This window comes from Dendropsophus ebraccatus, chromosome 15 (genome assembly GCF_027789765.1).
Source record: "Dendropsophus ebraccatus isolate aDenEbr1 chromosome 15, aDenEbr1.pat, whole genome shotgun sequence".
Classification (NCBI taxonomy): domain Eukaryota; kingdom Metazoa; phylum Chordata; class Amphibia; order Anura; family Hylidae; genus Dendropsophus; species Dendropsophus ebraccatus.
In genome coordinates, this window is record NC_091468.1 from 59,776,391 (window position 1) to 59,848,479 (window position 72,089).

General features: G+C 45.3%; 1 protein-coding gene across 1 annotated transcript; it reads right to left on the reverse strand.

The window, feature by feature from the left end:
* Window positions 1–23,540: 23,540 nt before the first annotated feature.
* KCNK5 (potassium two pore domain channel subfamily K member 5) lies at window positions 23,541–50,422 on the reverse strand. The gene is made up of 5 exons (XM_069954215.1): window positions 49,906–50,422; window positions 28,368–28,479; window positions 27,945–28,111; window positions 26,380–26,548; window positions 23,541–25,853 (listed from the first exon to the last, which is right to left on the reverse strand). The coding sequence occupies exons 1-5, from the start codon at window positions 50,089–50,091 to the stop codon at window positions 25,036–25,038; spliced, it is 1,452 nt and encodes a 483-aa protein (XP_069810316.1). The 5' UTR covers window positions 50,092–50,422; the 3' UTR covers window positions 23,541–25,035.
* Between the last annotated feature and the right edge of the window lie 21,667 nt (window positions 50,423–72,089).

Consider the following 72,089-nt stretch of genomic DNA (forward strand, 5'->3'; position numbering starts at 1 on the left):
CCGACTATTATCTCAGTTGGCTCGTATATGTCGATGCATCGCCTAAGTACCTACACGTGAGCCTAGTCCACCCCTAGTGCGGGCACTACCTTCTATTGACCATTCGTTGTATCTCTCTTCTGCTGTGCACATCGGTGATGGCCACGGAAGCACAAATGGATCTGGAGGCCATGGATCTAGACTCCATTCATACCGGGAGGGAGGGTGCAGGAACGTATTTTACGTCCTGCAACAGCAAAAACAAAGTTCAAGTGATAAGCTTGAAAACGCTCGAATACCGCATCATGTCCACTGCCGAAAAAGAGATGCGTCTTTTCTGGACCATTAATTCAGTACAGGCATACAAGGACAGCGGTAGGGTCCCGAGAGGAATAAGAAGTTACAAAAACCCATCTCTGTTTCAGGACGATCCTGAGTTTATGAATGCATGGCAGAAAGTGCACATGATACATGCCACACATCTAATGAATCTGGTTTTGGAACGCAACCAAAAGGAATATGAAATTGTAACAACAAAGTTATGTCAGATGAAATTGGAATATAGGACAAGAGCTACGGCAACCCAAACTACAGCATTTTTTTCTAGGCTGGACAAAAAGCTTAACAAGATGCAGAAAGAGATCAAAGAGACCAAACGTGATAAATTTATGAGAGATAAACTGGACTACGACCAGAATAAGATTTTCGGTTGGCAACAGTCACAACAAAGGAATAAAAAGGAGACCGAGATCCAAAAAGAGAGTATCTGAATATTGGACGACTGCATCCGACACTAGTGCCTCAGACGAGGGTACAACAACCTCAAGCCGTTAGCAAAGTGCCAGGGGTGGCCCTTTAGGCGGGCGACGCGGAGAGGAGGAGAAAGGGCAAGACGCCAAAGACAAAAGAGGAGACTCAAAGAAACGAGTAACATGGAGACGTTAGGGGATGCCCCAAATGTTATCAATATTTCAGGCATGATCTTACCACCAGACAGCGTCTATCTCCTGAGTAAAGGACTTAACTTCGGACTTAATGAGAAATTTTTGGCCACCACGTTTGACATTGACCTATTTAAAGGTATTCGCAAAATGAACTTGGCCAAGATGTACAACAATAAAACTACCACGCAGAACCCACGGGAGACCCGCTGTACTGTAGGTCCCCTGGGATTCCAGATTCCAGCCAATTTCAATTCACAGAAGGCTCAATGTGTTCGCCTCTTAGCCGACATGGACGAACAGACTTTGATGGACAGACCCGATCTACATGAACCCTTTAAAGGAGGGAAGAAGTCGACCTATTGCCCCAAGTTACACCAGGAGGCCCGATAGACACATTCCAGAAGTTTGTGACCCAGGATGTGAAAGCCCTACTTTATTCTAAGCCCACTAATAACTTATCAGCCGTTGAGAACAGAGCCTTGAAATGGCTGAAAGGTCGCCCTGACCTAGTTGTGAAGAGGGCGGATAAAGGTGGGGCTGCCGTGGTCATGTCACGCTCCTACTACAACGAAGAGGCTAATAGGCAGCTGCAAGATCGTACCACCTACACCCCTTTGGCAAAAAATCCTTTGCCCAGGATACATGAACAGTTGCGCTGCCTCCTCAACAAGCACAGCTGCAAAGGAGCAATTGACAAACACACAGCAGAGAAGCTGCTCCCGCTGTCACCTAGGGCGCCCAGGTGGTCCATAAAAACCTGGACAAACCACCTGGGCGCCCCATAGTGTCAGCCATACGCTCCACCACCGAGTTTTTGTCACAATTTCTGGACTGGACGTTGAGGCCCCTCCTGGTTGAGACACCGGGCTACCTTAAGGACTCAGGGGACTTCATCAATGCTTTAGAGTCCGTCCATCTCACTGAAGGATGCATCCTAGCATCTATTGATGTTGAGAGCCTCTACAACCGCATCCCTCATGATGCGGGTGTAGAGGCGATCGACTGGTTCGTATCTAGATGTGAGAAGCCCCCTAAATTCAGGGACTTTGTTAAAGAATCTCTGCTATTTATTTTGAACAATAATGTTTTTTTCTCCTGCACGTATGCAAATTTATTTTTGGCCAAGCTTGAAAATGATCTGGTCTTTAATGCCCTAAACCCACACGTGGGCAGCATCAAAGCATACTTTAGGTATGTCGATGATGTGTTTGTCGTGTGGGAGGGTAGTGAGAGTGGCTTTGCTCAATTTGTTGAGTTTCTAAATACTTCCAACGGTGTGAACATGCTGTTCACATATAAGATAGGAGGCATGTCCCTAGACTTCCTAGACGTCCAAGTCGACGTAGAAAATGGCCATCTCTCGACATCTGTCTTTAGGAAAAAAAACTGCCTGCTATTCGGTCCTTCACTATGCTAGTTCTCACCCTACTATAGTTAAAAACTCTATTCCATTCAGCCAATTGGTCCGTCTAAAAAGAATAAATAATACTCAACACTCCTTCTCCAGCCAGGCCCAGGAATTGGAGACAAGGTTGTTAGCTAGACATTACCCTCCAAAGATCATAGCAGACGCTAGAAAAAAAGTGGATATGCTGTCCAGAGAAAGCCTACTTATAACTAAACCTCCCTCAGATACTCAGTATAGAAAATTTACTTTCACCTTTCAAAACTCACCACTTAACAATATTATAGCCCAAAGTATACGTAGACACTGGCATATACTCGAACAAGATGAAGACATTGGCGAAATCATGCCACATGGTCCTTTAATTACATATCGTAAAAAACGCACCATCGGTGATATACTAAATGTGAACTCAGTCATCAAAAAAAATGGTAGTGAATGGTTGGCACATACGCATCTGAAAGGTAACAAGTGCTGCGGGACATGTAATTACTGTTCCCAGCTTATCACCACTGACTACATCAAACTCAATGGTACAGATTGTTACATTCATAATTTAATCACATGCAGATCTACATTCACAGTATACGGCATTGTGTGTCCATGCAATCGCTTCTATATAGGTAAAACCAAACGACCTATATGGACTCGCTTTAAAGAACACATGTACTCCATAAGAACGGGGAAAGGCGTTCCCCGTCTTATAGAGCATGTGAACACGGTCCATGCGGGAGACGCAAAATGTCTGCGTTTCCTAGGTCTTGAGAGGATTGATCCTAAAGACAGAGGAGAAGACAAACATTAAAGTCTTCTCAGAAGAGAAGCTATCTGGATAGCGGAATTAGACGCTACTGGCCCGAACGGGCTTAATGAAAAAAATGACTGGAGCGTTTTCCTGTAAGATTGTATTTTTATACTTTATTACTTGTATTTGGTATTTCTGTTTTGACACATGTGTGCACTGATTGAATATAAGACACTCCTATCCCGGTAGTGACGTACTCTGAACTTGACAAAGTGCTGCGGCGTGAAACTGTTGTGATTGCAGAGACGGTCCCGCACCTATTGCACCTTTCCCCCTCCTCGGTATGATTTGCTACTAATAAACCACTGAAGATTCCAGCAGATCGGTGAGTGCACTGGATTTTTGTTTCTCCTCACTTATTCCAGTATCGTCCTCCTTTTCCCCGTTGCACCCCGACTATTATCTCAGTTGGTTCGTATATGTCGATGCATCGCCTAAGTACCTACACGTGAGCCTAGTCCACCCCTAGTGCGGGCACTACCTTCTATTGACCATTCATTATAGTAGTTATATTCTTGTATATAGGAGGCAGAATTATAGTAGTTACACTCATGTACATAGGGGGCAGTATTATAGTAGTTATGGTTCAGGGAAGAAACAGAGTGCTGCACCTCACACCTATGGCTGATACTAGTGCCGCTTGGCTAAATAAAAAACACATCAGAATTTTGTGTATGAATTGATCAAGCCATCCTGCCCCATGTACCTCGTGCCGGTATCTGATACACATGGGTCCCTACACTAAGTCCACACCGTGCCAGTCAGTGGCCACCAACCCCGCAGGCGTGCACAGCCAGGGAACGGGGGCCATGGGACGGCCCTGCGACCCCCATGCCACAGGACCAGACCCAAAAACACCACACCAGAACCCGGCCAGCACCGCCGGCGGAGAAGGTCGCCCCCAAGCAGCACAAGTCTGGATAAGGTATTACACTCACCATAGCTGCAGCAAATAGAATGGAAAACAGGAGGGATTAAAACCATGTGCACTCAGGTGTCTCCTGCTAATTGCGGTCATGTGGGTCTCACCAGGAGGAGTGCAATACACGGAGAAAAGAGAGAAACAAAATGCGGTTCAGGGAAGAAACAGAGTGCTGCACCTCACACCTATGGCTGATACTAGTGCCGCTAGGCTAAATAAAAAACACATTATAGTAGTTATATTATTGTATATAGGAGCAGTATTATAGTAGTTATATTCTTGTATATAGGAGCAGTATTATAAAGGTCATATTCTTGTATATAGGAGGCAGTATTATAGTAGTTATATTCCTGTATATAGGAGCAGTTTTATAGTAGTTATATTCTTGTATATAGGAGAAGTATTATACTAGTTATATTCTTGTATATAGGGAGCAGTATTATAGTGGTTATATTCTTGTATATAGGAGGCAGTATTATAGTAGTTATGGTCCAGGAGAGAAAGAAGCGCTGCACCTCACACCTATGGCTGACACTAATGCCTCTCTGCTGCATATAAAAAAACATCAGAAGTTTGTGTGTAAATTGATCAAGCCACACTGCCCCATGTACCAACGTGCAGGTCTCTGATACACATGGGTCCCTACACTAAGTCCACACTGTGTCGGTCAGTGACCACCACCTCCGCCAGGCGTGCAGAGGCAGGGAAGGGAGGCTATGGAACGGCCCTGCAACCCCCATGTCACAGGACCAGACCCAAAAATGCCCCCTATTCTTGTATATAGGGAGCAATATTATAGTAGTTATATTCTTGTATATAGAGAGCAGTATTATAGTAGTTATATTCTTGTATATAGGAGGCAGTATTATAGTAGTTATATTCCTGTATATAGGAGCAGTATTAGGTTGGGTTCACACTACATATACACTACATATATCAGTATTGTGGTCCTCATATTGCAACCAAAACCAGGAATGGATTAAAAACACAGAAAGGATCTGTTCACACAATGTTGAAATTGAGTGGATGGCCGCCATATAACAGTAAATATCTGCCATTATTTCAATATAACAGCCGTTGTTTTAAAATAACAGCAAATATTTGCCATTAAATGTCGGCCATCCACTCAATTTCAACATTGTGTGAACAGAGCCTTTCTGTATTTTCAATCCACTCCTGGTTTTGGTTGCAATATGAGGACCACAATACTGACTGAAATATACGTAGTGTGAACCCAGCCTTATAGTAGTTATATTCTTGTATATATGAGGCAGTATTATAGTAATTATGACATGGAGAGAGAAAAGAGCTGCTGCACCTCACACCTATGGCTGACACTAATGCCTCTCGGCTACATTTAAAAACCAACGCCAGTATGTTGGTATGTAATTTGATTAAACCATATTGCCTCATGTACCACGTGCAGGTCCCCTGGTTCACATGAGTTCCTACACTAACTCAACACTGTGTCGGTCAGCGACCGCTAAGCCCGCAAAGTGAGCGCAAGCAGGGAAGGGAGGCCATAAAATGGCCTTGCAACCCCAATGTCACAGGACCAAACCCCAAGGGCCCTCCCTTGTGGTTTGTAATTATATTCTTGTATATAGGAGCAGTATTATAGTAGTTATATTCTTGTATATAGGAGCAGTATTGTAGTAGTTATATTCTTGTATATAGGAGCAGTATTACAGTAGTTATATTCTTGTATATAGGGGCAGTATTATAGTAGATATATTCCTGTATATAGGGAGCAGTATTATAGTAGTTATATTCTTGTATATAGGGGCAGTATGATAATAGTTATATTTTTGTATATAGGATCAGTATTATAGTAGTTATATTCTTGTATATAGGAGCAGTATTATAGTAGTTATATTTTTGTATATGGGAGCAGTATGATAGTAGTTATATTCTTGTATATAGGGTCAGTATTATAGTAGTTATATTCCTGTATATGGGAGCAGTATTATAGTAGTAATATTTTTGTATATAGGATCAGTATTATAGTAGTTATATTCATGTATATAGGGGGCAAGTTCAGAACTTGACAAAGCGCTGCGGTGTGAAACTGTTGTGATTGCAGAGACGGTCCCGCACCTATTCCATCCTTCCCCCTCTCCGGTATGATTTGATGTTAATAAACTACTGAAGATTCCTGCAGATCGGTGAGTGCATTGGATTTTGTCTCTCCTGCATATGCCATTAATGTCCTCCTCTTCTCCGTTGCACCCCGAATATTGTCTCAGTAGGCTCATTCATGTCATTACATTGCCTCATTATCTGCATACGAGCCAAGTTCACCACTAGTGCGGGCGCTGCCTTCTATTGACTGTTTATTATAGTAGTTATATTCTTGTATAAAGGAGCAGTATTATAGTAGTTATATTCCTGTATAAAGTAGCAGTATTATAGTAGTTATATTCCTGTATATAGTAGTAGTATTATAGTAGTCATATTCTTGTATATAGGGGGCAGTATTATAGTAGTTATAGTCTTGTACACAGCAGTATTACAATATTATAGTAGTTATATTTCATTTTCGCAGGCGTTAATCATGATTCAAATTTACACCTGGTAGCAGGTGTAGATTAGGTACGCCGGGTGCTGGGTTTGGCACACAGCCCCCCGGATTAGTGAATTTGGCTGCGGAAAACGGGGCGGGGCCTGCTTTATGACCAGCGTACGACTACATAAGTCTTAATAAATGTCCCCCAAAATGTTTGATTTCAAGAAGTAGCCTATGGTCCATTGGAATACTTTTTAGAAGATATCCTGCCCTAGGCCCTTCCGCCTTACCTAAAAAATGTGAATGAGGAGACATATTTGTGTTATTGCTGTATGTGGCTTACAAGTCAGTATGTAAACAATAAATGGAACACAGAAAAAAAGACAAATTTGGTGAGCTCTCCTAGAACACCAGTCACACTAGGCAGGAGCACGTTTCTATGGCTGAAATTGCAAACACACAAAAGTGCAACAGCTCACTGCAATGGCAAGATGCCGACCCATAACAGACATGAAAATAGTTTAAAACAGTGTAAACCACCCCACCAACTATAATGATAACCTATCCCACCCAGGTGCTGTAATTACTTTTTCCAGTATAAGATAGATCTTGCATGCCCAGAGTATAGGCTTATTACATGCCATGGAGAGGCCATAGTACAGTGTGGGCTCCGGCCCGAGCATGCGGCTACCTTTTCGTTGGTGGGGTGGCTTACATTGTTTGCAAATGGTAACCAATAGCCTCATTATTTTTGTGGGAATTTTTTTTAGTAGTTGGGGGGCTGCTTTTAACTATTTTCATGTCTGTAGTGGGTCTTTTTTTTGCCATTGCGGTGTGCTGTTGCATTTTTGTGTTGTTGTTTTTTTTTGTGTAAACAATAAATATTTGTACTCACTGACTACAAGCAGAGACCTTGAAAGGGTGAGGAGTTTAAACATTGAGATTTATAAAAGGGTGTTAACTGCCCACAGCAACCAATCACAGCTCAGCTTTCAGCTCTGGTAGAATAAAAGAGGAGCTCTGATTGGTTGCTGTGGGCAGTTTACACCAGGTGTATATATACACCCTTTCATAAATCTCCCCCTGATTGTATTAGAAGATTGCAGAGCTAGGGGGCGTGGCTTGATGGCTGACTGAGGCAGACGTGCCTCACAGGAGCTCCTGCATCCCCTGCCAATTACCCTGAAAATCCTCCTGTTTGGGCTCCCTCCTCAGACCCCAACTCACCCCCCGCGACATCCAGAGGCCCCAACGCTCGCTTCGGGCAATCCCGGTGGTCGGTGACACTCTGTGCAGGACCCCCCCGGAGCTGCGGCCTAGTGAAGCGGGCGGCACAGTGGCGGGATGGAGGACGCGCGCGCTTCCCAGTGACGTCACTGCAGGCGGCCGGGCAGCGATTACCTTCTCCTCCGGTGTATCCAGAGCTCCCCCGGAGAAGCACGAGCCGCGGCGGCCCCTCGGCTGGTGGTGGTGGCACAGCAGGCGGTGAGTGTGTACGGAGCCGGCTCCCCCCTCCTCCGGCGCCCGCCATTAACATCCGGGACCCCCCTCCTCTCACCTCCCAGGACTGGGTGCCGCTCCTGCCTGCCCCTTGTGCCCGACCGCCCGGTGAGATTGTGGGGTGAAGCCGGTGGCCGGCGGTGCTGCTGCTTGGGTGGCGTCCCACACACAGGACCCTCCCGCCATTTCTGGCCGACCGCGGCCGCCATCTTGGCCACAAGGTAGCCTCCCATTACCACTCTGAGGGCGCAGCTACCCTGAAGATAGCAGTACCAACCACCCTATATAGACACTGCCTGTGCTCCTCTCTCTCTCTAACCTACTTGCCCTGAGTGCTGGACCTGGTGTGCTCTCCTATTTCACTATCTGGGTGGAGAATAGGGCCTGCTGTGACTGCTGCTGTACATCCTGTACCTGAAATCTCCCTGGATGACTGTTTGCTGTAACCCATTGTTATCCATACACCTGCCTGCCTCTCTCTTGACTGTATTCTGGTGGCATTGTTACTGGTGGCGGCGGTACTTGTGCTGTTTAATATCCGAACAACATGGGAGGTTCCAGGGGGGGAAACAACCCCAATAAGAATAAAAAGGGCAAAGGGACCCCTGCTGCTCCCTCCCGTCCTCCCTCGGAGGTGGACTCTGGATCTGAGGGCGTAGAGGAGTCCTCTGGACGGCATAGCCCCCTCTCCATGAAAGCGCAGGCTCACGCCGCTAAACGGCTGGAACGCTTCTCCAGGTCTAGGGAGCGCCGCAGGGATGCCTCTCGGGATAGTCGTGTCTCCTGTTTTGAGGGCTCCCCAAGTCCACCTAGACTCCATTCTCCTGAGCGGTCCCAATACTCCGCCTCCGCTATTGATGGGAAGTTTTCGGAAATCCTGGCGGCAATAAATACCTGTCAGTCGATGCCTGTTACTAAGGTGGACGAGTTACGCCAAGATTTTGTCATACTGGGGCATGAAACCCAAAAGATACGTGAGCGCACCACCGAGGTAGAGAGGAGGGTTTCTGAGATGGAGGATACTGTTCGTCCTATTCCTGCACAGATTGGAGATTTACAGCGGCAGATGAAAGCTGTCCTGGCCCGAGCAGACGACTTTGAAAATAGACTGCGAAGGAATAATGTCCGTATTGTTGGGCTGCCCGAAAAAACGGAGGGCGATGATCCGGTGGTATTCGCCGAACGCTGGTTGCACCAAATCCTGCCAGCTGAGACTTTCTCAGAGTTCTTCACAATAGAGTGAGCCCACCGGGTCCCTGCTAAACCTCTGCCACCAGGGACCCCCCCTCGGCCCTTCCTGATCAGGCTGTTACACTTCCGCGACCGTGACGCTATCCTGAGAGCGGTCCGGGTTAAGGGGGAAGTCCTGGTTGACAACAATAGAGTGTCCTTCTACCCTGATTTCTCCGTGGAGCTACGGAAGCAGCGCACGCAATTCACGGAAGTCCGCAACAAACTGCGTGTCAAAGGCTACAAATATTCCATGCTGTATCCTGCCCGTCTGAGAGTGGTGGATGGTAACTCTACCAAATTCTTCACGTCCCCCTCGGCCGCCCTGGACTGGGTGGAGGCGGCCCCGAGGGTTCCACCTGATGATTGAAGACTATCCGGCTGGGACTGCCGCCTGTGCATGCTGCTCCGCCTGTCTTAACACCCGGGTCTGCTTACCTACGTCTAGCACTCACCGGGTCTCTGGTTAATAACTGTTACCTGTTTTGCCTTCCTTGCAAAAAGGGGGGGGGGGAGGGGGGATGCTCTCAGTTACTAGGTCGGGGGGGGGGGGGGTAGTTTAGTGTGAGTTTTAGTTGAAGTTAGTGCTCTCTGCCTCGGTGGCGACTGGCCCCGTAGCTTAGTATTCAGTTAGGGTTAAGGTCTGCACATATAGTTTTGTAGTGTTAGACAGGGAGTTAGGTACCAAGTCAGGTTGAATAGGATGTTTTTGTTTTCCGTGTGTTTTATGTTCTGTGTGTGTCTCTCGTCCGTCTTGTGCGGTTTGTGTTGTGATTGGTGGTGTGTGTGGTTGCGCCTCTCTCCCCCTTGGCCGGCGGCTAGGTCAGGCCCTATATATTATTACAGCCTAAGTGATGGCGTCTCTTAAGGTCCTCAGCTGGAATGTACGGGGTCTCAACTCTAAGTTTAAGAGGGCTCTTGTGTTGGACTTCGTGAAACGTCACTCCCCTCATGTCATCCGCTTGCAGGAGACTCATGTGGTCGGACAGAAAACTCTGGCCCTGAAGAGGGCCTGGATAGCCAAGGGGTACCACGCCACCTACTCCACGTCCTCTAGAGGAGTCTCTGTACTCATATCTAAAGCTTTACCTATAACAGTCACTCAGGTGGCGTGTGACCAGTTTGGCCGTTTTGTGATTCTCCACTGTGTGTGTCAGACGTTGTCGTTTTCCCTAGTCTCATTATACGTCCCCCCTCCCTTTTCTGAGTCTCTCCTGGATGTAATTTCTGTTCAATTATCCTCTTTCCCTGCAGATCCGGTCCTAGTGGTAGGTGACTTTAATGCAGTGCCCGATCCCCTCCTGGACAGGACGAGTGGTGTGGACCCGGCCTCCGCCCGCCTCAACGCCTGGTGTGCTGCACTTCATTTGCGGGATGTTTGGCGCTGGAGGTTCCCGCAAGTGGTGAAGTACTCATACTTCTCACAGTACATGGTTCATTTTCAAGGATTGACCTGGCCCTCGCATCTCCTGATTTATTGCCCCGTATTGGGGAAATCTCTTACACCAGTAGAGGGATCTCAGATCATTCTGCCTTGCTAGTTTCCCTTCAGCTCTCTTGCCCCCCCTCTTCCAAACTGTGGCGTATGCAGCCCGGGTGGCTAACCTCCGAGGTGGTGCAGGAGGCACTGTCGACTGCCCATTCCTCTTACTGGGAACATAACTCGGATTCTCCTGATCCACTGATCAAGTGGGATGCCTATAAGGCGACCATCAGGGGGGCATACGTCACGGGAGTTACTACCCAAAAGAACATATATAGGCGAAAGGAGGCTTCTTTGTCAGCTCTAGCCGACTCACTAGAGGTGGAGGTGGCGCGCACGGGGGGGAGGACGTGAAGAGGAGGTGGTCCAGGGCCCAGAGAGATCTGCTGATCTTACAAAAAGAGCGCACAAGGAAAAAACTGTTTGCCACAGAGGCGGCACTTTTCGAATTTGGCGATAAGAATGGTAAATTGCTGGCTTATCTGGCGAGGGCCGAGCACCCCACGGTCTCCATCCCTGGTGTCCTTGGTGACCAAGGGGAACTAGTGACTGATGCCGTTCAGATTAACTCGATCTTCCGGGCCTTCTACCAAGACCTCTATTCCCCCCACTGCCCGCCTGATCCCTCAAAATACGCGGCTTTCTGGGACCAGACCCCACTGTCTTCTCTCACCCCCTCACAAGCTGAGGCTCTTGATGCTCCCCTTACGGTTGAGGAGATAGTGGAGGCTATTAAATCTATGCCCTTGGGGAAGACACCGGGTTTGGATGGTCTAGTTATAGACTGGTATAAAAATAATGCTGAGACGATGGCCCCTCGCCTCCTCGCTATGTACGGGGAATCCTTAGAAGTAGGCCGACTCCCACGATCACTCCGGGAAGCCCTAATAGTTCTGCTCTTAAAGCCGGGTAAAGACCCGCTATCCCCCTCATCGTACAGACCTATTTCTCTCCTCACCATTGATGTTAAAATCCTGGCTAAGGTGCTGGCGGTGCGGCTTAATGGGGTAGTGCACTCGGTGATACATCCCGACCAGACCGGGTTCATGCCGGGTAGAGCCACGGATATCAATATCTCTCGATTATTTATGAATATATCAGCGAGTACGTTGGACGCTGTCCCTGGATATGTGCTCAGCCTTGATATTCACAAAGCCTTTGACTCTGTTGAGTGGCCTTATCTGTGGTCTCTGCTCGGTAGGATGCGGTTTGGTCCGCGGTTTCAGGCTTGGGTTCGGTTGTTGAATGTGGAGCCCACAGCCAGAATCCGCACTAATCTAGATATTTCCTCCTCCTTCTCTCTTGGGCGAGGGACTCGGCAGGGTTGCCCGTTATCTCCCTTACTTTTTGCCATCGCTATCGAGCCACTGGCGGCGGCTGTCCGGGCCTCACCCTCTGTCACGGGCCTTCAGAGAGGGTCAATAATGGAGAAGGTGTCGCTGTATGCAGACGATACCCTAGTCTACCTTGCAGATGCGGGATCCTCCCTGGTAACACTAATGTCGCTCATACACGACTTTGGTGCTATCTCTGGCTTGATGGTGAACTGGTCTAAGTCGGTCCTCATGCCCCTGTCAGCCTCTCTCCCTTTGCCAGATGCCTTGCCGGATGGGCTGCTGGCTACCCGCCAGTTCCGGTACTTGGGGGTGGAGGTCACCGCCTCCATAGACAGCTATATGCCGCTGAACCTTACACCTCTTCTGTCGGCCACTGACCTTCGTTTACAAAAATGGGGGCCCCTGCCACTCTCCCTGCTGGGTAGGATTAATATCTTCAAAATGATCTTTCTTCCTAAATTCCTCTATCTCTTCCATGCTTCCCCTGTCTTCCCTCCCAGGCAGTTCTTTGCCGCTTTAACTAAGATTCTGAGATCCTTCTACTGGCAAGGCGGGTCTCCAAGAATTGGATACTCTTACCTCCTAGCGCCCAAGCATCAAGGGGGCCTGGCTGCTCCCAATATGTACCACTACTTCCTGGCCTCCCAGTTAGTGTATGCTAATTGGTGGCTGGATCTGGACCTTAGTAATGCAGCGGTGGCGTTGGCTGGGGCGTTGGTTGCGTCTTACGAGGGCCTGACGAACACCCTGTATAGATACACGCCTTCTTCGCCCTGGCTGCCTGCTTTGGCTACGGTGCAGAGGGTGTGGATGATTGTACAAAAACAGAGACCCTCTTCGCCCCTCTCTCCTCGTACCCCTCTGTGGCTTAACCCTAATCTTCCAGAACTCATGGGTATGCAGGGTGCAGCTCTTTGGGGGAAGCATGGGGTTCGTTATTTGTCCCACATTTTTTCCTCGGATAATGCGTTCCGCCCCTTCTCTGACATGTGTGAGCTATATGGGGTTCCGAACTCGGCATTTTTTCATTATTTACAACTGAGGCATGCTGTTCGTTCTCAGTTCGGCAGCCTTGCGGTCCCCCTGGAGTTCACAGAGGCAGAAAAGCTCCTGGGTTCCCCTGACCTGGAGAAGCCCCTGACGCTTAGTTATCTAATGTTGAGCCCGGAAGATTCGTCCCCCTTTCAGAGGGCATACGAGAGATGGGCGGTAGATATCCCCTCCCTGGGCGATCAGCAGTGGAAAGAGGTAGTGCATACCTATTACCCTACTGTGGTCAGTGCCAGAGACCGGTTGATCCAATTTCGCTTTCTAATGTGTACCTACTACACACCTGAGAGGCTCAGAAAAATGGGAGTGTCCCCTTCGGATACCTGTTTCAAATGTATGTCAGATGTCGGCACCTTCATGCACGCTGTGTGGTCGTGCCCTAAAATACAATCCTTTTGGCGCTCCATCTTGCAATTTTTGTCCGACCACTTCGATTTTCCTTTTGTTTGTACCCCTTCTGTATGCCTGCTGGGTCTTATTAATTGAGTCACGCACAATAAATACTATAGAGTATTCATCAGATTTCTTTTATTCTGTGCCAAAAAAATTATTGCCATGGAGTGGAAGTGTATCGATGCCCCCTCTCTAGCCCGCTGGAAACAGTTGGTCAATAAATATGTCCCGCTATACGAGGCCCTCTATGAACATCGTAAGTGCCCCAAAAATTTTTTAAAAATCTGGACTCACTGGCTTATGCTAGATGTGACAGCAGATGTGTAGGTCTTTCTGTTGGCTTTCTGGCTTGGGGGGGGGGGATGTGGCGCTATCTGGGTGTATGTGCATGTGGATATGTGTGTTGTCTTTAATGTCCCGTCTTTCTGTGGGGCCGGGTACTTCCATCCTCTAGCAGTCTAGGTTTTGTATGAAGTACTACAACTGTTATCCTTCACTATTTTGGTACTGCGGTTTGCTTAGACTTGTAACCTTTCAATGTATCCTTGTTTATCAAGCGGTGGGCGGATTGTGCCTGGCTTCTCTTTCGTATTGTTATGTTTTTTTTGTTTCTGTGAAAAAAAAAAAAAAGTTTAAATAAATTCTTTTAAAAAAAAAAAGAAGATTGCAGAGCTTCACCTTTAAGTATAGGCTTGCTTTGCAGTGTTGTGATCTGCATTATATTGTAGCTTACATTGCTGTGTATTGTATGCTGCCACAACAAGCTGCCAGGTATTAAAATGTCGCCAGTTGTATTACTTGGGCTCCATTGTGTTCTCTTTTTACGGACAGCTGGGCATTGGACATGTCAGAGTTATGAGTGGTATGCCGCCCCTACATGCCCAATGAACGGGCACATTACCTCCAACTTATGTAACAACAAGGTAAGAATCTGGCAGGGGGCCACATACTCGGGGCTATGAATTCCTGTCCATTGGGGTGGACTTTATGTGGCTTTCTTTATTGAGCTCCTAGGATTTGGAAAATATTCAAAACTCAGAAATATTTAGGTCACATTGATAGTGAGAACATGAGGACTCTGTGGAGGAGATAGAAGTGAGAGGAAACATAGAAGAATGGGAGTGAAACTCACAAACCACAGCCCCACCAATGGGGCTGGTAATCCTAAAATAGCTAGGATAGATGAGTACAATCTGTTTCTCACTGTTGTGAGCCATACCAAGCTATAGAGAAGCTAAATGAAGCGTTGTACAATCCGATGTAGAACCCCCCCGGACCTGCCAAAAATCCTTTCATTATATCTTTTCTCTCCTAGTTTTAGCTAAAATAATTAACAAAAAAATAGACTAAAATACTGTCAGTGAAACCATCCATTGGATAAGTTCACATGCAGCTGATTTTTCTCAGATATGTGGATGAATGGATTTTTCAGCTGAAGAAATTCTGCAATAATTTTCCCCTATGTAGTGACAGCATGTGATCCCGATGTACACGTTAGTACAACTGAATGGTAACTAGTAAGGAAAATTTAGAAAGCAACCAGTAAGGGAATGGGGTGAGGAACCCAAACCCCAGCCTTGACTTCTCTTTGTGATTTGTTTTGGGTATAGCCACATCTAGCTGATTTACATTGGAAAATCTGCATCAGGGATTTGTGGATTGCGAACTTAAAATGTCAGTGGGGCAGATTTTTTATTAAAAACAGTCTACAATTCTGGTACAGTTTACATGAAAAATAAAAACTGGCGCACATACTCTATTCCTTTTATTATGTCTATTTAATACGTAATACTTTGGATACACTTTCTACTAAGTCTAAGTTCCCACCAAGTATGAATAGATGTGAAAAAGTGCAACGGATTTATCAAACAGATAAATCTACAATAACAGAATTTAAACATGCCTGGGATAAACATACATCTATCCTAAGATAATAAGAATGGAAATACTAAAAGGGTGGACTAGATGGACCCAATGGTCTTTATCTGCCGACAATCTTCTATGTTTCTAAACAGCCTGTGCCCCTGTAAAAAAAATAAAAAAAAAAAACCTGCCCCAATCCTAATGCCCTTTTACATGTGCCAATAATGTATTTTAATGGCTGCAAGAACTTTGCAGCGATTGTTAGTGCGGCCCGGACTCGCAATTTATCAGGCCTTGTAAAGGCACTCTAAGCAACACTTACGCTGTAAACAGGCAGCAGTCTTGCAGATCAGCACTCATTTACAGAGCCTATTACATAGGTGGAACTGGTTCAGGGAGTGCTGCTTTTCCTTTACATAGTCTGACAGACTACAAACGATTACCGCTGATCCCAGTTATCAGGCTCGATCAATCAGCAGCTTTGCCAAACAAACAATTAATAAATTGGTAATGCAGCCCACTAATTGCATTACTAAAACATCTGTGAACACAGCCCAGTTACTGGGAGAAAAGCTCCTTTACCCAGGGAACAATCAAGCAACGAGCGGGAAATCGTTCATTGTGATCATTCAACATGTTCTCAAATAGTCGTTGATCGTTCGCTAAAAATTCACAGATCGCTTTGTGTAAACAGACGTTTACTGATTTACCCTATGTGTGAGATGAGCTTAAGTGATCTTAAAAATGATCGATCGCAATAACGTTTTTTCTAACTATTTATTCTTCTAAGCGCTGATAGTTATAAAAACCAAGTCACTCCTTCAAAATCATTAAACGAGCGATTGGGCAAATTATCGCTTTGTGTATACAGACTATTAAGTCCAAGAATTATTCATATTTTAGTAAACCTGCCCAATATGTTTCCAAAACAAAATCTGTGAGCATTAATTGCTGATTTTGACTACTGGTGTCAATATAAAATGACATACTGTGCCAGCGATCCTTCCATGTGTGGCTATACCCGTCAGGATGGATGTGACAGATTGGTTTCAATAAGATCTTGAACTACTTCTAGAAATCTGTGTTGTTGCCAATACAACCTCCATTCAGGTGTATGAATCTTATGTTTGTTACTGCAACAACGATTAGCAGATTAGACAAATCTATCCTGCTGATCCCTAATGCACATGGGGCACCGAGGAGGAATGTGTGTGTCTCACCTTCCTCCTCTGAACCATTCCCATGCAGTTATTAGTTAAATCCACAAAGAGAATCTTGAATGAGTACTCCATTAACCCCTTAAGGTCAAAGCCAAATTTTGGTTTTGCGCTTTTGCTTTTTCCACTTTGTTTAAAAGGCGATAGCGCTTGCATTTTTATCACCTAGAGACCCATATGAGCTCTTATTTTTTGCGACACCAACTGTATTTTGCAATGACAGGCTGTTATTTCTAGAGATGAGCGAATCAGCCTGATTTCTAGTTCTTATGAATCAGAAATCTCGGCGGCTTACTCCCACTGTCTGTTCCCTCCGTGCAGCGGGTGGATACATCGTAAGGAACGCCTAGAAAAGTGGGATACAGCCAATGCCAATATCCTAGTTTTCCAGGCATTCCTTACGATGTATCCACCCGCTGCACGGAGGGAACAGACAGCGGGAGTCAGCCGCCCAGATTTCTGATTCATACGATCCAGAAATCCAGCTTTATGGTTATTTCCCATAAAATATGCTGCGAAACCAGACAAAAATCATTTGCGCTGTCAAATTGAAAAAAAAAAGGAATTTGTTTTTATTTAAGGGAGTTTTGTGTTTACGCTGTTCACCCTGGGGTAAAACTGACTTGTTATATATGTTCCTCAAGTTGTTACGATTATATATAACATGTATAACTTTTATTTTATTTGATGGCTTTTAAAAAATTCAAACCATTGTTAACAAATATATGGTCCTTAAAATCACTCTATTCCCATTCCTTTAGCGCTTTTATCCTTTGGTCTATGGGGCTGTGTGAGGTGTTATTTTTTGCGCCAAGGTGTGTTCTTTCTATCGTTACCTTGATTGCGCACATGCGACTTTTTGATCACTTTTTATAACATTTTTTCTGGATTTGATGCGACCAAAAACGTGCAATTTTGCACTTTGGATTTTTTTCATGCTGGCGCAGTTTGCCGTGCGAGATCAGGAATGTGATAATAGTTCGGGCAATTACACGCGCGGCGATACCAAATATATTTTTTCATTTATATTTATAAAATGGGAAAAGGGGGGTGATTTGGACTTTTAATAGGGGAGGGGATTTTTTTAATAATAAAAAAAATTTTACTTTTTTTTTTTTTTTACTGTAACTGGAAGTCCCCCTGGTGTATATCCACAGCAAAGATCCATTAGATCGGTAATACATTGCTCTGGCCTGCTGCAGGCCAGTGCAATGTATTGCCGAGCCGGGATCAGCATCATTGCGACGCTGAGTCCCGGCCTGGCCAGAAGAACGGATCTCCCCCCCCCCCCCCCGCGATCGCATCAGGTTTGACAGCTGCATTTAGATGTTTAATTAGCCGGCGCGGCAACGCAACCCGCGACGGCTAATCGAGGCGCTCCTCGGCTGTACATAACAGCCGGGAGCGGCACTGTTCAGAGCAGGGTCCCAGCGGGACCCTTCTCTGAACTCCCCCCGCGTCCCCATGACGTATCAGATACGTCATGGGACGCTAAGGGGTTAAATTTTTGCCGATCTCCCCAAGCTGTGTAATTGTGTGTTTGCAACTATTCATTCACTGACAGATCACTAGAAACAGAGCCGGGAGAGGCTCTATCTCCCGATCGGTACCAGTCCGAACACTCAGACCCAGACCGATCAAAACTTTTCACATGTCAAAAGTTTTGTGAAGTGACAGTGACACTTGAAGGGGCTATGTATTAAAGGGGTAGTGCGGCGGTAAAGAATTATTCACAGACTAACACACATTACAAAGTTATACAACTTTGTAATGTATATTATGTCTGTGAATGGCCCCCTTCCCGTGTCCCACCACCCCCACCCGTGTACCCGGAAGTGTGGTGCGCTATACTCACCTGTCACGTGCCGACACCAGTCTCTGATCTTTAGCGAGTGACGTATTTTTTGGGCGGACGGCGAACAGCTCCGACTGTCCCTCGTGCCGGCCGCCCTCTGCAGCGTCATCCGATGCTCAGCCCCGATTGGCTGAGCATAACTGTGTTCAGCCAATCGCGGCTGAGCAGCTGATGACGCGGCCGCGTCATCAGCCGTGATTGGCTGAGCATAACTGTGCTCAGCCAATAGCGGCTGAGCACAGTTGTGACGCGGCGGAGGGGGGAAGGGCGGCAGCGACTCGGCCGTCCGTCCGAAAAGGACGTTTGGCACAAGATGGCGGACGGCCTCGACACGGATCAGGTAATGTATAATGCACCACACTTCCGGGTACACGGGTGGGGGTGGTGGGACACGGGGAACGGGGTGATTCACAGACATAACATACATTACAAAGTTGTATAACTTTGTAATGTGTGTTATTCTGTGAATAATTTCTGAGCGCCGCACTACACCTTTACGGTGGCTTGGTGATCTCCTCACTAGGAGGCACCCCTTAGCAATGGGTTTCCTTCCCAGGAGTGATATCTGGCTATTCCCGTGTCTTGAGATTTGTGACTAAGGCTCCATGGATCCCTTTTTTTTGCGAGCAATCACAATATGTACACAGTGGGAGGTAGGCTTTGTGTCTTCTCTGCTCCTCCCTATCAGCCTCTATGCAAAGCTATTATTTCTGGTCGGTTGACAATGTAAAATATATTTCCTTCAGGGCCAACGTTTGGGATCTGGTTGGACAGTGACAATCTGCCAAAATGACCCACTACCTTAGAAACTAAAGTCATTATTCATAACCTCTCAGAAGATTCATTATGAAAATCTACAAGTCAGTGGCGTAGCTACAGGGGTCGCAACGGTCGCCATGGTGACCGGGCCCCTAGCTACAGGGGGCCCGCTGGGCTCCCTCGCCACTTCCTGCCTCTCTGTTCTCCCAAATCAGCTGTGATAATGGCAGCCGATTCGGGAGAACTGCACTATGATCCTGCAGGCTGCCTAACGCTGCAGTGTGGGGTCCTGATTCCTCCTCATCACCTGTTTCCTGCTCCACTCTGCTGTCCCCGTGCAGGGAGGAGGGGGAGGGGCGGGAGAGCATGGTCCGGCACCAGGAGGAAGAGGAGGGAGGCCAGGAGCTGCTGAGAAAGTGAAGTTTCCTCACAATAAGTGTGTGCGTGCTCTATCTGTGCTGTGTGTGTGTCTGTGCCTGGCTGGCTGCCTGTGGATGTAAATATGCAGTGTGCAAGTGTATATGTATAAAGTGTGTTTCTCTATGTAATGTGCTCAGTATGTGTATTGTGTGTATATGATGCATGTACAGTATGTGTATATATGATGCATGTACAGTATGTGTATATATGATGTGTGTATATGATGCGTGTACAGTTTGTGTATGATGCATGTACAGTGCGTGTACAGTTTGTGTATGATGCATGTACAGTATGTGTGTATATGTTGTATGTATGCATGTACAGTATGTGTGTATGATGCATGTATGTGTGTACAAACCTAGACAAATTATCCCTAGAACTACAACCTCCATCATGCCCTGCTGCAGCACTACAACCTCATCATGGCCTGATGGCAGTTCATGATGGAAGTTGTAGTTTTGCAGTCTTCTGTCTCTCCAGGTTGCAGCACTACAACCTCTATCATGTCCTACTGGCAGCACATGATGGGAGTTGTATTTTGTAGTCTTCTGTCTCTCCAGGTTGCGGCACTACAACCTCATCATGTCCTGCTGGAAGTTCAAGCTAAAATTTTGAACCAGGGCCCATCAACCTGTAGCTACGCCCCTGCTACAAGTAAATGTTTTTGGCTTTTATAGTGCGATATAGACTTTTATAGAACTGTGTAGAGGCTCTTGTGCTTCTCCTGCTTCAGCTGAAGGGCAGTCAGCCATACAGATTTGCATTTTCTCTGGGAAATAAATTTCCAATGCAAATTTCCCATGAAGCATCTGGCTTTGCGGAAAGAAGGAAGGCAGGTTACTGCATTTCCTCTACTGTGATAACCAGACAGGGAAAACTCATAAGCAGGTCATACAGTGTAATTTATATAGAAACTACCTATGATAAAACAGATACATAAAACAGATGTTTTATGTATTTAGGTAGTTCATATAATAAATCTGTCTATAAACTCACCAAGCCCCTTTTATACTGAAGCAACACCCCTTTGAAAAAGAAATGGAACCTGGCAAGAGCCGTTGTTTTAAAATAACAGCAATCTGCCGTTAAATGGCGACAATCTACTCAATTTCAGCAGTGTGGGAACATAGCCCTTGTGTTTCCAATCCACTCCTGGTTTTGGTTGAAAAATACGGAGCAAAGATACTGTGTGTGGTCATAGCCTTATGGTTTATTGTTTATCACATAATGTTTTATTTTGTCTGCATTTGGGCCTGTATTGCACAAGTGCTGAACATCATGTTGGTGCTATAGGTTTGTTTTTAATATTCTGTACTGGTCCAGAGTTACATGTACGGTACATACATTACCTATCCTCTACTGATCCTGTAGTAAGGCTACGTTCCCCTCAACGTCTTTTAATGCAATATAACGGCCATTGTTTGATAATGACAGCAGTCAATGATCATAATTTACTTCAGTCGTTATCAAGCAATGGACGTTCTTTTAATAAAAATAAAAAATATAATGTTGTGGAAAGCCTTTTGCTTTACTACTGTAGATTCGCTTGTCTCTAATATATTTTTTAGGATTCAGTAATTAAATAGTGAACAATGTAAGTTAATTTTTTTATTGAAAAATATTAAAAATAAATTACACCATTTTACATAAGAGTAGAAGTACATTTACATACAGTGAGTCCAGTGAATCACAGGACATAGGCTAAGACAGCAAGGCATTACAGAAGATGGGCTCCATTAGTCTATTGTCAACTTTAATCATTGGGGTAGGGAAGTATAAAGCCAAGCTTCTGCTGGCTATTGCTAATATTTAGAGCAATCTAAATTTTTGACAGGTCTGTGCAACAAGTCAGAAATTACTGTCATTTAAATTAACACTTTAAGCATACTGTTAACGCCTGTGACATCATAATGGGGTATGAAATAGGCCACCCCAAAAAACTTTTAACCAAAAATGCTAGAGTTTTACAGTTAATTTTCATGATTTTAAAAATTACTTAAACAGAGCAAAGAAGGATACAACAACAACGAAAGATTTAGCATACTGCAGCAGTGCCATGGCAGGAAGTACAGACACGGAGGATATCTTACATTATACACAGTGGACAGTTTGCCACTATAATACAATTCACATTGTTATTAAGGCTTCAACATTGGTCCATTAACCAGAACTTTGCCCAGTTCCTTGTTCATTAGGGTAAAGTCAGTTCTTGAGGAGTCAATGTGTTGTGATCATGGTTGGAGTGTTTTTTTTTTTTTTGTTTTTTTTTTAGACAGACATAATATAAGGGCCAATGGACCCAGTTAATATAGGTGCAGATTTCATCATTTGGATATTAAAGACTGGACCACAACACAGAACACTTAGAGAACATATGCTTAACCGACATCTTGGCACCACCCATCTAACAACTAAAAGGTCAATGAATGAACTGAGCAGCCATGGCTTTAAGTGCAATATCCAACCAAGGAGTGTTTTTGCTTAGGATGGGCCCATTGTCACATAAAACCTACACAATAATAATACCACAATTTTCAAAACTAGTTAAGACTATTGGAGTTTTTCCACAGAAGATCACAGACCATAAAAAAAAATGAACAGGATAGACTTCTTCCCCTTTTGTTATTCACTAATGACTTGCGTCAAGGATTTGTCTGAAAATGTAGCAATATAATGAAACCATGGAAGGAGGAACCAACGTGAAGACCTGTGTAAGGGTTCTAATATGAGCCAACATCAGTTTTAGTAGTCCTTGACTGACTAGTCACATTGACATCATCTCTTTGCAGGACATTAGGTCAAAATACAGCAATCATTAGAGTGAGTCATAAGCAGCAAGTCGATCAATTAAATGGGTTCTATGGTATATATACAGAAATTTACAGAAGAACTTACATAAAAAAAAAACAGAACACAACCACACGTTAGATGGCAGTTTCATGCAGCATTAATGTAATGTGTATGGCCAGCTTCAGTCTAGGTCTGTGTAATGCCAAACCACTTAGGGTTGGATAAAAGGTGACCTACCATGGCTTTGGGCCTTTAGATCTAATTGCTCATAAGGTTAAGTCTTAATGGTCTCTTCAATAGTCTGATATACAAGTACTCTACCTATTGTAGGAATAAGACTCAACTTTTTTGGTCTAACCCTCTCTTGATCAACTACTTTTCCCACAGTTATGGCAAAATTCTAATTTTAGTAAATACAGATATTAAAATAGACTTTAGAGAAGCTGTGTGCCTAGTTTCCACCAAGACATCAAGAAACCATATTCTCCTAATGATTAACAATGTTACTGATCAAGATACTCAATGTATAATGTTTTCTACTGCACTAGTTAATTCAGATCACAGAAAGGAAGGAATAATACAGCTTCTTATTACAAATGTATTACCTAAAGTGAATACAGTTCTGCCATTGTCATTTCCCACATATGCAGCTTTGTCGTGTTTTTGTTTATAAGAGGCTAATTGGTTATGTGGAATTTGCATTTTGTGTGTCATCCTCATTACCAGGCTTCTTTGCAGGTGCTTTTCTTGTTGTCAGTTTAAAGAGGATGTACCACCTGATACATCTCTTTAACCTAAACCCACGGATTGAACGGCGCCCTCACAGGGAAGCCAGTGCCACGGTCCGTTTTTCGGACTGAGGTCCGGTTCCCGTGCACGGCGCCGTTCTATGCACCGTAACCGGCCGGTGCTCAAGCACTGGAGGCGGGCCAGGCCGCCCCCAGTGGGAGGGAATTCCCTCCCCTGTATGACGCGGCTCCCTTAGAATGAATGGAGCTGCATCATACAGGGGAAGGAATTCCCTCCCACTGGGGGCGGCCCTGCCTACCTCCAGTGCTTGAGCACCGGCTGGTTCTGGTGCATAGAACGGCACCCTGCAAGGGGCCTCGGTCCGAAAAACGGACTGCGGCACCGGCTTCCCCGTGCCGGCGCTGCTCGATCAGTGGTTTTATGTTAAAGAGGATGTACCAGGTGGTACATCCTCTAAGAATGGCCATCTTCCCATTTTCGCAATCAGAATGCAACCAAAACCATGTTCCCATATCTTCACCAATAGCTGAATGATTAACAACATTATGTGGCTATTGCTGAAGAAATAGGGGCATGATTTTAAACAAATAACTAAGTGGAAATGTGAAAAGACACAGCCTTTGGAGTGCAGAACACCTCAAAAATACTTTATACTACTCACATTAATTTATACTAACTGAAATGTCTAATAGAAGCAAAAGGTGTAAAGATCATTCCTAAGTTATCTGCAACTTACAGGTTTTAGATTACATTTGGGAACAGTCACATGGCTGCAACATCTTCATTATCTCTTCAGTACCAAATGTGCATTACGCAAAAGTTACATAAAAAAACTAAATGGTCCATTAACAAAATGTTGGCCTATTCAATAGCTCAAACATATTACAGTTCCAGTTCAAACTAAAATTGGGCTTTTTCTTAAAAGAAAGGAGTGGAAAATGAAGATTTTCTCCAATCACTTTGGCTTCAGAAGTATTGGGAGGCATTTTATCTAAGACATTGTATTTTACTTATAAAAAGATCAGACATAAAATAAAACTTGCATGAGTATAAGTGTTAAGGCCCAATGTATCTTCAATAACTGACGGCCAAATTATTGGCCATCACTTATCTCTCACAGAATAAAGGGATCTGGTGGTGATTTTTAACTCAACCCCTATCTCCACTGACATCTCTCAGTGGATGGTTGGGAAAGCCCCATACACTTTATACTGGCAGCTGAACCATATGGTTGACTAAAGTCTAAAGTGTATGGGAGTCACATTATAATTTATGGGTACAGATTGTTTTAAGAAACTATAATACTGCTAAAACTTTCATATCTTTATGACCATTTCTTCTCAAATAAATAAAAAGTGGCCAGTCATTTTTCACGGAGACATACATAAATACAGTATATGGTAATATATTACGTTGTAAGACAGTGAAACTAAAATACAAAATTTACATATATACAAAAAGTCCACAGCTCTATTAAATTCAAGTATCTTCACAAAGGAAATAAAATGGACACAGGAGGCAGGAAAAATTCAGAACATGACATTGTTTTTGGTTGAACTTGCCAAACTAAGATCTTGAGAGAAGACGACTTGCAGTTATTGAGTTTTCCTACATTGCTTTAGAAAACGTCCAGTGTAAGAATGAACCAACACTCAGTACACCACCAATTTTTAATAGATTCGCCAAAGGAGCCTTCTACCCAATAAGGAGAACCTACGTTCTCAGTTATTCTATGTATGTTCAATTGCTGTTCACAAAAACAAAAATATTCTTATTTTCCAGAACAAGCACCAGCTCTGATAAGAACCAGTCGGCTCATCAGCCAGGTCACGTATCTCCTTTGTTGTTAATTTTATTGTACTCATTCATGAGTTGTTCATATGGAACGGAAACCTCAGTGTCATTGCTGGAAAAAGAAGATTCATCTAGACAAGTAAATGTATCTAGTCTAGTTGGTGTCTCAGGGTCCTCATTATTCTCCTCTATAGAAGATTTCGACTTTTCTTCTTCATCTTCAGAATTATCACATTCCTCTTCTTCATCGTCATCATCATCTTCCTCCTCCTCATTGACAAAGTTGATGTTATTCTGAAAGATCAAGGGCTTATAATCTTTCGACTCCCAAGGTTCCCCTTCCTCTTCGCTGATTCGATCTAATTGGTTGATAAAAATTGTGGCTTCTTTGTCCTGGAGGGGCCTCATTCCATTCTCTGTGTGACCAGTGGAGAAGGTAACAGCATCATAGCCGAAACCATAGCGTTTAGTAAAAACAACCATCTCCTTGCCTTTATCAGGTACGTTATCGGGAAGATCCCCATTCATATGTCTATCACCACCGGTTTTTAAACCATTTTTGCCGATCTGTTTGATCAGATCATTGTAAGTTTCCTCCTTTTTAGACAGGAAGCTTAGGATGTTAACATCCTTCGGATTTGCTATTGGGATCTGCTTGTCCTTTTTAGTCCGAGGATCATGTTCAAAGGACTCTTTCCTTTTTTTACGTCTCTTTTTGATGGCCTTATGGACCTCCACAAACATGCTAACCTTCCAGTTCACAAACAAGGACAGCCAGGCTAAGCCAAGATAGATCCAAATTTCCACAAAATATCTGTAGAGGGCACCATAAGACACCTTTGGATTCACACCTGTCAAAAGTAAACAAAAAATTTCTATATTAGTAATTAGTATACCTTATTCTATCACCCAGTGAGCTATAATATATCATGTGGTCCTATGATCAAGAGTGCAAAGCCATAATCTCCTTCCACAAGCATCTTATGAGGTGGAGGCCTGTGCAATGGATGCTGGGAGAATGGTAAAAGTATTCACTTTAATATCTTAAGAGGTAATGTAACCTCAGAAATACATGAGTCATAATGAGCTTTAAATTGTAAGTGCAATAGGACTGTGCAGTTCACCATGTAGGAAACTAGGAAGATGGCAACAGCCCCGAACCGAATTGCAAAGCCAGCTGAGTTTATGAAAACCCCAACATACATTTTGTGGCATTCCCAGTAATTTCTGGGACTAAGCTTCAATGCTCTGATTTTGCTGTTTTACAGGTTTGCAATTATGCAATAAAACAGAAGAGATAATTGAATCGATTGCACTCCCCGAATATAGAGGATCTACTTCAATACAGTCATATCAGCTTGGATGGAAAACACATACCTGCTACATAGTCACCAAAACCTATGGTGGTGATGGTGATGAAAGAGAAATAGAGACCCTCTATGTAGTCCCAGCCTTCAGTCTTCATAAAGATAAATGGAGGAATCACAAGATGAACAATGACACCCCATAAGATGAAGATGGCGGTGCAGGTGATCTGGGCTTTTCTCTGCAGGAAAATAAAAGTAGGAAAATCAGTTCACATGTTAATTTTTCATATAGGCAAAAGCTGACCTGGTGGTAGGAACCACACTGTGGGCTAAGCCAAACATACGGGACTGAGGTCTACCATACAATGATGGGAGGGGTTTTTAGTATTAGGGTGGGTTCACACTATGAAATTCGTGCGGATAAGTTCCAGCGGATTCCGTCGCTCATACCCACTCATGGCAGCATGCATCTCCGCCTGTCCCATAGACTCAATTCTATGGGCGGGTGAATTCCGCTGTCCGCCAAAAGAAATGACATGTTAATTATTTCAGCAGACGGGGGAATTCACCTGGCCATATAATGGTGTCTATAGGATGGGTGGAGATGCGCGCCACCGTGAGCTGTTATGAGCGACGGAATCCGTTGAAACTTATCTGCGCGGATTTTGTAGTGTTATTTTCGATTAAAACAGTTTCACAATTGTGTCAGCAATGACCTTGTAAAATAACCGGATGTTTCCTTTATATACATTTTCTGCAGAATCAGCTGTTTTCACAAAGTTTCTGCATACTAAATTGTACCATCAGCAACTTGTAGGCATAAACATCTAGGTTAACCCTAAACTACTGCAGAGAAGGGAACAAAGTCACATGTTTACCTCTCCCCGTAGACTACAGCACAGATTACAATATTATACAATGATATCAAAACATTTATTTTCCAATGTTATTCAGTTTGCATATAATAATAGACTGATCCCAAGTTACATTCTGTATTATACTTTACAGCTGCACTCACTAATCTGCCAGTGGGATCAATGTGTATACATTATATTACTTATCCTTTAACACAGATAGACAAAATAAAAAAAAAAAAGCTGTGTGCTATAAGCATGTATTCAAGTGCGTTCCTATAGCATACACCTTTTTTTACTCTGTTACTGTTACATGGTTTGTGTTGTTTGCACTCCATTTGGATTTATTAGTGGTGCCTTCTGGTCCTGTACTGATCCTCAGTTACATCCTGTATTATGCTCCAGAGCTGCACTCACTATTCTGCTGGTGGGGTCGCTGTGTACATCCATTACATTACTTATCCTGTACTGATCCTGAGTTACATCCTGTATTATACTCCACAGTTGCTGTGTACTTACATTATGTTAACTATCCTGCATTGCATCCTATATAATTAATGTTGTGCATTTATGAAGTGAATCTATCATTTATGTATACACATAAAGGCACTATCTTATATTCACAATTAAATCAGGTACATCATGTATAGCTGTACCAACTCCAAATCATGTACCATCTTTCTCCCTCCTGTACACACATACCCCTTCTTCTAAAAATATAACAGTGGCTCAAGTGGCCAAATGAGGGAGTGCTGGGAGAAAAAAGGGCAGGATTTCTTACCAGAGTGACTCCTCTTTTTGTGAGAAACTGGCCCAACCTTTTGGCTCGACCTGCAAAGAACTTTCCTAAGGCACTGATCCAAGTCAGGCAGAGTGGCACCCCAAACAAGCCATAGAATATACAGAAGAGCCGACCAGCAGAAGTCTTCGGGGCTATATTGCCGTAACCTGGAGGGATAAAAAGGGCAAATACTTAACAAATTAATGCACTGTCCTGTCTTTATTCATACTCAAATCACCATAGGTGGCTACTGCGAGACCCAGTCTAAAAACAGCCCTGTTTTCCTTTCATAGTCATGTAAGTAGATGGAAAAAGGGAATGACTAGTGCAACTTTTTTATCCCAGGATTGTGAGGTGTCATGTCATCAACCATTCACAGCCAGGACACCAATTTCTTTTAATAAATCCTAATATCACACTTACCAATTGTAGTGATTACTGTCGCTGCAAAGATAACTGCATTTGCCCAGTTCCAGTTGTTGAAAGTAGTGTTCCCCGTGATCGTCACACCTTGACCAGCAGCATTGGAAACAGTCTGTGGACAGAAACAGGGATTTAAACATTAAAAAAAATGGTTAAGCTCCATTATCAACTATTTAGGTCAGCAGATTATAGGAGCAAGAACTTGCAGGAAGAGTATGAAAATGTCCGATACATTGTTTTACTAGGAGATCAGTAGGTGCTGGAAGCTGCTCTCTATCCAAACTGAAATTGTTAAGGAAATGTATCTATCTCTGGGAAGAAATAAATACACGTCAGGAGGAATAGGAGGGAACGATGGACGTTTATATAATGACAAGTTTACAAACGTGTATAGAAAGAACACACAAGGCAATGAGATAAAAGTGCAAAGTTACAAGTAACTGATCTGCAGAAATTTGATACCCCTATTGTCAGGTGCCTATGGGGTCCCTGGAAGCCAGAGGCCTCCTGAAAAACCCAGGCCTACTAAATATGTGCTAGTGCTCACAGGCATGATAGCTCCTGCCCCCCCCATGTTAAAAAAATATAATAATAATAATAATAATAATAATAATAATAATAATAATAATAATAATAATAATAATAATAATAATAATAATAATAATAATAATAATAATAATAATAATAATAATAATAATAATAATAATAATAATAATAATAATAATAATAATAATAATAAATATATATCTCGAATGCAACAATAAAAAAATTTTGTTGTCAATAAGGGGTTAAGAATAAAATGCGAGCATTGCAGTGAAGGGCAATCCACGTGTTAATACAGGTTAACAGCTACTGATAGTGAGAAAGGGAAAATGAACAAAAAACACTGTTGAACCCTCTGTTGACTTTGTACCACTTTGTATCAGACTCCCTTGTGCTGGGTGTGGCTCAGTCCTTGGCATCTCTTACATAGAGAAGGATTACTTTGCTCACTTGTCCCAAGTCCCCACCAGATCATACAGAGCCCTGCTACTACTCTTACTATAGGAAGAGCTCTAAAGAGGGGGGATTCAAAAAAATAGAACAGTCTGAGGATTCAGCTAATGTATAACCTAGGAATGGTAGCTGGTACCAACATAAGGAGTCAGATTTACAGTTTCAATAACTTCCACCGAACTTTCTAACTTCCACTTAGATCTTCCACAATTACTTAAAATGGAAGCCCTACCCTTATAGATTTCTTTACTGGAAGTAATTATAGCGACCACTTTTCTAGGAGTATTGGCTCTTTACATTTGTATTCAATATTGTTTGCCAATATTTAGTCTATGGGAGTCTTGAGCGTCACTAACTAACAACTTAAAACTAGAGGGAATAAAAAATAAAGTATGTGACATGGTTAACGGTTTATGGGATACAACGTATAGTAGCATTGTGTTGTAGCAGAAACGTTAGCCCAGAACTTGCTGCTGGACTTTATAATGCTGAGTCACATGACCAAGGACAGCACGTGTGGTCAAACAAGATAACCTCCGGGCAATTCAGCCTGACCTACAGTCTCCAAGGACCTCTGGATATGAACAAGGATTAAAAGGCAGGCTTTTCATTTCCTCCTTATCCTAATTCAGAGACTGGAAAATCAATTTAGGACTCATGGAAAAAACACAAGTCCAGATGTGGAAGAATAGTCTCTAGGGTTTTTAAAGCAGCAAGGACAAAAACTTGAAATGTTTTCGCTATCTGCCCTATCAATGATGAACACTCGTCTCTCCCACAACACAAGTCTACGGGGCCGCAGAGCACCACAAGAATCATTTAAAATGATTCAGATGTTTCTCAATAAAATACATAAAATAGAACACGTAAAAAAACAAACAAGCATCTGATGGTAAGGACAACAAAACCACAAAAGTAGCTTCCCTAGATCAAATAGTGTAAAAGAGGAGGAGCTTTGTATACAGCTTTAAATGGAAACTTAGCAGGTTAGATGAATCTAACCTGCTGATATGTCCCTACTGCAAAGAAGACGCCAAGGAGGAAGGTATCTCTCTTGCCTTTCTCCTCTGCGCTGTTACGATGGAGTCATATGCTCCATGGTCTGGTGAGACTGTAAGGAGCACTGGGGCACCAGTTAGGAGCACTGCCCGCCACCATTGCGCCAGTCCGGCCCGCCACCAGTCTGCACATTATTATTAGAAAGGGGTGGACCGACCAGTGCTCCTAATGGTCTTACCGAACCATGAAGCAAACCACTAACTGCGCCAAGGAGGAAAGTAAGAGTCATACCTTCCTTCTTGGCATCTCCTGTGCATTAGGGAGGTCACAACAGGTTAGATTTGTCTAACCTGCTGAATGTTTCCCTTTAAAGGGAACCTGTCACCCAGGACGCAGGCACAGAGGCCGCCCGACCCCCCTTGCAGGAAATGGTAAGTATCTGGGGCTGCACCAGGAGGGTCGGGCAGGCTGTGTGCCTGCGTGTCGGGTGACCACTTATGACATCATATCAGTTTCCTATGATATCAGCATTCAGAGACACACTAAGGTTGACTATACCATTGCTGAATGGAAAAAATGGGGGGGGGGGGGTGCACAGTACCCAAAGGCTCATACTTCAATACCATTTCTCCTGCATCACACCTCTGTATTCAGAAGGCTTAGTTCAAACTTACTATGAAGTTTCCCTGCGCATGCCTTTTGGGTTTCTGCAGATCCCATTGTGGTCCCACCCTCTTAGTTTCCACTTTCTTAACCTTGTTCAGCCTCCACATAGGGAATAGAAGGACTAGAACACATTTTTATTGTAAGGAATGGAGGATTTATGACTTTCTTTGCAGCCCTGTAATTTTTACATATGCCTAGGCCTCCCACCTGTGTCCATTGTGACATATGCACAACAGGCTTAGATCTGTACAACTGCTGTAGTCTTAAAGTTTAAAGTTAAGTAGCTGCAGTCTGTTAACCTCATTTTATAGGGAAGCCAACAGCGCGTCTTCATGTGGATCCTATAAAACAAGGGAGAGGCTGAAGACTCCACCGAGAGGCTCACAGGTAATGCTGCATGCAATGGCCCTGGACAGAAATTCACAAGTCCCTCTCTAGTATAGTGCACAATGAAGCAAAGATTTTTAGATGGGGATAGAAGTTCAGTAAACAGTCTCCACAAGAAGAAATAGAAACATACAGCTGAGAGCTTGCAGTTTTTAGTTTCCTTATAGAATAAAGCAGCACACGGTCCCATAACCTCACAGAGCTCAAGCAGGATTTGGCCCTACAGAGGCCCTCATAACAGTGCCATGAGTGCACATCTATAACCCCACCTTGGAGGAAGCTGCCAAAAGTAGGATGCTCCTATTTGTGAAGGACATCCCTTGGTGAAGTTACACATTTCACCAATACTTCGATTTTCAGGTCATGTTTATTGCATTACTTTTAAGTAATGACTACTATAGAAACCCCGGTTATGTAAAATGCACCACTCGGGTCATCTGATAAAGGATGATGTTGTAACAGTTACCTAATGGCTCCCACAAGGATGCTCCACCATGGACACAGTCAAGGCTGCCATATCACTGACACAATATAATAGATCTATTGTAACCAGCCCAATAGGTCACTGCAGCTCCTATACATACAAGAGCCTGTAGCATGCAGCTCCACAGACTGCTCCAAGAGCATTGCAAGCCACGTGTGACATCTAAGGCATGCAAGCAGCTGGCTGCCTGTCTGTCTGTCTTGAGGCTTCTTGTTATGTAATAGAGCAAATTCCTCTTGTAAAAAAAAACCCTTGGGGCCAGAAATAAAGACGTGATAAAAAAATATGGAGGAAACAGTCTTATTATCGCCAGCTGCAAGAAGCAGACTCCACAAGATGGATGTTTAATAAACCATTAATGTACTCGAATAGATCAACTCCAAACAAGTGAGAGTCTGGCTAAAGGTCACTCTACGCAGTCAGCTCTTCATTACGAGGAAACTCATGCAACTTGTGTCTTAAGAGCCTGCAAAAAAACGTCCGAGGACTTTGTACAAAGAAGAAGCCCTGCGTTCTTGTCAAATTGTATCCATATAAATAGTTTACAACATTGAAGACGCACTAGGGAGAAGCAATTATGCCCAGGAAAAAAAAAAGCTCATGGGGTATCTGCAATATAAACATTATAAAAGGACTTAGTGAAATTTAAAATTGTTCAGAAATTGGTAACTTTGCCTTCTGGCTTCGTATATGATTCCCAGGCATGTTTCAAGGCTCTATGTGATTCAAACATGGATCTGCTACCTTAGGTGGCTATGATGAGCAAGCCTTTATCCTTTCGGAGGGGGGCCACTTTGCATCCCTTCCACCCTGAACATCTTGTCAGACCTAGAGCTGACTAGCCAATGGTATTACATTTTGTTTCCATTCCCCTTGGCTAAAAACTTGGTCATGTGAAAAACACATTACATGTAAGTAGTACACATGTATGCTCCATGGTCCATAAACCAGAGCCACCCCAGATACAAAATAGCTTCCATTGTAATAAATAAACCAGCACATTTCAGACCAGGAATGTGTGCCCTAAGCTCCGACCCTTGAAGTTGCTCATGGTTATCGAGGAGAAAGCGATTAATGCTGCGTTCTACACATAATCAGCATCAGGTTAATGAATGACCCATCAGCCTTGAATGCCATTACCTGGTCTGATAAAAAGTGGCGAGCAAATATTTTCACATTAAAACGAGCAGAACAAACAACTGATGCAGAAGAGTTCTAAACAGGAAAACAAACACGACATGCACCTGTAATGAAAACATGAAGGTATAATAATACTGCTCATGGCTGATAACAGGGAGCAATATAATGTATACACCTGCCCTACAGTGTCTGATAATAGCAAATAGATTGCATTCAACTGCTGTAGTGAAAAGAGATTGCACGTCATTATAGTCTTTATCACGCACACGCATGTGAATGTGAACTTATCAGGACTACATGGATAAAGTGCACTGTACTTTTACAGGATTAAGATTCAAGTCAATGGGAGTGAATGACAATTCCACAGAAGTCCCAGGAGACAGCACTGTGCAGTATGTAGCTCACAGAGGATTTCCTACAGGGATACATTGTAACAAGCTCATTACTATGAAACACTAAAGCTGGTTAGTGGGGTCAACCAACCAGCTAATATGTAAAAGGTGCCTTCAGATCTTTAAATAAGGTTTAATAAATGTAAAATTAGAAGTCAAAAAACGTGTTGTTCACAGTTTTTATGAAGTAAGGTGACTCAAAGCTAGCCTATGTTTGGCGCAACATCATAACAGCCCACTTCACTCTCCCTGAATCTAAGAGCATCGGAACAGGCAATCTGCATTTCCTTCCCATACACATGAGAAGACAATAAACAGGAAAGTGAAGGGGAACGAAAGCGCAAACTTATTATAATGACACAGGGCGATTATAACAAGTAGAATAAAAGAGTCATTGTAGAGGATTAAGCACAAAGCTGACCCCCACCTCCCCTTCCACAATTACATTGGCTTACTCTAGATCTGACGCACCTTTGTGGTCAACCTCCCACTAATAATTTACATTTATTCACCCAGGATAAAACTTCATACAATGTCTTAGTCCAGCCACACATTAAGAGACTCGTAATGTTGAGCATCTTAATCCGCAGATGTTGTGGCAATAGACCAGCGTTCTGTCGCCTCAGTCCCAGCTGCGGAGGGCTTGGCAGAGAAAACTGGAGAAGAATTCAGCAGCTTCTGCAGTAACTGAATAATGAAAAGAAGAAGTCTTGTCTTTACCTGCTGCTTGTTACAACCTTGCTCACTTTTATTGAAATGACTAGTTGCCAGAGACACTGACAATGGAAAATCAAATCAAAATAATCTTTCATAGAGTAAGTGAGAAGTTAGAGACCTAGACCCATCACTGACAAGACATTCCCAATGGAAAACATTTAGCTACCTAACCACAAAAAAAAAAAAATTAGCAATTAAAAAAAACAAAAAAAAACACACAAGCATCCTGTGTGGCGTCTGAAACAAAGAGCCTCATTGTCTGACATTTTATGTTATGAGGTTTTATACTGACCCAAGAACCATCCACTATGATGGAAACTGTGGCTGCAGATCCACTGTAAAGTGCAGCCTCTGGCATAAAAACAGGAGGGTGGGAGATAAAGAATGTACAAAGGAAATGGAAAATACCCTGGGAAATTGTCACACTCAATTCTCCTGTGAGTGCCTGCGTATGACCACAACTGACACTCACTGACCAAGGAGCACAACAATGGAGCTGATCACAGGGGGTAAGCCAAAAGCTCTCTCTACAGAAGAGGTGAAGTAAGGGTGTGAACCCCTACACACTGTTCTTCATCTGAAGCTTTCAGATTCTAAAAAGGTGTCATGAGGGACAGGAGCCTAAAAGGGGGAACCGAAGATCCTGGAGGAAGGGGCATAAACACCTGACGGTAGCCTCTTCCTAATGTAAACTAATGTCAACGGGGAGTCATTATGATTGTCAGTGAACATCGAAGGTGTACGCCACCCTAAGGGTGTTATTACACGGGCCGATGGAGGCCAGATAATAAATGTAAACAGGCACTGGTCTGCTAGATCGGCGTTTGTTTACTGGGCCTAATCCACGGTCAGATTATCGTTTAACAAGGGCTGCAGGGACATAGTTACCGATGTCCTTGCTTAAACTTAGAGCCCTTTTACACAGAAAGATCTGACAGATTATCTGCCAAAGATTTGAAGCCAAAGCCAGGAATGGAATTGAAAAGAGGAGAAATCTCAGGCTTTCCTTTATGACTTGATCTCTGTTTATAGTCTGTTCCTGGTTTTGGCTTCAAATCTTTGTCAGATAATCTTTCTGTGTAAAAGGGCCCTTACTGACAGGCCACTCAGCCAATCATTGGCTGCAGCTGATTTATGACGATTCGACCGATTATCGCTCCGTGGAATAGGCCCCTAAGACTTTCCTGGAGAGGGTTAATAATTCACTGCAATATAAGGACAACCACAGGGAGGAGGGTGCAATGACTTAACAGATTGGAATGAAGCACTACGCATCTTATGTTTGCATCACAGTTTTGAGACATCAGAACAACCAAAAGAACGACATAAGACGCAGGACAACAGCAGCCTAGCGACTGAAGTCACAGCCTAGCCTAGTTGAGAATCAAATGAGTCTGCAAACTCCTCTCTCAAGATCTCAGGCTAATTTTCAAAGAGGAATGCAGGATTGCCATCTGCATCATTGGTCTTTCAACATGTTGAAAGACAACGATCAGCCGAAATCGTGCATTACATTACTATTACACAAAGCGATTATCAGCCGTAACAGGCGATAGAGGGACTTTAGTCTTTACAGTAATATTCTGATAGTAGTAGTCAGTAGTGATAAGATCTATCGGTTTCTAAACAAGGAATTTCTGGTTAATCAGTGCTATACGTTCCTGTCTGATAGGAGGCACTATAAAGGGCGAGCTGATATATAATAAGCCATGTAATAATCAATCACCATCATCAGTAACAAAGCCGCATATGCAGCCAGAGGACATCACACAGCAGGAAGAGCTGCCGAGTGGAGCAATCTACATGCTGCATCCCTAATTGTCCAAATCTGTATATAATTACCGACCACAGAGGATGAGCAGATGGCAGGCAGTGCAGCTCGGCTCAGTGGAAGAATTTTTCTTTTTTGTTAACCAAAATGTAGTGGAAGAAAAAAAAAAAACACAAAAACAAGCACCACCTTCTAAAAATGGCTATAACCACAAATATGCAGTATGTGCGTGTAGAGTGCAGGTCTACACCGCAGAGAGAACGTCTGCAGGTCTCTACACGAGAGGCCCATGAGGAGTCTGCCAACACCACAGAAGATGATAATACTTAGTACTGGTGCCATAGGTGCTTATGAAGCCTTTACTCATCCTGCACTAATCTTGAGAGGCCATCATGTTATTTACATTAAATCTAAATTCTACCTTGTGGGAGATTAGTTAGACTTTTGGGGTTGGCTTCCACCTCACTGCAAAGATGATAGTTTCCAAGAGCACATGCTCTGTTTCTGGACCACCTATAAAAGTTGCAGAAAATGTTTTGGTTCATCCTTCCCAACAATAAGTGGTGAGACCTCAGACTAGGACTGCAAGAATGGTACAGCTTATGTGACCTGCCCTTCCTGAAGACATTTGATGCTTCCCCCCTCCTCCATTCTTTTATCTGGCATATACATCCTCTTTTCTATCCATGCCACCATCTTTTCTAAAGTTGGCCATACATTTCAGACAACTTGTTCAGCCAACACATATCTTTCCTGATCTTCACATACAGTATACACGCATGTTTTATGCTCAGGGAGAACGCAGCTACCAGACTCATTGCACATAATCCAATCATGCCAAGAACAAAAGAAACTGACGTTAAAATCCAACATGCCCAACTCTTCTCCCCAATAGCTGCTATTAGGGAGAGTTGGGAAGCCACTATAAAATGTGTAAGTAACCGTCTATAAAGCAATCATTAGTTTGCATTTAAAAAAGTAAATGATTAAAGAATAATTATGCATTGGGGTCCACGACCTTAAAGGGTTTTTTTTCCAGCGTAAAACCTTGACTTCAAAGGTTTCTCCATTGACCTTGCAGCCTGTAGGACAGCTCACAAAGAGGCTCTTGGCTCTTCTTTAACCCATCTAAGACTAAGGGTACTATTACACGGAAAGATAATCGGACGAATTGGCCCGATTCGGCCGATTATTGCTCCGTGTAATAAATGCAACGATCAGCCGATGACAACGATCGGCTGATCGTTGATATAGGTTAGAACCTATTTTTGTCGGGCGCCGACCGCACACCGCTGCGTGTAATAGTGGTGTGTGGCCGGCGACGAACGATATACATTACCTATCCATGGTCCAGGGCTGCTCCTGCCGTCCGCTTCTCCCAGGGTCCCGCGCGTGCTCTAGCTTCACATCGGCCTGTCAGCTGACAGGCCGCTGTGAAGCTAGAGCGTGCGCGGGACCCCGTGAGAAGCGGACGGCAGGAGTAGCCCTGGAACGTGGATGGGTAATGTATGCCAGTTTAGCAAGGGCTGCAAGGACATCGGTAACAATGTCCTTGCAGCTCTTGTTAAACGATTATCGGGCTGTGTAATAGGCCCAGTAAACAAGCAACGATCTAGCGCTCGTTTACAGGTATTATCGGGCCCTGCTCGGCCCGTGTAATACCACCCTAAAGCTGTCTGTTGAGGAGTAATACCATGTACATTCTGTCCTGCAAGATTTCAGATCAAGCAGTTTTTTTCCAGAGTAAATAATAGTTTGACTTCTTTCGTAAAGTGCATATGATATGTGAAAGCATCAGGTGAGAAACCATCCTGGGCTGCTGCTCCAGTCACACCAGATGTTACTGCAGAACTGTAAGTCACATGAGGCAAACACACACTGACATCATTGCTGCACCACATGACACCTGCGTTTACTTTACTGGTCGCTGCTGGACTCAACATGCCCATGGATGTCAAACCTCTATCTGCCACATGAACTCAAACTTTAAAACAAGCCTTTAGAAAAGTTCTGGCTAAAAAAAAGGGTTTCATCCCTTCTGTACCAAACCCTTGATACGACCCTCATCTGGCTGCTTCAATCAAAGGAGGGTTGGTCTTTTTTTTTTTTGCAAAAAGTTACTTTAACAATGGGGGAAACTTTAAACTCTGCACTTTTGTCACTTCTATTATATGCAAAAAGTTTTCTAAGGTGACAGTATGCGCTAAACACCAAGTACAAAGGAGAGGGAGAAAAAGTCAAAAAGGTCAAAATTAAAGTGTCACGTACATGACAACATCTATTATTCTCTGTGAATGTGCAATGTTGTATGAGCAAACACTGCGGCTCAAGGAATGATTGGGAACCGATTGTCACTTTCACTAAGTCAATAAAGTCTTCCTGCCGAGAACTGAACGGGGAGGGCAGGCTTATGAACAGATATGAGCTGAGCAAGTCCCACCACAATGGAATCAATAGGGTAGTGCAGAAGTTCAGCCCTAAGGATCCTAGGATTACTCCACAGTCAGAAAGACGTCCGGGACATAACTATTCTACTTATTTCCAGTCTATTTAACAATGGCCTTACCTTGTGGGTTCATCAATATGATATTATGGGATGACCAAGAGTTTTCCTTCAGGGGTCTGGATGGATTCCCAATCAAATATGAAACCCTTCTCACATGAGAACTTAAGCAAAATTCTTCATCCCAAAAGGTATCCAGCCCCTTGGAAACCAATATGTTCACATTAAGCTTATAGACATTCACTCACGTCATGTCCAAACAATGAGTCTCTCTCCTGTTCACGTCACCAAGAAGATCAGATACATGAGGCACAATGAAAGCACTTTACATGAGGAGGCAACACAGATCACAAAGTAGCTCAGAATCCCCCAGTCCTAGGACACTTTCCATCACCCAGAGCAGGGCTAAAGGAATGGAACATCCCTGTAACAAAGGAAGCTTTATTGCCCGACCACAGCTGCTCTTTTCCGACACGTCATCCTCTCTGGGAACTAACAGGTCAAACCCAAGAAACTGCAATCCAAGACATTCACCAAGTATGGACCCTGAACCAGCCATGAATGTGAAGGCATAAAAGATAGACCAAGGAATGTTCTACCAATACCACTCCCATTTAAAACAACATGCAAGATCCCTCAGAACCACAAGAAAAGTCATTGACGCATACTGATCATATGTAACGGGGAGAAATGAGAAGTCAGCACAAAGGTCGGAAATACCTCCTGTTCAGTTCCATAGTTGACAGTATTATAGGAGTGTTCTTTAACCTAGAGGGCAGTATTATAGTAGTTATGAACTGGTAGAGTGCAGTCGGCATTGCTGGTAACACTAACAAGCGGATAGGTAACACGTGGATGAGACTCGGTAAGCCTGCTGCCCCCAATGGGATACAAGAGGCAGACCAATACAATGTGAGAAAGATGTTGGGGCACTTACCGACTCTTCAGGCTTGACATTTCTTTATTCAGCACAACACGTAGAAGGTAAGGGAGGACAGGTGGACTAGTGGACGCGTACACCCCCCCGAACGACGTTTCATGCCCACTCTGTGCAGGAAGCAGCGCTGAGTGGGTCTGAAATGTTGTTTCAGGGATGTACGCTCCCGCTAGTCCACCTGTCCTCCCTTACCTTCTACATGTGTTGTGATTATTTAAAAAAAATGTCAAGCCTGAAGAGTGGGTAAGTGGCCCGATATCTTTCTTCTCACATTGTAATTATAGTAGTTATATTCTTGTACATATGGAGGCAGTATTATAGATCCTATATTCCTGCACATAGAGGCAGTGTTATAGTAGCTATATTCTTGTACATGGGGTGGGGGCAGTATTTTATATTTTAATTTTTTCTATTTACAGACCAGCGGTGTGAACACCTGCTATGGATTAAGACAGAGGAGGCTGGAGACTCAGATGAGACATGTATGTTACACAAGATAAGAGGTAGGGGGGAAAAAAACAAAACACCCCACACCACTATTAGACTGCGGGGCCACATGTTGAGCAGTGGAGGATACAGACACATGTGGATTTCAGACATCGGGCAGGAAGCTGATCTCAGTTTTTCCATTTCAAGCAGAAGTGACTTGAGAGCTGCCCCTATAGTCAGATGTAAGATGGGAGTTATATGGTGACCCCAGAGGGCAGACTAGCTTCTGTAATTCATCATCAAGAATGCAGGTCATGAATGAAGGAAACTGCTTTAAGTACTGTACAAGTCCTTCGCTTGTGTTCTTCTACTTATATTATGAGATATGGCTAGCTCTACAGAACAGTGCTGTAAAAGAAATGGAAAGTGTGTGAGGCCACGTTAGGGGGCAGTCAACCAAGTTTGCCAGAAAAACAAAAACTGAATTTGGAGAGGCTTTTTTTAGGTTGATTTTTTAAATCTCTGTCAAATAGCCACCCAACCAGCAGTGAGCTGCTGCAGAATTTGCTCACTTGTCTTGCTTGTCTGACCAGACAACCCCCAAAGATGTACTCAACTTAATGGCCTATGCTGCACATAGTCCAAATTTGTAGGGAACGTAGAGCACTATTCTAACTTTATACTTTAACAGTAAAAATTACTTTTCTGAATGGACCATGGGGGGAAATATTTCTAAGACTGGACAGGTTTCCAGGAGTCCTCAGTTCTTCACGCTTAAGATGACACTGAGCAGTTCTCTTCTTGGAGGAATTTCCTCTTGACCACTAAGTTAATACTGACAGAATTCAATGAGGTTTATGGAAAGCATTTCATGATTGATATCATGAATGTTGTTGCACTGTGTCACATGACCATGCCAATCTGCAACCACTATGCCCTAAGAAGCTGAAGCCTAACCTATGGTGCATTCACTGCATGGGAATAGGATGTCAATGTGTAAGTCAGGAAATCCTGGACTCGTGTAAGAGACCTACAAAACAGACACCCAGCTCTAAGTCGTTCACACACCAGTTACCTAACATGCAAAGAATGTGACTCTGAAAAACTGGCATTATAATAAAAAGGAAAATCACACAGTGGTCCAGAGGAAAACCGGGGTACAGGAGCCTTAGAGGATGGGAGCAGTCTGAGCCGAGGGTAACTCCACCCAAAGAAAACAAGGAGATCTGGGTGAATATGGGCAATTGTAATATAATAACTGATGTTAGTCACTTCCATTCCAGTAATCTTTGGCCCTGATGGATCCAAATGCCAGAATGTTGGGGAATTAATGAAAGGTTTTAGGTGGAGTCCACCTTAAATGGATAAACCTTAAGCCACTTAAATGGATAAACCTTAAGCCACATCATTATATGGGACTTTAGTCACTAGAAACAGGGGCGGAGCCATGATTTGTGTTTCCTAATTGTGAAAATGGAGGAGGACAAAAATATATAAACATACTCACCTTCTATGGGGCATCCATGACGGAATTCCAGAGAATTATAAGCAGTGTCCTATCATTTTTGGCCGAACACCCTTCAGGAAAAATATTAAAGGGTGTCCATGCCCAATAGAACTCTATGGTTCAGGAAATCAATATGGATTTCCCAGCATGTGCAGGGGGCCTTAGCAGATACTTGAACATGTTTTTTTTTCTGTTTTTGGATTGCAGTTTTTTGTACATTATGGGGACAGTCCATAATAAAGAAGAGGCTTTCTTCTGCATGTACCATAAATTTATACATACTATCAGCTCTCGAGCAGAGTGGTCCTGGGCATTCACACAAGCTAATATATTGCCAAGTGTAGTTTTTGCTACTCATTTAAAGAGACTGTGTACCCACAATCTGATGCCCCCCCAAACCGCTTACACCTACAGATAGTTGCTTTTGATCTGTCCTGGGGTCCGTTCAGCAGGTGATGCAGTTATTGTCCTAAAAAACAACTTAAACTGGCAGCCCTGTGCCAAACAGCCGTGGCCTAGATTGTTTATGCATTAGGCTGGCACAACCTCTCTGTCCCTCCTCATCAATGACCCAGGCAGATTGTCTCCTATTCCTCAGCTGTGTTAGCACAGCAGATGGCCTTGATCGTTAAAGCACCTATGCAATGTTCAGTCAGGAGAAAATGTTCTAGGGGCATTCCTAATGATGAAGAGGGTGGGGAGGAGGGATGGAGGGGTGGTGCAAAGCTAGGGCACAGATATTCTAGGCCACGGCCGTTTGACTCGGCTGCAAGTTTAAAAGTTGTTTTTTAGGACAATAACTGCATCACCTGCTGAACGGACCCCAAGACAGATTTTGGATTAAAAGCAGCTATCCGAGGGTACAAGTAATTTGGGAGGGACAAATTGTGGGTACAGAGTCGCTTTAAAGTGCACCAATCAGATGTCCCTTACTGGGCTTTCTGCCTGTCAATCATCCCCTCTGAGTGCGCTGACAGGCAGAGAACAGAGGCTAGATAAGGGCAGGGAGCCGCACATATGACTACCTCCCGCCATTGCCTGTCATGTGCCCGGGGGATTAAACTGCTTTTTTCGGTTATACAGCTTCTGCTGCAGTGGCGGCGGGTGCGTGCCACGGCTGCTGCAGGAGCTGTATACAGCGGTTCAGTGAACGATATAAGCCCAATTGGGCTGATTGGTTCCCTTTAAGACAGCATAAACCTAGTGACAGATTCCCTTTAATGAGGTCCAGAATCAGAACCAGCTCACCTGCTTGTTGATGTTGGCAAGTAATAAATATATTGGAGACATACTGGATTAACCATTTTTTACTATTGCAGACTATATAATAATCCTAAATCAGAGAGGAAGCTTCATAATCATAGTAAACAGATTTGTCAATGTGACAAACTGCTGTATATTTAGGGTTATCTAGTTCACGTACTTATATATTGGAGAACTTGAAACTAAACTTAAAGTTACCAGTGACCTTTATTCTCTTGGATAATGTCGCCATCAACAGAAACGGTGAACTTTGTAGCAATCATAGAGGAACCCAAGATTTACCACGTCCTTCAAGTATCAATCTGTTAACAAGCTCTATATACTGTATCTCATAAGGAATACAGATAAAGGGACCTATGAACAGAAAATGAATGATACATTGTACCACTGCAGCAAATCCAGCACTTTGTCTGATGGTGAAGGAAACTAATTTCTGTCATGCGATTTCTACAGTATAAAGATTTAAAAGCAAATATCTTAAAGGGGTACTCCAGCGGGGGGGGGGGGCACTTTTTCGCTGGGACCAGGGACGAAATGGCTGAGGGAAAAGACGTCCACACACCCCCTTCCCCCCCCCCCCCCCCCCCGGCCACTTCCTGGTGTCTGACGCGGGCCTGAGACGTGACGTCTCGGGTCCGCTTAGCCAGTCAGTGAAGGAGGCGGGATCCGTTTCAAGTCCGCTCAGATCCTCGTATCGTCTCGGGCCCGCATCAGACACCAGGAAGCGGCCGGGAACCGGGCACCGGAGCGCCGCGATGCGGGACCCGCCGCTGGAACCAGCAAAAAAAGTCTACAGTAGTGTCACCCATAGACGCTGAACCTTTTTAGCATTCTGCCAGTGTCCACTACAGTCTTCACTGAGGTTCTGGCATTCCACTTATGAACCAGAAAGTTCAGGATGAAGGGAACCAGCTGTGATGGATGGAACTGTGAAAGGATTGAGGAACAAGGAGACTGAATGTAGATTCATATTAAAAATAAGTGGCAGTGCCAGAAAGGATCCTGGCCAGACTGGTTGGCACAATTTAACCTGCTGGATAAAGAAACCTTTCTAATTTGCCTCTGGTCAGGCCGGCCACTCTGCTGAGTGTCACATTCACTCTTGCAGACTCATCCTTTCTTCAGCATATCAGAGGCAGCCAGGAAACCCCAGGCTGATGTCAGCACAATCCACTTCCCCTTCATGTGCAGGTGCAGAGGGACAACGCTGACAGATCTGCCCCCACAAGTTTATCGCCAGCGTGGCTAAACTTCTAGAACTTTCATATAACAGAACTAAAGGTTCCTAACTGTTCTTTTCTAGGAGACCCCATAGACTCCAGATTTCTTTACTCCAATATCATTTACTGGAGCTATGTGGACCTATAGTTTATTTCACCCTGAGCTTCCTGGTTGGTGAATACAGCTGTACTCTACTTTACAGAATAATGAAGAACCATATGAACTCACTGTTTGGAAAGCTAAAAAAATAACACTAGCTTGGGTATGAAATGAACAAAATATTGACTCTGTCCCTGTCCTTTTAAGTGACCAGTCTACATAGCAGATTGTAAAATGTTGCTGAAGGCAGTGCAGTGCACATGCTTTCTGCTCTCAAACCATCCCAGTTCGAGAAGAATCACAGCATTTACAGACTTGTAAAGTCCTGGGTGGACTCTGAACAGAAGACACATTCAAAGACGCCGACTCCTGGACTATGCAAAGACAGCTGGACTATTCACAGCATGCCTGCTGTGCCCTGCATGTTACCAGGAATCCTTCACAATTTCCTGCTTTTAAAGGGTGACTCCACAATTAAGGCTACGGTGACTTCGGCTGTAACACGTGTTTGCAAACAATTGCTGGGTCACACGCCAAGGACGGTGCTGCACCACAGCTAATGTAAATGAATAGGGTTGCGTTGTGCGAGTCCTACACAGCAATTTTTGGTCATGCGACTCATGTGATGGCTAAAGTCACTGTGGAGCCTTAGCCTCACAAGGGTGCACTCTGTTTGTGAAATTAAGGGGTTATCCAGTGCTAGAAAAACATGGCCACTTTCTTTCAGAGACAACACGACTCTTGTCTCCAGTTCAGGTGCGGTTTGCAATTAAGCTCCATTCACTTCAATGGAACTGAGCAGTAAAACCTGCACCCAACCTGGAGACAAGAGTGGAGCCGTCTCTGGAATAAAGTGGCCATGTTTTTATAGCGCTGGATACGCATTTAAGCCGACCTTTTGGTTAACTAAAAACTAGTGACCTCATAACTCTCACCATGCCTCAACCATAGTTTTACAATAGCTGGAAAGTCACGTGGCATGTTGGGGAATTGTAGTTTTGCAACATCTGAAGGACAACAGGTGTAGAGACTATAGGATCTACTTTGCCTTATTGCAGTAAATGGGCTCAGAACTTGCACCAAGAACCTCAGAGCTGCAAAGAATTCACATAATTAATATTTGCATCAAATGCTCGTAGAATGCTGCTGCATCCTCGTGTTCTGGTCCCCATGGATTCCATGTTCACGTTCCAGTGGAAGAGACATTAGATATTCACTCTTGGAAAGCACACAGGGCAAGAAGTAGGTCAAACACACACACTTGTGCTGAGGAACGAGGTCAGCTTACTCTTCATAGAAGGGAGCGGCAAGCTGAGCTCCCTGGCAGGTCCGCCGAGCAAGACGAGCTGTTAAGACTTAAGACAAAAGCCAAGAAAAACAATCTAAGGAAGAAATTGCTCTATGTTATTAGCCGACCGCACGCTGTCAGCTAAGAAACCTGCCATGTTCTATTCAGCCAAGTACCCTACATAGCACAACCAGCAATGGGTTAACTCTCAGGACCTGAAAATTTGAAACAACGTATAAAGCAGAAAAGTGACATAATGGGGAAATTTGCTATTGTGTTTACATCTAAGCAGTGTCACAAAATGCACGGAAAATCTGTGCATCTCATTTATGGGGGGGGGGGGGGGGGTCATTACGGTATTTATGGAACACTTTCATGTGGAAACTTTGTTTTTGATTTGGGGGGGGGGGGGGTTGCACAGAGAAACTTTAAGGTGTTCACACAGCCCTCCCCAAAATGCTACTACATTTGAAGCTAACCTTAAATCAATTCGTAGATCTGCTCCAATATTTCCAACTATAGGGTCATCCACAAAGAGTTAAAACAGACGTCTAGGCTTGTCCACCATATTGAGGTGTCTACCTTTGGTCTGTGTGCTGCAATGTAAAGTATAGGGGGATTGACTGAACATGAGCCAAGTGTTCTGAGGCTGGTTGGTCTTCAGACTATAGACCTAAGCTTTACCTTTATCATTTGACTTTCTTGAGTCTTATATAGAGTAAGGGGGTGACAGTATCAGTTTATGTAGTTCTCTGCACCATTCACAAGCTTAGATTCTGCCTATTTCAGATATATATTTGTACAAATTGTCTCTTTACCAGAAAAATGCAGAAAATAGGAAGGGCACTCACTGATAAAATTATTCTTTATTTAGTCCATTTAAAATACAGACACTGTAAAAATGCCGTTACCAGCGTGACAGCTATTTCACACACGTCAGTGCGCTTCTACAGACATGTAGAAGTGCACTAACGTGTGCGAAACTACTGTCATGCTATGCTGCCGGCGTCTTTGCTGTCCACGTGGAATTGTCTAGATTTTAAATGGACTAAATAAAGAATAATTTTATCAATGAGTGCCTTTCCTATTTTCTGCATTTTTCTGGAGAAGAGGTGTAATATTGGACTTTGTGGAAGAGAGCACCACGAAACTTATGAGCACACTCAATATTTATTAGCTATACAGCCCTAGTAGACAATGGTGCCAATCACTGTTTCTTGTGTGGACATGTCTAAAATTTGTCTTTGTCTTGTTTCTGCTATAAAACCGCTTCATTTTATCAGCCAGCAGCAGTTGGGCCCCCTCTCCTCAGCAGCGAGATACGGCCCGTGAAGCCTCAACTAGGTGACAGTCCACCAATGAAATGTAGAAAGGGAGGGGTGACATTATCACTTTTACAATGGTTCACAGTACTCAGATATCCCCAGGACTTATGGTAGAACAGAATAGTGGGACCATTCAGCAGTCACACAGAAAAATAATGTGTCAGAAAGAAAAAGAAAAAAAAAATGGCCACTGGGAGTAAGTCTTGCAGGATGGCGAAGACAATGCGCATATAAACACACACAGTCTAAAGGAAATATCAGCATGACCAGAAAACTCCATAGACAAAACTCAAAATACACAAGGAAAATCTCCAAAACTCACATGGATCAGACCAGATAAGACATTGCAGCAGAGCACCAATAAAACCCAATGTGCCAAATGTTTTTGTTGCGGCCTGGTAACAGTGTTTCCACCCTCAATGACTCCAGCTGTAAAAACTCAATCAGCGACACAACAACAAGTCACCGTCACAACCCTCATCACCGGCCTCATCCACCACTTATAGGGCCAGACACTAAATAAACGTTTGGAGTTGCGGAACCAGTTATTCCAGTAAAGTATCTAAGGACTTAACATGTGTATGAAGCTCCAAGTGCGGATTCCAATAGTAATGTAATGTGCTGAAAAGACCTTTAGGTGACCAAGAGATCACGCCCATTTTAAAGGGAAAGTGTAGACATGACAACATTTTTTTAGGTTGAGCAGAGAAGAGGTCCGATGGCTAAGCAATTAGTCAGCAATCGGACCTTGCATTTAAAACGACACAAGCAGCTCCATTATAGTTTATGGTGGAGGGGGACAAGTTGCTGCAGGCACTCAATGTCAGCCAACGAAATAGCCTTTTAGCAGGGAGCCCACATTGCCTTCTCCCCTAGAAAATACTGTAAACTGACAGCACATGACTACCATGCACCACCTAATAACTTCAGCCAAATTGTAACTACCAATTATTCTGACACAAGGAACAGGTGATGCGGGCCAAAGACGACAAAGAAGCTTAAGGGAAAGCAAACAAAGGACGATTCTATTGTCACTTCCTAATAACACCCAACGTCACTTCCACAAACCTCATCCTGGGTGCCTAAAATAGTTTCACAGTGAGTTACTGCATGTAAAGAAGACTTTTGTGACTGTCATGTCCTGCACAAGAGAAAGCAATGTGTATTTTTTTTTATATTTTTTGTTGGTAGGTTACTGAGGGTCCTGTTCACATTTCTTGTAATCCTACCAGATTATTTGCACTTTACTCAGCTGCTGACAGCACTCACTGCTCTAACCCCAGCGCCTACGAAGAAGTTATCTCACTGACCACACCTTCACAATGAGTCTGTGGGGAAGCCGTTAAAGACTGGGCGGAAGGGGGGGGGGGGGGGAGCACACATCTTTCCCGCCACCGACCAATATAAAGACCTAATAAATAATCATTATTGGCCACAATTGTGTGTTTCTCTGCTCCATCAGGTTGTACAACAATGTCATGCATTTAAACCGTTCACGACTGGCAGCTACACAGACTTTCTTAGGGGGAGCGGAAAGGTTTACAAAAACTACAAAAGTGCAAGAGAGGAAATGTCTATTCAGAAAAGAATTGAGCCATAAAGTCATCCAAACAGGCTGAACGCTGTACGCTGCAGGTGACTAGCCGTGGTCTCCTACCAGTATGAAACTACAGCCCTCTGCATGCTGGGAGCGGTAGAGAAATAACAGCAACCCAGGAACAGGGGTCAACAATGTAAATGAAGTTGTGTGTACGGGGCAGATGCATCTATATTACACAAACTGGGACACATCAGGTTATGTATTAGACACTGCAGCATAATGGATGCAAAAACATTAAAATTTGGCACGGACCATAACCCAAACCTAGTAGCCCATCTTCCACTATATGTACCCCACGATAAGTAGCCACTGACCTCATACTGTCCCTCTCTACACTAAACTGGCTGTAGAAATAGAAGACATTTCCATCTGATTTAGCTCCCACTTGAATGGATATTACCCACTGTAATGATACCTGGGACCCCAATGACCGCTGATTGTTTGGCCAAGAGACCTGGAGTACATACAATCCTGTTTCCCACCATATGACCTATAGCAGGGTCATTTTCAGACAACAAATGACACAGTTATAACGTTTTCTGCAAACAGTCTGGAGGTTTAATGATAATTGTACTATAAGCAGAACAAATATTGGTAAATTACTACATCTATGGTTGTGCTGGCGAAGGGATGAAGAGGAGCCAGGAAAATGCTGGATAGGGCGATGCAATAAAGTCTAAGGGTACTATGACACCAAGCGATTTTTTGACGACTAACTATTAAGGTTCTCAAACGACCGCTATGGCAAATGACCTGAAATCGTTCTGCCAATTACACAGAATGATGATCGTTACTTATGATCGTTCTTGCGGTTATTTTGTCGTCGTTATTGCGTATGTTTCAGCTATGACTATCGCACAGAACGATGTGCGAACGATCAAACTATAAAAATAGGTTTGAATTCTATCAAACGACCAGCGAGAAATTATTTAATCGTTGTCTGCTATTACACTAAACTGTTATTGTTCAAATCGGAACAATTTAACGATTTTTTTACGATAATCGTTCCGTGTAATACCACCTTAAGATTTCGGCAGAATATGAAGTGTCTCCACCAATCCTGTGCATTCAGAATACAAAGGATCAGTTTTATCAACCCTAAAACATTACTGGACAATAGTTCGGGAACTGTACACAATAAGACGGGGGATGGCGATGGACTTCAGTACTTATTACAGGAAGACATCAGCGAAAAAAACTAGTATAAACAATCTGGAAGGTATTGCACTCGGAATGTCTGTTCTCCAATACGGACAGGGTCGATCGTCTAAAAGAAAAGGGGGGCGGGGGGGGGGGGGGGCATCTGCGCAGTCACAACACTTCATCTACTATGCAAAGGACTTAAAACAAAAATAGAGCAATGTCCAGACTTGTCTGAGAAGCATCACATTTATTCCAGACTGTCAAGATACCTTGCAGATTGATCCAGTTAGAAAAGAACACTACTATGTAGCTGGTCCTCATTACTATGACTGGACCCCAAAGGTTTTAGAACTTCTCCTAGGGAATCCCCAGAGCTGACCCCTGCGCAGTCACTGTCCACACAGCATTATAAAGTACAAACACTGGGAGATCAGAATTAATATTTGAAGTAGCAGAAAGTTTGTTTTACTTCTGGGTGAAGTGATTACAAAACAGACTTTCCCCAAAGCAGCACAGAGCATTCAAGCAGCAGCAGCAGCAGGTCCCTGGCAGGACTTATTGCATCAGACAATGAGTGAGTGGGTGAGAGCAGGATGTGGGAGACCCCAGGGTTAGCATCACACAAAGGATTTATACTCTTACTATTTACTATGGGAAATCTCAGGTCTTACCTCCAGAATCTCCTCCAGGTCCTTGAGAGTCAGGCAGGTGTACTTGTCTAATATCTTTGTCTTACTCTCATCAAACTCCTTGGTGGCTTGCTTCCAGTTGGGCTCCTCTAAGACTTGGAAGATAGCTGCCCCTATGGACAGGTAGAAGATGATGGCAGAGGTCAGGAGGGGCCCTCTGTCCACCATGATGGCGGTGCTGCACTCACTCTAGCCTGGTAGCCCTGATCGAGCCTGGCATGGGTTGGCTGGAGATGCCAGCTGGACCCCCTCCCTCCTCTGGTCTCTTGTATGGGAGCCCCTTGCACCAGCTGTTTGAATTTGGTGCACCCTCCACGCATGCGCGCTGCGCCGCTCAAAGAACTTTTCTTTGCTACAATGTAACGAAAGTTTGTTTCACCAGTTTCCGTGCGGGTGAGAGCCCTGCCCCGGGAGCCCCGCAGTGTGCCAGCATCGGGGGGCGCTAAGGAGCAGCATTGAGCGCTACACTGCGGCCAGACACGTGTCTAATGCCGCACTGACTCACCGGGCTCATATTTGTAGACAGTGAAGTAGGGAGGAGATAGGGGCAGAGACCGCCCCGGGACATATCGATACCAACACCGGGGATCGCCGCACAGCCGCTTCTCCTCCTCCTCCTCTTCCTGCTGCTGCTACTACTTCTCCAACTGTGCGGAAACTTCTCCGGCTCCAGGACTGCCGCTACAGGGGACACTGAGGGGACACAGGGGACCCGACTGCTGGAGGACACTGAGGGGGTACAGGGGACACTGGGGACCCGACTGCTGGAGGACACTGAGGGGGTACAGGGGACACTGAGGGGGTACAGGGGACCCGACTGCTGGAGGACACTGAGGGGGTACAGGGGACACAGGGGACCCGACTGCTGGAGGACACTGAGGGGGTACAGGGGACACTGGGGACCCGACTGCTGGAGGACATGGAGGACACTGAGGGGGTACAGGGGACCCGACTTATGGAGGACACTGAGGGGGTACAGGGGACGCTGGGGACCCGACTACTGGAGGAAATGGAGGACACTGAGGGGGTACAGGGGACGCTGGGGACCCGACTGCTGGAGGACATGGAGGACACTGAGGGGGTACAGGGGACGCTGGGGACCCGACTGCTGGAGGACATGAAGGACACTGAGGGGGTACAGGGGACACTGGGGACCCGACTGCTGGAGGACATGGAGGACACTGAGGGGGTACAGGGGACACTGAGTGGGTACAGGGGACCCGACTGCTGGAGGACACTGAGGGGGTACAGGGGACACTGAGGGGGTACAGGGGACCCGACTGCTGGAGGACACTGAGGGGGTACAGGGGACCCGACTGCTGGAGGACACTGAGGGGGCACAGGAGACACTGAGGGGGTACAGGAGACACTCAGGGGGTACAGGGGACACTGGGGACCCGACTGCTGAAGGACATGGGGAACACTGAGGGGGCACAGGAGACACTGAGGGGGTACAGGGGACCCGACTGCTGGAGGACACTGAGGGGGCACAGGAGACACTGAGGGGGTACAGGAGACACTGAGGGGGTACAGGGGACACTGGGGACCCGACTTCTGAAGGACATGGAGAACACTGAGGGGGCACAGGAGACACTGAGGGGGTACAGGAGACACTGAGGGGGTACAGGGGACCCGACTGCTGGAGGACACTGAGGGGGCACAGGGGACACTGAGGGGGCACAGGAGACACTGAGGGGGTACAGGAGACACTGAGGGGTTACAGGGGACCCGACTGCTTGAGGACACTGAGGGGGCACAGGGGACCCCACTGCTTGAGGACACTGAGGGGGTACAGGGGACCCCACTGCTGGAGGACACTGAGGGGGTACAGGGGACCCCACTGCTGGAGGACACTGAGGGGTACAGGGGACCCCACTGCTGGACGAGACTAAGAGGGTACAGGGGACACTGAGGGGGCACAGGGGACCTGACTGCTGGAGGACACTGAGGGGTACAGGGGACCCCACTGCTGGACAACACTGAGGGGTTACAGGGAACCCCACTGCTGGACGAGACTAAGGGGGTCATGGGGACACCACTGCTGGACAACACTGAGGGGGTAATGGGGACACCACTGCTGGAGGACACTGAGGGGGTACAGGGGACCCCACTACTGGAGGACACTGGGGGGTACAGGGGACCCCACTGCTGGAGGACACTGAGGGGGTACAGGGGACCCCACTGCTGGAGGACACTGAGGGGGTACAGGGGATCCCACTTCTGGAGGACACTGAGGGTACAGGGGACACTGAGGGGGTACAGGGGACCCCACTGCTGGAGGACACTGAGGGGGTACAAGGGACCCCACTGCTGTTGGACACTGAGGGGGTACAGGGGACACTGAGGGTGTACAGGGGACCCCACTGCTGGAGGAGACTGAGGGGGTACAGGGGATCCCACTGCTGTAGGAGACTAAGGGGGTACAGGGGACCCCACTGCTGGAGGAGAATGAGGGGGTACAGGGGACCCACTGCTGGAGGACACTGAGGGGGTACAGGGGACCCCACTGCTGGAGGAGAATGAGGGGGTACAGGGGACCCCCACTGCTGGAGGAGACTGAGGGGATACAGGAGACCCCCACTGCTGGAGGAGACTGAGGGGGTACAGGGGACCCCACTGCTGTTGGACACTGAGGGGGTACAGGGGACCCCCAGTGCTGGAGGAGACTGAGGGGGTACAGGGGACCCCCAATGCTGGAGGAGACTGAGGGGGTACAGGGGATCCCCAGTGCTGGAGGAGACTGAGGGGGTACAGGGGACCCCACTGATGGAGGAGACAGGGGGTACAGGGGACCCCCACTGCTGTAGGAGACTGAGGGGGTACAGGGGACCCCACTGCTGGAGGACACTGAGGGGGTACAGAAGACCCCACCGCTGGAGGAGACTGAGGGCATACAGGGGACCCCACTGCTAGAGGAGACTGAGGGGGTACAGGGGACCCCACTGCTGGAGGAGAATGAGGGGGTACAGGGGACCCCACTGCTGGAGGAGAAAGGGGGTACAGGGGACCCCCACTGCTGGAGGAGACTGAGGGGGTACAGGGGACCCCACTGCTGGAGGAGATTGAGGGGGTACAGGGGGCCCCCACTGCTGGAGGAGAATGAGGGGGTACAGGGGACCCCCACTGCTGGAGGAGACTGAGGGGGTACAGGGGACCCCACTGCTGGAGGAGACTGAGGGGGTACAGGGGACCCCCACTGCTGGAGAAGAATGAGGGGGTACAGGGGACCCCCACTGCTGGAGGAGACTGAGGGGGTACAGGGGACCCCCACTACTGGAGGAGACTGAGGGGGTACAGGGTACCCGACTGCTGGAGGACACTGAGGGGGTACAGGGGACCCCACTGCTGGAGGACACTGAGGGGGCACAGGGGACCCCACTGCTGGAGGACACTGAGGGGGTACAGGGGACCCGACTGCTGGAGGACACTGAGGGGGTACAGGGGACCCAACTGCTGGAGGACACTGAGAGGATACAGGGGACACTGAGGGGGTACGGGGGACCCCACTGCTGGAGAACACTGAGGGGGGGTACAGGGGACACTGAGGGGGTACAGAAGACCCCACTGCTGGAGGAGACTGAGGGGGTACAGGGGACCCCACTGCTGGAGGAGACTGAGGGGGTACAGGGGACCCCACTGCTGGAGGAGAAAGGGGGTACAGGGGACCCCCACTGCTGGATGAGACTGAGGGGGTACTGGGGACCCCACTGATAGATGACTTTGGGGGTAGGGGGACCCCACTGATGACTTCAGGGGTACAGAGGCTCCTTTTTTAGATGACACTAGGGGATAAAAGCCACTGTTTATAGTGTGTGTGTGTGGGGGGGGTCCTTGTTGTTGACCTTTTTACATTTTAGCTCCTAAAGGGGCATTCCTTATTTCTGTAAATATAGTTTAATCATCGTGTAATGAAGCTCTGCGGGTTTCTAGTAGACTTTTGTTTCTATTCCTCCTCATTTTCATGTTTGCTTTGTCATTGAAGGACAACACTTCCACCAGACACTAAATAACTGGGTCCTGACCTTATTCATCTTACAGCTGAGGCTTTGTTACCACTCTCTGCAGTCTTGTGAGGCCAGCACATGAGCAGTACAGTGTAGGTGAGATGTATGAGGAGTCCAGGCTACCCTCTCCTTTATGTGGGCAATGGTGGACATGGACTGTAGTCCTAGTGTCCTGCTCTTAGCTCATTCTGGGGATGGTGGAAGGGAAACAATAGGTATTGAATCAGCTTGCAGCAGGGGTAGGAATAGGGGGCTGCCTTAATCTTTCTTCTGTCTTTGCCTTGGGTTATTGGGGGATGGGGCATTCATGTTGGGACTAGTAACTATCCAGCAAGAATCTGTAAATTACATGTAGTAGGAGTCCAGTGTATTATCATATACTCGTGTGTGTATACAGGAGCAAAGCTGGTTTGGGATAACGTATGCTGGATTTATACATTACTCTGATTTACATTCACACTTGGTGTCACTTTCTGTTTTTATCTGAACCTTGCACAGTAATGTATAGAGCATACAATAAACCACAATAGGGAAAGAAATGGACATAAGCCCATATCTAGGCAAGGTATTGCCCACCCCTCCCGTGCAGCCATTCTGGAAGGTCTTTTGATAGATGGAAGACAAGTAAAGACCATGATAACTACCCCACCCTGGATAAATGCTCTTCTGCAGCAATTTTTTAAATTTTCCCCTAGTCAACCATAAGGTACCCTGTGTAGGGTTCTAGACTCTGTGAACATATAAACTACAGCAGTCAAAGGGGTTGCCCAAGGATTAAATAAAAGATACTCACCTGTCCCGACCTCTGCCACTACCATCTCTGTGGTGCTTGCTACTTCTTGCTTCTGATGTCAGCCCTGCAGGAACTGACCGCTCAGCCAACCACCAGGTCCCAGCCTAAAGGCCCTTTTCCACGGAACGATTATTGGTCGTTACGGCCGATAATCGTCCTGTGGAATAGGAGGCAACGATCAGCCGACATTGTTCATGTAAAGTCGTTTGTCTTTCAACATGTTGATTTTGAAAGACAAACAACTTATATAGCAGCGATCTTCTGCTGCCGCTCCGTGTTACAGGGGCAGCGGCAGCAGCAGCCCGCTGCTATATTCTATGGGCTGCCAGGACAATCAGCGATCACCCGGGCAGCCCCCCCCCCTCCCAGCCCTCCCCGGACTCGCTCGCTGCTGCCGCGTGTAGTAGCTGCAGCAGCGAGCGGAGAACAAGGAGCAAATGAGCGCTGACAGCTCCTCAGAGTCGGGCCATGTAATACAGCCTTTAGACAGTGAGGTGTAAAAGAGCTGTTTTACATCTTAAAGGACAACTCCCACAAAAAATTTTTTTAGCTTATTTAACACACATTACAAAGTTATATAACTTTGTAATGTGGTTAAATACCCGGTCTGGCCCCCTTCCCCCACTTTCGGACCCCCGACCCCCCCGCCCGGAAGTTAAAGAATATATACATTACCTATTACGATCGTCACGGTCCTCTTCTCCCGGGCGGCATCTGGTGACGACGACGTCAGAGCCGGGGGGGGGGGGGGGGCGGTCCGGGTCTTCTTCCTCCTTGGCGTCTTCATAGAGAGTGAATGGGACGGAAAAGGCTGCTGGTGCACATGCGCACCAGCAGCCTTTTCATTGGCTGGAGCGCATCACATGGCTTCCAGCTTCGTCAGCCCTGATTGGCTGAGGTTGCTGGAAGCCATGTGATGCGCTCCAGCCAATGAAAAGGCTGCCGGTGCGCAAACGCACTGACAGCCTTTTCCATCCCCAGGACCCGGAAATCAGAGACATCGCTGGACGGCGGTAACGGTGAGGCGGACGGCGGGCGAATGGAGTGGCGATCGTCACCGGAGGGATGGTGAGTATGGTGTCTGTGTGTGTCTGTGTTGTTTTTTTTGGGGGGGGTCCCGCGGGAGTTGTCCTTTAAGGCCATGTTCACACTATGTATAACACCGGCCGTTCTGTGATCCGGCCGGGTCACAGAACGGCCGGTGTTACTGAAGATCATCGCGGCCGGTACTGCACTAACGGTCGGATGATCTTGACTACTGCTAAATTCGGATGCCTGGCGCATCTGCGCTGCATACAATAGAGCATGCGGTCGGAGTCTTACACTCCATAGTGTGCACTGACAGGTTCTCTGTGGCCGCTATTCAATAAATAGTGGCAGCAGAAAACTGACATGTCAGTGTTTTGCGGAGCCACTAGCGATCCCGGCTGTAGTGTATACTATGTGTATACACTCCGTCCGGGATTTCCTCTAACTGCACTGCACATAGGTTGTGTATTAATCAAGGCTGTTGTTGAAAATCAGCAACAATGACCGTGATTAATACACAACTTATGTTGTGTGAACATAGCCTAAAAGTTTATATGTATTTTTTCCCCAAGGAATTCTTTGTAAAAATACCTGTCAGGTCCCATGCAGTTTGATCTTACAGCTCTCCACTGAAGTGGGACAATAACCCCAAAACAGCTGTCATCAGATGGGAAATCTTTCCTTTTGGAGAGATTGTTTGGATTGGCATAAATTTCAATGTTCCAAGACTCCTAGATTGAGTGAGACTTGACTTGAAGGGACGTCTCTTTGCTCAAGAGGCGTGAACTATTTTGCATGATCTTACAGCTGTAATTTTACTAGCAATAAAAAAGTGGAAGGTACAAAAAGTACGCTACGTGGTGCATCTTTTGGCACATTTCTGCTAAACAATTCTTCATTACACTTGAAAATTGCCGTTAAAGGGGTATTACACTGTGTGTGCTTTTCACTACACCTCCCTTCTACCTTCTGAGATAGCTCATGTAAACTGTTTTCCTGGCCTGCTGTCTCTGCATTTTGTAATGAGGAAGAAGTAATTTAAGGTGACCTTACTGTGATTGAGTCTGCAGGCCTCATAGAGTGCAGAAACAGCAGGCCAGGGACACTTTACATGAGCCATTTTTGAAGGGAGGGGGAAGGAGTAGTGAACAGCTCAGACACAGTATGTGTCTTCAGCAGAAAGCAGCAGGTTTAGAACTGGGGAAAGAACATGTATGGGATGAACTGTTAGTCTCCAGGAGGGGGGATGATTTAACATGTAGATAATCTGACAGGAAGCAAGTAATAATAAGCGGCACTCACCATCCAATTTTACTCTGGTCTTTTAAAACCATAATATCCAGTACCAGACAGGCAATGTCAGAGCAGGAGAATTCTACTAAAGGCGACGGGCCATTTTGCGCATGCACGCTTCCTCAGGTCCAGTGATTTCATTAAAATTTTAGGTTCATTTGTTTTAAATAAAAAGTAAATTTTTGAGTCTTATATACTGTGTGAGCATAGCAGTATATTCTTTCACCTGCGCCTCAATGACATCTCCAGAATCTAGAAACTCTTTGCTGATGTTTCCTTCTTTAAACTCTCCCTTGTACAGTTTGTGCTAAAAACAGCAGCCAGGCTTATCTATCTGTACAGCCACTACTACAGTGCCTCCACCCTATGCCAGTCACTGCACCAATGCCTCCTCCTTTTCAGTCTCTACACTGATGCCTCCACCCTGTGTCAGTCTCTACACTGATGCCTCCTCCTTGTGTCAGTCTCTACACCGATGCCTCCTCCTTGTGTCAGTCTCTACACTGATGCCTCCTCCTTGTGTCAGTCTCTACACTGATGCCTCCTCCTTGTCAGTCTCTACACCGATGCCTCCTCCTTGTGTCAGTCTCTACACTGATTCCTCGTGCTGCACCAGTTCTCTGATACACGCTGCCCAGAATCATCAGGATAATTCCTGACATGTACAGTTTTACACATTCCCTAAAAACACTTCTGTCTGTTCTCTGCTGTGCTGCTATTCACCTCTCTGCTTTCATTTCCTCTTTATCAGCATTTAATGAAGGTAAAGGAGCAGCTGTCATCTGACGGCAGTTCCCCTTTCTATGACAGTCACCCCCTACAGCCACTGGTTTTATCTTTTTCTTTCAAAACTGTGAGCCCCAATGATGTTCCACTATCTGCTTCACATTCCCATCACGCTAAACAGATTTCTGGGACATTATGAAGGACTATAGGATCGGTCATTCGTGAACTCTTGAAGCCGGGGTTGTCGCCACAATTCCATGCAGATTTCAGAAACAATACAACGTGTCACATACAATGAAAACAGAAGCCACTGCTCGCCGTCTCTTTAACTGCAGGCCCCGAGTTGTGTTTACACCTGAAATAGTCGGATTTCCATACAAAGAGCAATCGTTACAATGTGATTGTTTCTGTAACTGTGGAAGCAATGAGGCGTTTGGTGCCTCGGGCTCTAATAAAATGTCCCCTGCCTCCCGTGCAATGTGCACATTCTAGAAATGTCAGCTGTACAGTAATCCTTCAGAAACCTCTATCTTCTTGTATTTTTCCATCATTGCAATTTTTACATTAGCAAAATGAAGTATTAGAAATATGAAGAAGTATTATTATTATTATTGAAGCTGGGATCCCGCTGTGCCGTACAGATTAGGAAATTACTTTAACTTTCCTCTGACCTCATAACCCTGCAAAACCTGCAATTCAAGGGTCCTTTTTACACGTACAAATAAATCAATTTAGCGAAGGACAAGTCATGACTTTTTTCTTTTAAACAATAAGAGAAGATAAATTGCTATGAAAAGTTGTTAATGCGAACAAAACTGCATTCGTATATATACTGTTATGAATGTAATTGTGTTCGTATCTATTTACTGTGAACGATGTTTGCATTGAAATACTCGATTTTGAAGTTGGCTCGTAAGATGCGATCAACGACATATGAAGACATTTTCGGCCGTCGTTTGATCATCCCCGCAGTTACACCAGAAGGTTTTCACTTAAATTTGAAAATTTTTCAGATTTTTTTTTTTTTTTTTTTTTTTAAATGATAATTGGCCTGTGTAAAAGGCTGTTAACAAGACTGGGTAATGGCGGCAGAGGGGGGCCTGATTATGGAAAGTCCTTTGTGTCTCCATATGCCTTACAGCGCAAAAGAAATGAATGTTTTATCTAATGTATATTGGGGAAAATAAGTATTTTATACACTGCTGATTTTTCTGCTGTCAGTACCAACCAAAAGTGTCTAAGAAAGGAGGACCAGACAGATTAACCCTTCTTGTCTCATCTCACAGAATAGCTGCTGTATAGAAAACTTTTGAAGAATTTCCTGCCGCCTATGATAGAGAGAGAGCCCAAGTCAGAGCCCATGTGACCCCATCCACAAAGTGTCTACAATGGTCAGAACTGGAGCATGGAGCAATGGTAGAAGATGCCTGGCCTGATAGGTCATGTCTGCCATCATGTGCACGGCCATGTGTGTGTGCGCCAGAATCCACTATGGGAGGAATACAAGCTGGTGGGGGCAGTGTGATGGGAACCTTGTGTTCTGGCACATGTGGATGTAACTGTGACATGTACCGCCTATCTGACCATTGTACACACCAAGTCACCCCTTAAAGGACAAGTGCCATGAAAAACTTTTTCCCAGTAATTGAAGCACATTACAAAGTTATATAACTCTGTAATATGCTTCAATCATCTATCTGCCACCCTTCCCTGTCTTTTCCCCCCTCAGTCGTCACCGTCACAAAGCTCTTCTCTCAGCTCCTTCTCCTGTTACAGCAGCCCCCCCCCCATCCCCTGACTCAGCTTGCTTAGCTCCCATTGGCTGAACAACTGCAAGCCATCACTTGGACTGGGGAGGGGGGGCTGGTGTAACAGGAGCTAGAGCAGCCCTCCTGCTGATGACTCATCCTCACAAGAAGGAGCTGCCTGGTGACGGTGACGACAGTAATCAGGTCTGTGTGAGTTTCTTACACTTCCTGGTGGGGGGTGGAGGGGGGAAAAGACAGGGAAGGGGGGCAGATAGGTGATTGAAGCACATTACAGAGTTATATAACTTTGTAATGTGCTTCAATTACTGGGAAAAAGTTTTTTATGGCACTTGTCCTTTAATGGCAGTGGGATCTCATAATGGCAGCGGCTAGCAGGATAACGCCCCGGGGACCACATTGCTGACATTGTTTAGGAATGAGTAACATGTCAAAGAGATTAAGGTGATGCCTCCAGATTCACCAGATATCAGTCCGATTGTACATCTGTGGGATGTGCTGGAGAAACAAGTCCTCCGTGGTGGCTACACCTAACACCTTACAGGATCTACTGCTGATACTACATCACAGGGATATGGGGTCAGGGCACTGGAGGTACACATGTCAGGGCTATGGGGTCCTGTATGTAATATTTTAAAGAGCTGTGCTATTTTAAAGAGCCCCACCCCTCCCAAAAAGGATCAAAATACCATTATACCATATTCACTTTTGTTATAATGCTACCACAAACAGGAATTATTATAGGTATTGTACGCATTTATTACCTTTATTTTACTCAGCTGGCTATATGGCTACATATCAGTGGGGAAATGTATCCGATAAATGTGACAAACAAGTAGTGCAGGAATGGTCACCAGCGTCCTGTTAGGAGAGGGGATTTTGGGTACTGTGTCGGATGTAATGTCTATTGTTTATAGGTGTCAGTCCCTGATGAACATATTTCTATTGTAGACGCAGAATTGCAGTAACATTGTACAGAAACATATGGGTACTAAGATCTTGAGTTTGAAGAAAGAAATAAACTCATACAAAGGATGTCACAGTGCTTTTGCACAACATGAAATTGATCATCATATTGCAGTCACCTAAAAAAAGAAATATATAAAACATACTAAAAATGATACTATACTACAATGGTGCCCTTTAAGGCAGATTTTTTTTTTGTTTTCAATGTGTTTCTGATTGTATTCTTTTTCACCTTTTTTTATATGCCACCACCAATGGCTGCCTTTATCTGTCATGGACAGTGTTCCCCAACCTGTGGCTCTTCTACTGTTGCAACATTATAACTCAACATGGACAAAACAGAACTAACCATCTTTCCCCCTTCTCGCTCCATCCCGCCTTCTAATCTGTCAATCATTATCAATGGCTGCACTCTGTCCCCTGCCCCCCTGGCTTGGGGTCACCTTTGACTCTGCACTGTCTTATAAACCACATATTCAGGCCCTGACCACCTCCTGCCGCCTTCACCTGAAAACATTTCCAGAATCCACTTGGATTACTGTAACATTTTCCTCTCCAGCCTTCCATCTAACTCTCTTGCTCCCCTCCAGTCTATCCTTAACTCTGCTACCCGACTAATCCACCTTTCGCCTCGCTTTACCTCTGCCTCTACCCTCTGCCAATCCCTCCACTGGCTCCCCATTGCCCAACGTATTCTCTTTAAACTGTTGACCATGGCGTACAACGTTGTCCCCTCCATACATTTCTGACCTGATATCTCGCTACCGTCCCTTACGCAACCTTCGAGCTTTCAGTGACCTCCGTCTGCGCTCCCCCCTTGTTCATACCTCGCACAACCGCCTCCAAGACTTTGCCCGAGCCTCCCCCATACTCTGGAACTCACTACCCTGACACATCCGTTTCTCATCCACCATGAAGTCCTTCAAAAGTAACCTGAAAACCCATCTCTTCAAACTAGGCTACAACCTACAATAATTCTGCATCACACTTGACTGGCTGCACTTTCCCTCCTGTTTCTCTCCCCGTACCTTATAGATTGTGAGCCCTCGCGGGCAGCGTCCTCTTCCCCCATGTACCAGTCTGCCATTTGCTTTCATGTAATGTGTTTTTGATCTTGTTTGTTACCTCCTATCGCTTGTATAGTGCTCTGGAATTAAGGGCGCTTTATAAATAAATAATATTAATAATTAATAATAATTTTATAGTTTTGGATTAATGGGGCATTTCAGAGAACATCAGACTCCTTACTAGACATCTAAAAGGGCTCTACACCTTCTGATTCTTGTTGAAGTTGAGGTCTCTGAGTGACGGTTACCATTTGGTGATTGAGGCAACCGGTTCTTTTGTTTAAAAGTAATTGATCCCCCTATAGGCCCTATACTTCCTCTATGGGTCATAAGGCATTGTTCATAGCTCAATACTTTGTGATCAGACTATGAGTTGTTCTTTGTTTTCCACTTCCTGTATCAGGACATGCAACAATGTATTGGAACTTCTCAAATTCATGGCCCTGCTTTTTTTTTCCTCCTTCTTTAGATTCTCATCTTGGAAAGTGATGAAGACGTCTTAATCAAGTGTCTCAGAGTGAGGCAGATCTCTCCTTGCCAAATCCATCTCTGTCACCTGAGACCAAACACATTGATTGGACACGTGGACAAGGGCGACTCTTTCTGCCAGAGAGATCATCCTCTGATTTCTCATCCATTGCTCCAAGCGACCACTCCCCAAACTGCTTACGAATATGTGGGACCATGACAAGGCCAAAAGTGACATATGCCTGGGAGCCGCCTCGCCCGGCATTCATTCAGCTGTGCTGAGCCGCTCTCCACCCTGTCATCTATAATGACCTGGCTTATTGGTTATTCTGTTTATGCAGATTTTGTAGAAGATGGTTTCGTAACATGGGTCATCTGCAGAATGTTATCCATCCCGCTTACAATCTCAGAATGACATAAACCTTATTTATTAAAGGATGTGCTTTTCTAGGACTAAGCCTTTAAAGGGGTTGTCCATTTTAGAAAACCCATTGTAATATACTATATTCTGAGTTATTACATGGAGGTCCTATGTTAAGGACCCTGAACTCTTGGCCAGAGTGCAAAGTGTCTACAAAAAGTGTCTCTCTGAAAGACTGCTGCCATCTTGTATGTGGACCCTCTTCTGCCCTCTTGTATTGGCTCCTCTGCCACCCTCTTGTATGGGGACCCTCTGCTGCCCTCTTGTATTGGGACCCTCTGCTGTCCTCTCGTATGGGGACCCTCTGCTGTCCTCTTGTATTGGCTCCTCTGCTGCCCTCTTGTATTGGGACCCTCTGCTGTCCTCTTGTATTGGCTCCTCTGCTGCCCTCTTGTATTGGGACCCTCTGCTGCCCTCTTGTATTGGGACCCTCTGCTGTCCTCTCGTATGGGGACCCTCTGCTGTCCTCTTGTATTGGCTCCTCTGCTGCCCTCTTGTATTGGGACCCTCTGCTGTCCTCTTGTATGGGGACCCTCTGCTGTCCTCTCGTATGGGGACCCTCTGCTGTCCTCTTGTATTGGCTCCTCTGCTGCCCTCTTGTATTGGGACCCTCTGCTGTCCTCTTGTATTGGCTCCTCTGCTGCCCTCTTGTATTGGGACCCTCTGCTGTCCTCTTGTATGGGGACCCTCTGCTGTCCTCTTGTATGGGGACCCTCTGCTGTCCTCTTGTATTGGCTCCTCTGCTGCCCTCTTGTATTGGGACCCTCTGCTGCCCTCTTGTATTGGGACACTCTGCTGTCCTCTTGTATGGGGACCCTCTGCTGTCCTCTTGTATTGGCTCCTCTGCTGCCCTCTTGTATTGGGACCCTCTGCTGTCCTCTTGTATTGGGACCCTCTGCTGTCCTCTTGTATGGGGACCCTCTGCTGTCCTCTTGTATGGGGACCCTCTGCTGTCCTCTTGTATGGGGGCCCTCTGCTGTCCTCTTGTATGGGGACCCTCTGCTGTCCTCTTGTATTGGCTCCTCTGCTGCCCTCTTGTATTGGGACCCTCTGCTGCCCTCTTGTATGGGGACCCTCTGCTGCCCTCTTGTATGGGGGCCCTCTGCTGTCCTCTTGTATGAGGACCCTCTGCTGCCCTCTTGTATGGGGGCCCTCTGCTGCCCTCTTGTATGGGGACCCTCTGCTGCCCTCTTGTATGGGGACTCTCTGCTGTCCTCTTGTATGGGGGACCTCAGCTGCCCTCTTGTATGGGGACCCTCTGCTGTCCTCTTGTATGGGGACCCTCTGCTGTCCTCTTGTATGGGGGACCTCAGCTGCCCTCTTGTATATGGACCCTCTGCTGTCCTCTTGTATGGGGGACCTCAGCTGCCCTCTTGTATGGGGACCCTCTGCTGTCCTCTTGTATGGGGACCCTCTGCTGTCCTCTTGTATGGGGACCCTCTGCTGTCCTCTTGTATGGGGGATCTCAGCTGCCCTCTTGTATATGGACCCTCTGCTGTCCTCTTGTATGGGGGACCTCTGCTGTCCTCTTGTATGGGGGACCTCAGCTGCCCTCTTGTATGGGGACCCTCTGCTGTCCTCTTGTATGGGGACCCTCTGCTGTCCTCTTGTATGGGGGACCTCAGCTGCCCTCTTGTATGGGGACCCTCTGCTGTCCTCTTGTATGGGGGACCTCAGCTGCCCTCTTGTATTGGGACCCTCTGCTGTCCTCTTGTATTGGGACTCTCTGCTGTCCTCTTGTATTGGGACTCTCTGCTGCCCTCTTGTATGGGGACCCTCTGCTGTCCTCTTGTATGGGGGACCTCAGCTGCCCTCTTGTATATGGACCCTCTGCTGCCCTCTTGTATTGGGACTCTCTGCTGCCCTCTTGTATGGGGACCCTCTGCTGTCCTCTTGTATGGGGGACCTCAGCTGCCTTCTTGTATGTGGACCCTCTGCTGTCCTCTTGTATGGGGGACCCTCTGCTGTCCTCTTGTATGGGGGACCTCAGCTGCCCTCTTGTATGGGGACCCTCTGCTGTCCTCTTGTATGGGGACCCTCTGCTGTCCTCTTGTATGGGGACCCTCTGCTGTCCTCTTGTATGGGGGACCTCAGCTGCCCTCTTGTATATGGACCCTCTGTGGCCCTCTTGTATGGGGACCCTCTGCTGCCCTCTTGTATAGGGACCCTCTGCTGTCCTCTTGTATGGGGGACCTCAGCTGCCCTCTTGTATGGGCCCCTCTGCTGTCCTCTTGTATGGGGACCCTCTGCTGTCCTCTTGTATGGGGACCCTCTGCCGCCCTCTTGTATTGGGACTCTCTGCTGCCCTCTTGTATGGGGGACCCTCTGCTGTCCTCTTGTATTGGGACTCTCTGCTGTCCTCTTGTATTGGGACTCTCTACTGCCCTCTTGTATGGGGACCCTTTGCTGCCCTCTTGTATGGGGGACCTCAGCTGTCCTCTTGTATGGGGACCCTCTGCTGCCCTCTTGTATGGGGGCCCTCTGCTGCCCTCTTGTATGGGGACCCTCTGCTGCCCTCTTGTATGGGGGACCCTCTGCTGCCCTCTTGTATGGGGGCCCTCTGCTGCCCTCTTGTATGGGGACCCTCTGCTGCCCTTTTGTATTGGCCCCTCTGCCGCCCTCTTGTATGGGGACCCTCTGCTGCCCTCTTGTATGGGGACCCTCTGCTGTCCTATTGTATTGGGACCCTCTGCTGCCCTCTTGTATTGGCCCCTCTGCCGCCCTCTTGTATGGGGGACCCTCTGCTGCCCTCTTGTATTGGGACTCTCTGCTGCCCTCTTGTATGGGGGACCCTCTGCTGCCCTCTTGTATGGGGACCCTCTGCTGCCCTTTTGTATTGGCCCCTCTGCCGCCCTCTTGTATGGGGACCCTCTGCTGCCCTCTTGTATGGGGACCCTCTGCTGTCCTATTGTATTGGGACCCTCTGCTGCCCTCTTGTATTGGCCCCTCTGCCGCCCTCTTGTATGGGGGACCCTCTGCTGCCCTCTTGTATTGGCCCCTCTGCTGCCCTCTTGTATGGGGGACCTCAGCTGCTGTCTTTTATGGAGACTCTCTGCTATGTCTTTTTGTACCTGAGTGCCGCAACTAGTGTCTATTAGGGGAGCTTGCAGAATATGGGGTCAGTGCCTTGTTAACTCTAGACTAGATCACGGATGAGACATTAAAAGAAATTCTAGCTGTTGCCCCAGATACACAGTGTATAGCTTGTCTTCAGGTAGAGCAGGTAGTAGTTATAGTGATGGGGGCATAACTGGATATATATGGTTACATAATGTTTCCTGTTTATATTTCGTCTTTTATTACATTTTATATAATTGCTCTAGAACAATGTAACTGCAGCATGTGATCAGAGAGATTTGGCTGCGGCAGGACAGTGACCCCAGAGCTGCGCCCAGGGGATCACTGCAGCCACCCACACAATGCAGCCAGCAGGAAATGGTTGGGTTGTGATCTAACACTGCGGAACAGGTTAATGTGTTACTGCTGAATATACAGGAAACTCATTTGATATAAAGTATAAGTGAGAAGCAGGTGACAGGGCCTGAAGGAGATGGAGATAAGGGACACAGCGGAGACATTACCTCTACTTACATGTATTTAGGGTCAAGGGAATAAGACTCCCCTACTGAGTACCCAAAATTAGAGAACTGCCACCATGTATTTATGTCACTGAACCATATTACAGTACAGTAGGTAATGTATGATGTTGAGAAAATAGTTATATAAAGGGCAACTCCACCTCTGATCACTGTTTGACAGGCTAAAGAAAGATCGAATCCCAACACAGAAGAGAGCACAGTGACCATACATTACATTATAGAGACTTAAGTGAAAAGATGTCCAGCCTCCACCACTCCAATCTGTATGGGGGCATCCCAGCTGTCCCAACAGGTTGGGGGGGAGTATAGATTCAGCATCAGGGCTCCAGGTTTTTGTGGGCCCTTGGGTGAAAGAGCCTCAGCCGGCCCCTCATCCATCCATCCACTATGCACTCATCATCCTATCATCCACACACTATGCACCATCACTTTATACACCACTAACATACACAAATACACATTACTGACACACATATTACTGAAACAGACACATTACTGACTGACACACATGAATGACTGACTTACTGACACATGCAGACACTGACTGACTGACGCACACATACACACAACACTTACAGCTCAGTCTTCTCCTTCTTTCTTTCTGTCACTGTAAGATTGAGGACCTGCAGGTCATGTGATCAAGTCCTTCACCCCCCCCACTCACTGTGTACATACATTACATTACTTATCCTGTACTGTGTACATACATTACATCCTGTATTCTACTCCAGAGCTGCACTCACTATTCTGCTGGTGAGGTCACTGTGTACAAACATTACATTACTGATCCTGAGTTATATCCTGTATTATGCTCCAGAGCTGCACTCACTATTCTGCTGGTGAGGTCACTGTGTACAAACATTACATTACTGATCCTGAGTTATATCCTGTATTATGCTTCAGAGCTACACTCACTATTCTGCTGGTGGGGTCCCTGTGTACATACATTACATTACTTATCCTGTACTGGTCCGGAGTTCCATCCTGTATTATACTTCGGAGCTGCACTCACTATTCTGCTGGTGGGGTGACTGTGTCCATACATTACATTACTTATCCTGTACCGATCAGGAATTCCATCCTGTATTATACTCCGGAGCTGTACTCACTATTCTGCTGGTGGGGTCCCTGTGTACATACATTACATTACTTATCCTGTACTGATCCGGAGTTCCATCCTGTATTATACTTCGGAGCTGCACTCACTATTCTGCTGGTGGGGTGACTGTGTCCATACATTACATTACTTATCCTGTACTGATCCTGACTTACATCCTGTATTATACTCCGGAGCTCACTGAGCTAAGTAGCAGAAACCTTGAAGAATATAAAAAGTCTCAGTTCCACTGTATCAAATATATTGATAAAACTATCTCTATACGGATGCAGACAAACCCTTGCTGTGTCCCTTGTTCTGCCTTGATAGAGTTGCTGTAGCACTTGGAATTAGTGGAGGCAGCAGAGGAATTATGAGAAGACAATAAAGACAGCTGTGGTATTGAGTCCCCAAGATTTGGCTGCCTCCGATAGTCGCTGACTGAGCTGGTGACATAGACAGATGGTCTCCTTTCCTCCATCATAAGGACAGAAGAATAGACCCTCAGTGAATATGAACACAGAATGTGGGGGAGACACAGGAACCCTTTGTTCCCAACCTTATATCATTTGCTTCATCCCCTCCCCCACCCAAGGTTTTCCATAAAATAGATGGGATCTCCCTGATGTGTCTTCTATGTATATTGATACAGATCGTGAAAGAATGAACATGTTCCATAGGAAACAGTGGGCATATTATACAGCATACCGCTAAGAATACATGACCCCTCCTGGATCTTGTAAAGAGATAATAAATGATATATCTAAAAGGGTAAAAAAAAATATTATATATATATATATATATATATATATATATATATATATATTAAAAAAAACATTAATTCGGAATTTTATGTCAAACATTTTTCTTCATTTTTTTAAATTTTTGCCTATTACTATACATTGTTTAAAATGGTCCTGCATTTACATTAACCCCCAAACCTAATACTAGTCTGACACGTTCTGTTCTTTAGGGTGCGTTCACATGTACAGGATCCGCAGCAAATCCGCAGCAGATTTGATGCTGTGTTCAGTTATTTAGATGAAATCTGCTGCCAAATTGCTGCGGATCCACAGCAGAAAATCTGCTGCGTATCCGGTACGGGTAAACGTACCCTTAGATAGAGATCACTTCTCAGCTATCATCTCTTTCCAATCACACGGGATTACAATGAGAGATGACATATAACTACAGATAATGCAGATTCCACCAATCACAGTGCCTCATGGTCACTACTCATCTCTACCCCCTCCTTGCACATTGACTTTTGCATAGGTCACAAAGCATGCCCATAACACTTTCCCAGATGCGATGGTACACATTACTTACTCTGAATTCCTGCACACTTATATCTACACTCTACAAAGCATGCACAACAGCTGATGACAACCGTAAAATGGACATGTACTGTACCTCACAGGAACTCTAGATATAGTATATCCGTTTACATTTGTACTGCTGGATGGCCTTTGTATTTTCCTATTGGAGCACTTTGAGTGAAGGAATCATAGAACCATGATTAAGGACCAGTTAGTCCAAAACATGTCGGAGAGGATCACATGTTTTCTGTATTGAGACCCCAGGGTTTGGGGATATATCACACATGCTCTTTGTGTGGCATCCAGCTTGGAAGATAGGGAATTAAACACAAGGGAGTGCTTACCACAACTGTTGGACTTGTGTATTACTTATACTATAACTACTATAATATGCACAAGCCTAAAGGACAGAAATGGCTGCACATCGCACTCATGGTTGACACGAAAGCTTGTTCAGCTACAATGAAAACCAACATCAGAAGTTAGTATATCATTTGATCAAACCATATTACCTCATGTACCATGTGCAGGTCTCTGATACACATCAGTCCCTACACTAAACGACACTGTGCTGGTCAGCGACCACCAAGCCGCAAAGTGTATGCAAACAGGGAAGGGGGGCCACGGAATGGCCCTGCAACCCCAATGTCACAGAACTCCAAAATCTCCTTTTCATATTTTATTTTCCCCGCTTTTCTGAGTGCTTGCACTCCTCCGAGTAAGACCCATGTGACCCAAATTAGCAGGAAGCACCTGTGCACACATGGCAAGTGCCTCTCATATTTCCCATTCTACCTGCAGGAGCAATGGTGAGTAGTAAGTTCTTTTTCACACTTGTGTTGCTTGGTGGCAGCTTTTTCCATGTTGTATAACTACTATAATATTGCTCCTATATACAAGAATATAACTACTATAATACTGTTCCTATATACAAGAATATAACTACTATAATACTGCTCCTATATACAGGAATATAACTACTATAATATTGCTCCTATATACAAGAATATAACTACTATAATACTGTTCCTATATACAGGAATATAACTACTATAATACTGCACCTATATACAGGAATATAACTACTATAATACTGCTCCTATATACAAGAATATAACTACTATAATACTGCTCCTATATACAAGAATATAACTACTATAATACTGCTCTTATATACAAGAATATAACTACTATAATACTGCTCTTATATACAAGAATATAACTACTATAATGCAGTATGCGGGAGAAATTCAAGCACTCACCGTTGTTATCTTCCAAGTCTTTATTACGTAGAGATCATAGCAGGGAGGGGATGGTGGATCAGTGAAGGTGCACCTTCACTGATCCACCATCCCCTCCCTGCTATGATCTCTACGTAATAAAGACTTGGAAGATAACAACGGTGAGTGCTTGAATTTCTCCCGCATACTGCACTGTATTTACCTTTTCTGCTGAGCACCCCGTTGTTTCCATGCAAGACACATCTACGCTCTGCCTTGTCCAGTAGGGGTTAACGTTGTAGCAGTGCAGACTAGCTCTATCTACCTTCACATAACTACTATAATACTACCTCCTATATACAAGAATATAACTACTATAATACTGCCTCCTATATACAAGAATATAACTACTATAATACTGCCTCCTATATACAAGAATATAACTACCATAATACTGCTCCTATATACAAGAATATAACTACTATAATACTGCTCCTATATACAAGAATATAACTACTATAATACTGCTTCTATATACAAGAATATAACTACTATAATACTGCTCCTATATACAGGAATATAACTACTATAATACTGCTCCTATATACAGGAATATAACTACTATAATGCTTCAGGAAGATACAGGTGCCGGCACTGTCTGAATACTGCTCAATCAGTAGCTGTGCGCTGGAGTCGGATTAAGGGCTAATAAACTGCACTGGTAAGTAGCCGCGGTGCTCGAACAGAGACAAGGGCAGTACGGTGTATAAAATAGAAAATAAGTCCAAGCACTCACCGGATGAAGTGATCTCTTTGTGCGTTTATTCAGACATCACAGGGAGGGAGCGGTGGCAAGGGTGCGGGAGCGTGTAGCAGACAACTGTTTCGCGCCTCAGCGCTTTGTCAAGTCTTACATCACTACCGGGGGAGGGTAGTTTAAATAGGTTACATCATGCATATGCAAATAGTATTCAAAATAGGTGAAAACAAAAAATGTGTTACATACAAGTACAAATTATCTCACAAGAAAACACTCCAATCATTCCTCTCATTGAGGCCATTGGGACCGGTCGCATCTAGAGTGGCAATCCATGTTGCCTCTCTCCTGAGGAGGTACTGATGTCTGTCTCCTCCCCTATCAGGTTGATCCACCTTCTCTAAGCCCAGAAAACGCAGGGAGCTGGTGTCACCTTTGTGGACAGAATTCACATGCTCTATAAGGCGGGGAACGCCTTTCCCCGTCCTAACTGAATAGGCATGCTCCTTGTACCTGGTCCACATTGGGCGTTTAGTTTTGCCAATGTAGAAGCGGTGACACGAGCATACAAGCGCATAGACAGTGTAGGGGGTTCTACAGGTGGTGAGGCTATCGATATAGCAGTCTACTCCATTCAGGTTAATATAAGCAGTAGGAATAAGCTGCGGGCAGTACTTACAGCTACCACATCTTTTATTTCCTGTCAGAGGAGCTCTGGTGAACCACTCATCTGCCGCTTTTTTCTTTTTGCACGTATTCACATTGAGCTTATCTCCAATGGTGCGGTTTTTGTGGTATGTGATGAGGGGTCCCTGAGCTGCAATCTCCTTCAGGTCATCGTCCTGTTCCAGGATGTGCCAATGTTTCCAGATGGCTTTAGTGATACACTGATTCAGCGGTGAATTTTGAAAAACAAAAGAAAACCTATTTAACCCTTTCTGTTGTGTGGTCTTGGATCTCAGTAGGTCTGATCTGTTTAGCATATTGGCCCTGGTTCTAGCTTCACTAATAACCTGTTCTGGATATCCCCTTGCTGAGAGTCTTCTCTCCATATCTGCAGCCTGTACAGCAAATGATTAATCATTGCTATTGATACGTTTAAGCCTCACTAGCTGGCTGAATGGAATGGAGTCTTTAATGCGTGTGGGGTGAGAGCTAGAGTAGTGCAAGATGGAATTGCATGCGGTTTCTTTTCTAAACACTGAGGTGTGCAGTGTGTTATCCACTACGTCCACCTGGACGTCCAGAAACTCAAGGGATCGGTTCCCTATCTTATATGTGAAGACCATGTTCACACTATTCACTTCATTAAGGTAGGTGACAAAATCAATAAATTTACTTTCTTCTCCAACCCACACAACGAAGACATCATCCACGTAACGAAACCTGAATGGAGTAGACTGCTATATCGATAGCCTCATCACCTGTAGAACCCCCTACACTGTCTATGCGCTTGTATGCTCGTGTCACCGCTTCTACATTGGCAAAACTAAACGCCCGATGTGGACCAGGTACAAAGAGCATGCCTATTCAGTTAGGACTGGGAAAGGCGTTCCCCGCCTTATAGAGCATGTGAATTCTGTCCACAAAGGTGACACCAGCTCCCTGCGTTTTCTGGGCTTAGAGAAGGTGGATCAACCTG

Coding starts and splice junctions, on each gene's coding strand:
- KCNK5 (XM_069954215.1), bottom strand. CDS start 50,091: ATGGTGGACAGAGGGCCCCTCCTGACCTCTGCCATCATCTTCTACCTG. Junction 26,549..27,944: donor CAAAAAGAGGAGTCACTCTG/GTAAGAAATCCT, acceptor ATTTTCCTGCAG/AGAAAAGCCCAGATCACCTG. Junction 25,854..26,379: donor TTTTGGTGACTATGTAGCAG/GTATGTGTTTTC, acceptor TACTTTTGACAG/GTGTGAATCCAAAGGTGTCT.